We start from the raw sequence: 72,089 nt of genomic DNA on the forward strand, positions 1-72,089 counted from the left end.
GCGCATGCATCGAACGACATTAGAAGCTACAAGAAATATCCCTCAAATTTGGATCCCTATTTGTTATGTGAACAAAGGCTTCGAGAGGTTTAAATGTGATGTTTAGTACTCTCACCTGTTTTGCTATGAAATATTTATTATTAAAACCTTCTGCAAACACCGCAAAACGTTAAATATGTGCGCGGTATTGATATGTGTCATGTATATATGTGTGAGGTATTCCAAGCTCATTTACAATCAGGGAGCGTGCAGATTACCTTAAACATTATCAGTTGATGGTGAGCCAAGTGGTATGCAGCCAGCGCGAAAGCAAGTTCCTCTATCCTTCCCAAGCAGAGATTATTGTTAGCATAGATGGCTCATTCCCAAGCGGATATTAGTGTTATCTTACAGGGCTCCTATTGAGTACTACCTATCAGACTTTGAATATTATCTGTTTTCGTGCGGGTGCTCGAAGGCAACCTCGTTGTCCGCTATCAACAGGTCCTTATAATCTCCATTATGGTATCGGGCTGCTAGCTGATTTTCATTGCACTCTCTGTATTGCCACTATCAGAAAGTATTGTGACTCGGTGATTGTGGGGACCAAGGGTTAACACTGCTTTTTAGTATAATGCCACATTACAGCCGTATTTATTAATCCGACCCCTTCGAAATATCTGTCAGACACCGAAATCAGTATGTACCACGTCTTTCACATTCAGGCAGCATTACACATACGCTACCGCGGCCCATTCCGGGCCGCGAATCTCGGCGTCGCTGCCGAAATTTGTAGCCATGAGCCATAGTAGAAAATAGTCAAAATAACGGCCGTAAGCAAAAGCTATCTTCGAGAGTATTGAGCAGTACGAAGAACATACTTATTCAAGGTTTATTTGAAGAGAAGAACTGCGACCAGAATTTTGCTTTCACATGAAACGGCAGCTACATGAAGTCATAACGTTCTGAAAAAGCCTGACGTTCCCTTTCCCCGATTGGCACGTGATGGCAGGTGTGAACGCGCGTCATGATGATCATTCTCACGACGCTTTAGTGCCGACTGACACTTTCAAAGTTATGAAGCTGTACGACCTCATGGAAATGACCCTACAAACGTATTTCTTGCACGTTTCGACTGCAGGAGAGATAGCCATAGAAAAAATGTGTGACGAAGAACAACTAAACGGTTACAGATGATATACGCTCATTCATAGCTCAGCAATTAGTGAAAAGAAATTAAATCTAGTTAGTGAAAATTACTTGTCTATCTTCGAATACCGCATAGCACGCGGCAGACCACACGTAAATAAACTCATTACTTTGGCTTGTGAGTGTAAGGCGCGTAGAAGGACTTGTTAGAAAAGCAAACGGAAGTAAAGCCGGGGGTAGTATTGTTATCGCCTTCGGGGTTTTTATTCCTCGTTATTGTTCGCCAAAAACGTTAAAATTTAGCATCAGAAGGCTTTATTTTGTACTCCTTTAGAGTGTGCTCAGGGTTTTAGTGAAAGGTGTTGCAACGGAACAAGGCTGCAAGTTCGGATCTAGGCTTTTCTATTATGTAGGCGTGTTTATATAGTATTATTTCCAATTTGTAGTTGCGTTTAAATCTAAAGTATGTATTGAGTTACATGCTTACATTTTAATGTACCTGAAAGACAGATTTTAAGCTTAGCTTTGAGCATGTTTGCTCAATCCTCCTTACTTCAGACGCACATAACCCGACGACCAATATATCAGTCGACCGGGAGAAATAGGGGCCATGGTAGTTGCAGCCAGCGGTGTCCGCTAGCCGCAGCGCTGTTCGGCTGGCCAGGGCCGTTCTCCAGCGTGTCCTCGGGCAGGTAATATCGCTGGGCAGAAAAATTATGATTGCAGTGCAAACTCGCATACGTGCCTAGCAAGGGAATTCTCTATACTCTCGGCATTCATTTCCTACGGCAAAAAAACGCCCTCGGTGGCGACGACAGTGGCATATAACTACAGAGAGGTCTCCACCTTTTCATCTTCATTTTGGAAACCAGCACCTGTCTCGTAAGTCGAATAAGCTTCAGCAGTTAGCACCTGCTAACAGCCTGTGTTTTCAGCAGCTTCTCAGTAATGTCTGCAGGAGCAATTATTAGAAGCGTTATTCGTTCTTAGACAATATGATAGCAGTAACTGCTTAACACGTTCGCCGCTTCGTATCACCGGTTGGCCACGTCATTTAATCATACTGTACGGCCACTAATACTGCTTCGCATGATGAAGCGATGGCACAGTTTGTTATGTCCTCCTTCTTAAACCTCACAATGAAATCTCACTAATCGCTTCATCATGAGACTCAGTGTTCGTGGCCGCAAAGTGTAATTAAATGACGTGCCCTACCCGTGACCCAGGAAGCAGTGAAAGGGTAAATATCGGCAAAATTTATCTAGAAGGATTCTCTGTGATTACAATACCCGCAAAGAATTTATCATGCCGGCAAAAGACGTTCCGTCATTCTATCACCGAACACGAGAAGCTTTGGGCATTTCTGGGGTACGAAATCGACTTACCTGCACAGGAGTCTTAATATGCATGCATGGTTTCATGTACTCGTTGGTTTTGCACGGTCTTTCTTGCGCATGAAGAGATAAGCCCCTCTTTCGAAATGATAAGGGAACAACATCAGCGGCATTGATGTGTCTTCAATCACATCCCTAGAGCACTCTGAGAAGAGTCTTAACCGGGTCGAAAAGGATTTGTCGTAAATGTAATAGAATCCATAAAGTTGGTATACTGCAATATATCCTAAATAATTCATTTATAACCTTTCATTTGCCAATTTGGATAAGGTTGTTCAATGTCTTCTTCACAATTGACTTATTTCTTCTATGCTGAGCTATAGAGAATACTGTTATGAAGTTTTTTGTCTGTATCTCTAAGTTGGACAATAAAGGAAGCAAATTCTCTTACGACCGCGTTTATTTTATCAGCGATCTCTTTATTTCACACAATGAAGATACACCGCATAAGAGAAAGCATGAAACTGTTTAACAGCGGCATCCATAATAATCAGGAACATGCTTCGACGATGACCCCGGGTCAAGGTAAGCAAACAGAAAATTAGGAGCTCATTGATGGGCCCGTTAGCAAACATCACTAATGCGCTCGTGTATACCTTCCCCAAGAAATATTCACAATTTCCGACGCAACACTTGACAAAAATCTAAACGCGAATGCCATCTGCGTATATTTCAACAGTTCCTAAACATAACTAGAAATATGCTTGGTTTGTGTAGAGTTCATTCACTTTTAGAGGCAACTATGACAGCCAGCAGCACATCAGAATCAGTTTATTATAAACGATCAATAACTGTGAAAATGGAGGAGGTCCCAAAGGCAACGGCTGCACAAGGGAACTCCTGCTACAGATGTGCAGAAAATGATGACATAAAACAGGAGATAAAGCAAACTGATTACATAGAGTAATTTCTTAAACACGGAGAAATGCAAGATGACGCAACTATAAACCGCGGTTAGCTACATTTGGCGAGATGTAGAGAAAGCCCTACTACAGGCAAATTCGGAGCTGTTTAAGCTTATCAGCTTTATCTGATCATTTATTGCAGTGTACAGCAAGCGTTTTTTTACAGGACATATTGAATGTATACCAATGGTTTCTGCCAGTATATGTTTTGCGGAAATTTGTGTATCTGTAGTCGCAGTTATGTTTTAGGGCTAACACTTGTCAAGCCGAGCACAATACCGGTGTCTTCCTAGCATTTGCACTGTGGATGAGGTTCCCGTTAAGAAACTCGCATAGACGGTGGCGCCTTTTTTTCCTAAATCTAGTGTTTTCAAACTATGTTATGAGCCAAGCTCGAACTTCTTTTAGTTTAAAATGGGCTCCCGTGTCTGTAGCAGCCCCAGCGGCTGACGGCAGCAGTTTTTAGGCACGATTTAGAACCACTGCAGCGCCGCCTGGACACTACAGGTTGCTTGCATAAGAAGGTTAACGTGGTATGGCTCAGAGACACCAGACCAGCAACGGCATCGTGTTTGAATTACCAACAACGCTTAAATTAGCTTGCTTCAAGGGACGGAAAGACATCGAATGAAGAAGCAGCAATTGCATCGCAGGATTTTCAATTTCCGAGCGATCAATAACTCTGACATAACAGGCACCGGTCGCATTTGGAAGCCGAAACTGGAACATCAATTTGCACGTCGTGCTGTGCGTTAAAACGATGTGTCATTCATTATTCGAAATAAGAAAACATGCCGCCGAAATTTTTTCTTTGCTCTCCTTTTAGCGAGTCTGTTTGTTGCTTTTGTTTTCCTGTTATGTAATTGGCTACGTGCTAACATTGCCGCTCTTAAAAATACCAGTTTGTTTGTTTGGTTGCTTGTTTGTTTCTTTGTTTTTTTTTTATCAGGCTTAACGTCCCAAAGCGACTCATTCTACGAGGAGCGCCGTGGTGACGGGCTCGGAAAATTTAGACCACCTGCGGTTCTTCAACGCGCACTGATATCGCACAGTACACGGCCCTTTAGCATATTGCCTCCATCGAAATGCGACAGCATATAGGCTGATATCGAAACCGCCTCTTACGGGTCAGCAGCCGAGCACCATAGCTACTAAGCCACCTTGCTTCAATATAACCGAGCTTCGGACTTCCCAACAGTATGTCCTCTCGTTACTCACATGTTTTCTTAACAGTGAATATCAGAAACTTTTTTTTTCGAGCGCAGTAGGTTTATTTTTACGCAGCTGATGAGCTGCTTTGCCCCTTCAATAAAAATATTACTGCTGCCACCTTCATCAATTTTGTTTAGACGCGCAACAATGAGGTGTTAAATTGAGCGAATTGCATTTCCTTAGCGCCCTGTAGGTGGCCACTTTTCTAATTCACTCATGTAGCATAGTGAAAAACGGTCGGCGTGAAATAGCGCAACGGCTTGCGGCCTTAGAGAAAAACAGAGGAAATAGTACAAACGGACGCAGCAAAACGCGGTGGCACAATCAGGGCTGTGCTGTGTCCGCTTCTACGTTGCCCTGTGCTCTCAGGCTGTGTGCCGTTCAGCTGCTCCACGTCTATCATGCACAGCCAACTCGCCCAACAGTTCTTGCTTTCAAGTGGGAAGCGGCGTGGTGATAGCAAATTTCTTTTTCTTCTGAGGCAAGGCCATCGTTCGAAGCGCGAGGGGGCAAGCCGCGCTTATCAGACCGCCGGTGCGTTGCCATGGAGATAATCGGAGGTGGCTTGAGTTGAGCGGCTGTTCTGTTGGGTTCCGTGTCGGTCGCAGCCGGATGCCGTGTCGCCCCAGCAAGCGTGTAGAAAAATGGCGTAGTGCGCTCCGCTGGGTGGAACCGACGCATCTTTGAGCGCGCTTTATCCGAAGCCTTCGATTCCCGGAGCCTAAGTGAACGGTGAGTTCTAAAACTAGACACATACGTGCAGTTCTGTTGCAGCATGGATGTCGGCTTCAAGCGAGCCGTTAACTTGAGGCAGAGATCAACGCCGTCTGGAAGTGTGAAATTTTCTGTGTAGCCGACTGCAGGTCGATCTTGCCTGTGACGTCGAAATATCGTTCGACGGAGTAACGTCATGTTCAGCTATCTCTTTCGCTGTCCCTATGCGACTTTTGAGCGGTGTGTACTGGGGAGGGCTGTGGTGTATGAGTCAGACTTTTTTGTAGCAGCGTGTGGAATTGGTAGTTATTTGCTTCTTTTTTTGCACTGGTGTGAAGCCAAGTGATGTACTAAAAACACATTTCAAAAACCACCCCCATATGATGTGTGAATAATTACCCTTTTTGTCTCGTATACAGTTATAGAGATTTATATTTGTCGAGAGCAACTTTCATGCAGGAACCTTCATGCAAGTTTCGTATATGGTGTATTTTCTGCCTTGTTGTCGCGCTTATTTGTATTTGCGGAGTGTTGGGTTGTTTTTATTTTCTGTAACATATTTTCTGTAACCATTTACATGGTTAATGTAAATATTCTCAATAGTGACTATGAGAATCATGCTCATTTGCAACGGTAACTCAGTGTGCTCTTGACGGAACGCAGTGTGCTACTCCCGCCTCTTAAAGCAAAAAATTCTTCTCAGGCAAAAAATTATTTTATGCACACTAAGATGCTTGTCCTATGTTTTGCTCATAGCAAAACTGTTAGACTGTGGAACATGGACAGGCTCAAATTGTTCTATTTCTTAACCCATTCCTTAAAAGCTGAAAGCGATATTTTAGCCTTCCAGTTTCGAAAACGCACGCAAACGAGTTTTAACTGCGTATGATATGCAACGTGAGCAATAATGAGCCGAACATGCAGAAGCTTGAGGATATGCCGTGCATAGTGTGTGACACAAACACAATGTCGAAACCATGAGTTGAAATCAGCAGTAACAGTGGTAAATTTAGAAACCTGCTTCATGTCTCGATTACACTGGCTACCTTAGAGATTCGAAACCATATCTGGCAGCCCCAACATAGGGTGAGCACGCCATTTCTTTTATTTCGCAGATTTCACTTAGCGTGAGTTGCACAATGGCATTTGAACTACCATTTTCTTACAACCATAAATGTTGATACAAAGTTGCGCCCGCTTATCTAGAGCATTCGAGCCATATTTTGCGCAACGAATGAAGTGCAAAAATGCGGCGCTGGTTTCTAAAGGGCAAATCGCTTGTGCCTAAATGATTTTGTACGTCTATCTCGCTGCGCTGGAATGCTAGTACGATCTCTGAAACTCAGTACCTGCTTTAAAATTTCACTTCCTTTCCTCGGCAATGCATTCCACGAACACTTTAGATGAGCGTGCTCACCTTTGTATATATTCACAGGGCAAACTTTATTCCAGTCAATGGCAGTTCGGTTTTAGGTATCTGATTACGGCACCTTAAGTGTGTCAAAAGTTCTTTTTAAAAAATTGCCTTAAGGTACTTCGTCGTTACTGTCGGCGCACAATTATAGTATCACTCAAGGTTGACAGAATGCGAAAAAAATTTGATGGACTGCACTTTCTAGGTCCTGGCTCTATATGCGCAGAGCATTTCGCGATGACGTGAGAGGCTACAAATGAATGATGTTTATTGACTCATTCAGTTAGCTGGTTTTTTTCCCCCAACATACTGTCTCCGCGTTTATCAAGCGATATTGTCCGACAACAGTACTGAATCATTTTCTGCACCCTGTGGATATGCTTTTCTGTAGCGACTGAAAACTCGTTTACCTTTCGAGACCATTTTTGCGCCAATGTTTTGTTTCCACGCAGAGCTATTGTTTCAGGCCGTCGCTTTATCTTGCAGAACAGTATCTTTTATCGTCCCATATCAAACCTTTACTCCTCGTAGATTTCTCTTTCTTAGAGCTTCATGTGCAAGCGAAAGCACAAGGTAAGTCTGTGGAGCTGGTGTTACCAAAAGAACACATATAACAATTCGAGACAAGCCTGTCTAGAGCTATCGAACTCAGAAAAGAACGTAAATTTTTAAACATGCATACGTTTCTAGAGAAAATGCTTGCGTGGAGCGAAGCAGCATTCGCACAGTTCGCTCTGTTAATTGCCCTGTATCAGCTTTAGGTGAGCTGAGGGAAAAGTTCCGTTTGTACCGCAACACACCGCCCAGACGCTCTGCACAGTGGTGCTAACAACTGCACAGCTCTTGTAGAGATAAAGAAAAGCAACTTTCACTTTGGAAGAGGTGAGATAATCAGCTTGAGACAGATAACACTTATTTATTTCCGCTTGAGGTACGATGGTTCAATGAACCCTGTGCCTGTTTTTGGAACTTTCAACTTCTTATCGTGGTTCAGCAGGATGCGTTGTTGGGCAGGTTGGTTCATATTCCTTTAGAAAGATGGGATGCGCACATGAGACAATCACAAGATTGTCTTCTGCGCCCGTCCCGTCTTCTCTCCTGTGATTGTCTCATGTGCGCATCCCATCTTTCTTATCGTGTCTGAGTTAGAATTTAAATTTCGGAGCTATAAAAAAACACACTAACTTTACTCCATTGCTTTCTGTGCAGGGAAGTACACATCACGACTAACGGGGTTATAAGCAGTACAGGGAAGAGAACACCACATGATGGATGCCATTGTTATGTATCGAGATCTTCCTGGTGGTCCCGCCGACGTCCGACTGGGGGAGGAGTTGTCGCGGTACTGCCTTTGCACGCAGTGCGGCATGCTCTCCATGTCTGTATACCAGGACCTCCAAGGCCATGTGTTCTGCAGCGCCTGTGTGGAAGAGCGAAGCTACAAGCACCATAAACATGACATCTTTTGCAAGTACGAGCAAAAGAATGTATCGCTGGACGAGGTAAAGTATACTGATTCTATGCTCGGGCTCTTGCAGCCCCGAGAGCAGAGTTTTTCCCCTTTTGTATTCCGAATTGCGCTTAACTTTGTTGAGCGACACCGTAGGCATTCATTCAACCAACGCTGATCGCTAATCATCACACGTTTTTTGGAAGTTTACCTGCGCATAACGATATAAATCTTCTGATTTGCATTTCTTGTTGCATTGGGGCATCGACGTCAGTGATTCTAGAAAAAATTACATACAAGCTGAATTCGTGGTTTTGAAATATATTTCACTTTTCGATACTTCGTTTTATAGCTGTAACCTACCAGCCAGCGTGGTGCCTCCCGGTTTCGTTTCGTTTATTGGAAATAGTTGCGACTAGGTTATCGCTTGTGGCAGTGTTGAACCTCGATATGTGACCTAAGAGATGGAGAGAAAAATGATTTCGGCTTGGAAATATACAAGAGGAGAGTGTGATGTGCACGAAATGGCAGTAGAAACAGCACGGGTGATAAAGGGAGAGCACCAAACGGTGGCAATAAAATTGCTTTGTAAGGTGTTTAATATGCGTATAACAAAATTTTTATCAAAAAATTTTGCCTTGATGAAAAGCGCCCCAGACAGTACGGCTGGTGCAAAAGCTAAACGAATGTTTCAGTTAGCTTCTCATACAAGATCTTTTTTTCGTCATTCTCCACCTATGTGCGGTTTAAAGGATTAACGATTTCATGAAATAATTTTCTTCTGTAAATGCGCTCCTGATACCGCAAGAGTCCTATGTGCACCTAGAGGTATTTACGCATTTTATTGTTCTTTTCCTTCTAGAAACAGTTTTAAGGCTTCAGAACGTACCACAATGCCCACGACGCCTAATTCTTTCCTGAATCGGCACACCAGTTTTTCCAGCCTGCTAGTAAGAGCAGCGCTCTGAAAGCCGAGCATGGTTTTAACTAAGAAAATAAGAGAAAATGACCGTGTTAGAGCCTGTTTCTTTGGAGCAATGTTTTTGCTATCTTCTTATCAACTTGCCTGGCTTCATTTGAGCCTCTTTCATTTCAGATGGTTGAAGCCTATGACGTGATAACAGTGATACGAGACCAGTTCACGTTCTGTCCAAACAAGAACTGCGAAGAACGTGTGCCTCTGGAAGCACTGAGCGTGAGGAGTGCTTCAAATTTTTATGAGCACAGGCGCAGTAGACATTCTCTTTTTGAAAGTTTCTGCAATGAACATGCACTTATGTTCACAGTTTCTTGAAGAGAGTGAATCGGTTTTTAGTAAAAGCAAGAGTAAACATGACAAAGGCTGCTGAGTTCAAGTGGTAACTTTTATTATCTTTGGCGATAATGCTAGCAATAAAATCGGCTAGATATTTCTATAGCTACCCGCACAAAACGACATGAACTCGCACATAATGGGGTGATTTCCGCATTGCAAGCAGAATGTCGTCACTGTCAAAGACATAGATGAGCGCCATAGCTGAGTACTGACAGGAGCAAGGTTTACGTTTTTGCCTTTTAGAAATATTTGTAACTAATTTTTGGCTGCATAGGAGTTTGTGCGTAATGCGCTCTTGGCTACTATTGCTAAGAACTGCGCCTAGGCTGCGGTAAGTACGAAGTTAAAAAAAAAACAGGCATAAGCTTTTTGAATACAAATGAACCGAAACACTGAGCGAAAAACTGCTGGACGTTGCGAAAGGATTGCTGCCATTTTACTCTGAGGAGCGTAGAAATGACTCATTCTTATGTTCCAGCAATACTTTGATTTGTGCTAGTTGGTTGTAGCATGACATGTTTGCGCAAAATGCGTACTGGCGCTAAAAAAACGGAGACAACACACAGACAACACACAACACACAGTCCTGTCTTGTGTGTGTTGTCTCCGTTTTTTAGCGCCAGTACGCATTTTGCGTAAACATGTCTTATGTTCCTCTCGCTTAACACATTTAAATTCAAAGATGATATATTAAATGTGTGAGCAGACCTATTTAAAACTTAAAGCTCTTTACAAATAAAAATATCTCAAAACTTGTCACTATTTAACAACTAGACACTCTTGACCATTGTTTCAGGGCTCCTAACGAAGTGCGCGTAAACCCATATTTATACCCCTCGTCTCTCAAAAGGCGGGAGTTAATTCTGATGAGCAAGTGACTACTGCCATTGTGAACCGAGGCCTCAAACCAAACACTCGGTCTGAAGGCGTGTAAACTGCATCAAAATAATGAGTCTTGCGGGTAGTGCAAATCTGACCATAGCTTGATAAGTTTGTCAGTAATATTGCCTTGTGCACAGAAACCTTTGGTGTGTTTATGTTGTCACGCTGCACAACTAGGAAACTGTAGCGTGTGATAAGTGTTCGGCTCAGCGAGAGCTATTTACTGCGCATATGCCCCCAGTAATGCAAGAACTTCTGTCGCGCATTTTTGAGAACGGAATCTTTATAAGGACACAACATAAGGAAAATGTACCTGACGTATTTAGACCTCCGTATCAAAGTTATCTTCATATACGTAATCTAGTAGTTCCTACTTGTTGAATGTAGTTACTGAACTTTCTTCTTAGATGAGGTGGAAGCAATCCGTTTTTTCCGTTAAAAATTTTCACAACTGCGGTAGCTCTCTTCATCCCTGTTCCGTCATCCTTTCTCAAGTTGTAACTAATGTAATTAGGTACTGTGTTCATCATTCTGAGGTTTGGGTACTTACTAGTGTACTTGGCGCCTGTTTCTGACAGTTCTCATTGAATGATGAGCTCGAGAAGTTCTCGCGAAAAATAATGCGCCACATTGTGTTCCGCAGGACCACTACTCCCAATGCACACCACAAGTTCACTGTGCTGATTGTCGTAAAAAGGTTCCGTCCAGCGAGTGGAAGGAGCACTGGAAAAATCATTTGATTTCGGGCTGTGAAGAGCTCACCCCCAGGGAAACAAATCAGGACAAACGGCCTATGAAAAGTTCATCAAAGGTAATCACAAGAAATACTTATCTAGTTTTTTTTTAAGAAGTCATACTATTGGGTAACAAGTGATGCTTCCATGCTCCAACGCTGCCTAAAGTGGTGCAGGCGCGTTTGTTCCGAATTAGTATTGTTAGGCGAGAGGTTAGTTATGATCACTGCGTAGATTTTATCAGTGGGGCTGAATTTCTAGTCCAACTCCTAACAGTCGCAGGGCCTGCATTTTTATGGACAACAGTGGTGTTTCAGGCATTTAAAAAAGGGTCAGATTCAACTTCGCGCATGATGACCGCGTGGAATACTTTACCAGATGTTATCTACCACAGGCAGCCGAGTGAAAGTTACTTGCGAGAGTACCACATCACAGAGAATAGAGGAACAAAGGGGCCCATATATTGTTCCGCGCGCTACATCCCTGTACCAACGTAGAATGCAAGCACGACTGCTCTTTTTGCTCTTTCAACGGCTTTTGCCCGGGATTTCGCTGTGCAGTACTATTTGAACGATGTTCTTAGCGAATATCTTGCAAAGTTCATGAAGAGTGCAAGCGTGTAATGAAACCATTTTCCAGAGCTTTGAACTGAATCAGCCATTTGAAAAGGGAGCGTTCTTTTCCTTTTCTGCGTTTATCTCTACGTTAGGATTTAACTGCACGCTCTCGTCGGCAGCTAGTAACGAACATGGAAAGTAATAACTCCACTCATGCTACCGGACACCGAGTGGAACATTTCATGCTCTATTCTTTTTTTTTTGCTAGATAGTTCCCGCATCGCCATACCTACTGCCCCAGTGATTATTGAACCACGAGCCATCTAGGAATAGCATGACAATGTCTTGCTCTTGGCATGCGTCTTCCCACATTCTCAATGATATTGGATACCAGGTAGCTCTGGCGTTGCCATCACATGTGTGTTGTTTGCTTCGTTTACGATCTTTCTCTGCTGAGGAGGCCCCGCTTTTATTTTTAGAACAAGTGGAGGGCATGATGGTGGCTTTGGGCGAGATGACCTTGTACCAGCTTGAGCACAAGAAAACTGGTTAGGACGAGCAGACACCAGCAATCATCGTGCTTCCTCATTAGTTCCTTGTCCCCTAGCACCTGCATCACGATTCACTGATTCTCTCCAGCCGGCGTTTGCGTAATCAGTCATTTATGTATACCATTGAAGGCCCTGGGTACGCCATACAAAAGGGGAAAAAGTAATGGATAAAATAACATGGTGTAGTGTGCCAACTGTGACAGGTTCCGCTACCGCCATGCGCCGACACTGCGCTGCGCCTGACGACGACGAAGTTATGCGCCGACACTACGCCTCGCCTGACGACGACGAAGTTGCCCCGCTCTCTTGGTGCTGGCTACGCCCGTCTACGCTGCTAGATCCTGCACGGCGGTTCGGTCTCTTGAGGACGCCTAATAAACGCACCCCTACAATTGGTGGAGGTGCTGGGTTCGTCCCCTACCAACCTGGAACTCCGGAGCCGTACGCTGCCGCCTGTGCCAACCATGCCAGATGAGACTGCCCCAACACCGGCGGCCAGTTCAACCACCGTCATTTGTTCTGGCGTCATCCGGCAGCGTGACCCTGCCCTCTTCAGTGGCACTGCCGACCAAGATGTTGACGACTGGTTGTCATCGTATGAGCGAGTGAGCAGCTATAACAAGTGGGATGGCACTATCAAGCTGAGTAACGTCATCTTTTATCTCACGGACGTGGCGAACCTCTGGTTTCGAAACCATGAGGCGGACCTACCCACTTGGCCCGTATTTAAGAAGAGCTTTGCGGAAGTGTTCGGCCGCCCTGCGGTGCGCAAGCTCCGTGCCGAACAGCGCTTACGGGACCGCGCTCAACGCACTGACGAGACCTTCACAAGTTACATTGAGGACATCGTTGACCTCTGCAGACGTGTCAACGCCGCCATGCCAGAAGCGGACAAGATCCACCATATCCTCAAAGGCATCGCTGACGACGCATTTCAGATGCTCCTCGCGAAAAATCCCACCACCGTCAGTGAGGTTATTAAGCTTTGCCAGAGCTACGACGAGCTCCGCAAGCAGCGCGCTTCTACACGGCGTGCCGGTGTCTGCGACGAAGCCCTCTCCACACTGGCCCTGGGCGGTACTACTCCTGAAGACTCCCCTCTTCTCAACCAAATCAAAGCCTTCGTTCGTGAAGAGGTCGCTCGCCAGCTGTCCCTGATATCCCATTTTCTAGACCCCGCCCGCCAAGTTCCTGACTCGACCCCGTCTTTGGCTCCCACCATTCGCCGTGTCGTGCAAGACCAAGTCGCTGATCTGCTACCGTCCAGCCCTGTGCTCCCGCCTGTGACAGCACCCCTGACGTACGCCCAAGCGGTGGCCAGGCCACGACATACGCCGGCACCCGATTCCTACCAGGCCGCCCCTTCTTTCCGTCCTCCGCCGCCGTCTGAGCCCCCGTCTCAAGCTCCGTTCTCAAGGGTTCGCCCACATCCTACGAATCCCTGGCGTACTGCGGACAACCGACCCATCTGTTACGCCTGTGGTCTCCCCGGCCATGTCGCGCGGCTTTGCCGCCAGCGCCTTCCGCCTTCTCGACCTGATCTGCGCTCCTACCCGTACGATGCCGAACTATCCTCGCCGAGACGGCCACCTGGTCCCCCCTTTGTTTCCCCTGATCGCCAAATTTACACCACTCGCCGATCGCCTTCCCCTCGACGCCGTTCCCCTTCTCCGATGCTGCGACGTTCTAGCTCCGCGCTTGAGGGAAACTAACAGCCGCAGTTCCGGGGGCAAGAACTGCGCTCTTTTCGAACTCCTCAAGTCCTCCGTGTCGTCCCGCTAATGTAATCGTAGTGTTCGTGGAAGGTGCCAAGGTTCTCGCCCTCGTCGACACGGGCGCTGCAGTATCTGTCATAAGTGAAGCTCTCTGCCACCGACTCCGCAAAGTGACTACCCCACTGTCTGACTTTTCGCTTCGCACCGCCTCATCACAGCGCATTCATCCCTTAAGACGCCAGGATGGCTCCTTTTCACCCGGGGGAAACTGTAGTGTGCCAACTGTGACAGGTTCCGCTACCGCCATGCGCCGACACTGCGCTGCGCCTGACGACGACGAAGTTATGCGCCGACACTACGCTGCGCCTGACGACGACGAAGTTGCCCCGCTCTCTTGGTGCTGGCTACGCCCGTCTACGCTACCAGATCCTGCACGGCGGTTCGGTCTCTTGAGGACGCCTAATAAACGCACCCCTACAATGGGAACAGTTTTTCAAAATGGACGCAATAATCCATAAAAACCACTCAGTTATATAGTTACAGTTCAAATGAATAAGGTGCTGTCACGAAGAGAAAGAAGCAGACACATTTTATAGTCATAGATGACATATTGGGCATTCTTACCAACCAGATCATCGTCACCTACAGGAGTAACTTTCTTCATTAATGCAGTCATTGCTGCCGGCAGGCAGGATACTCGTTACTGATCACAGACTAAAGCGCCCAGCCATATACTATAATCATGCTGTTTACATAGAAAAAAAAAATGGCGCCAGGCCACGCCAGAATGCTTGCTTGTACTGACATTTTCATAAAAATGGTCCATTACACCTGAACACCATTCAGACTCTTTGCGTAACGCTAGTGAAGCGCGTTCTTCAGACTGTGCGGCAAAGGAATCAGTAAAATTTGCTGGAGGAGTAAAAAACAGTTGCATTTTCGTTCTGTTGGCTCCTGCGCTGTAGCATATGACATAGTTGCTTGATGTTGCTGCCTTTCTTATCTTTTAAAGAGATAGCGTTAAAGGCCATGTTCACCAGCCACTCCTGTGTCGGCGTTGCGAGTGAAAAATCACCGCCATTCCTCTGGCATGTGGTCCCCATAGAGCGTCCGAGGAAGCAGACGTGCCACCTAGGTCACGCGGTGGGCCTTGTGTGGCCCAGATTTCTCTTCCCGAGGGACCGATCATCAATATAACAGCCACCTGCCACGGTGGGCAGTTGGCTCACTATCCGATGGGCAGGTTACAATGGCGCCACATAGTCACGTGACCTTGTGGCGCCATTGTAACCTGCCCATGGTATAGTGAGAAAACTGCCCACCGTCGCAGGTGGCTGTTAAATTGATGATTGGTCGATCGGGAAGAGAAATCTGGGCCACATGCCGTTGCAGGGCAGTGACGCATCGCTAAACCGCAGCACCACTGCGCCGGAAGAGATACCAAGACTAACGGAAGCTTATGAGTGTAGAGAATTAATCCATTAAGCTATCGCTTCACACGCTTAAGGCGGAGCTTAATTGCCTCTGCCAATTTTCTTTTTCTGTCTGTTTTTTGATGTCGTATGTAGAATCCCCAGGAATAAACGCATCATTATGGCTCCCAGTTGCACTTGCGGCAATGTGCTCTTTTCCATAAAGCCACTTATGTACAGCTTTACGTTGGGTGGCGCTTTAATCCGGTGGCTAATCACAGCGGATCGTTAAACCAGCAGGATGATTAGCCAGGTCTCTTGGGGCGGGAATCCTCATCGCTAGCCGAGCGCACCTACGCAGCACATGCAGGCTACGGCCGTTGTGCTCAGTTCACTCCGCGCAGTGTTCCGGGCCCCTGACAGTGGGCCCCAGTGGTGACTTTGCGAGCAAAGTGCTCCCGGGTCGCTGTTTGTGGAATTATTAAACTGAGTGATTCACCATATAGCAGACTTTGCAACATTTTGCAACATTGCGTATTAATATACTTTTGTTTTTCTTTGCCACTGTCTGCATAGAATATGGATGGTGAAGGCTAATAATCAAAAATGAGCCTCGTTATCGCGAATTCCGTAGGAGGGGAATAATAAGACATAGAAAAATGAAAATTCGCGAAAATATGGTTGCGAGATCCGACTCTTGCTTCTCATCTGTACCTTATTCCTTTGTGTCACGGCGTCCAAAATTGTGCACGCCACTTCACGTTTCTACGAAGTGTTTTCAGCTGTTTTCACTACGTCAGTGATGCCGTCTACAAATGAAATCCCTGAGGGACAAAAATTTTGAGGCCATTCCGTGCTTATACTCAAACGAGGACCGGACGCCGCGAAGTTGTACGGCTTGGCCTAGAAATTGCTGTCTGGTGCTGTAATTTTTTGCTTCTTTCACAAGATGGAACGATTTAGTGAAAGGCACTGTGATGACGAAAGTAATTATTATGCCATTAAAGGTGTGTTCTTGAAGCATATGGCCGAGATTACGCGAAATTGTGAGTGTGCTTCTTACGTTAATTCTTGGTTATTTATCCGTTGATGTTGTTTCTATATGAAAAGAAGGCTGGAAATACACACAAATTTTAGGTTCTTTCTCTGTACTAGAACATAATGAGCGTCTGAAAGGGTTATGCTGCCACCTCCAAGTGAAACCTCTGTATTTTAATCCTTCGCTGCTTGGCAAACAATTCAGTACCAATGTTTTGGACAATTCGTTTCACCTAATCCATGTTGATCTCTACTGCGACACAGAGAAGCTCACATCCATGCGTGTACTTTAACCGAAGCACTGCATCAGATGAATCCGTTGATATCCGTAGACCATGTTTTATTTTTATTGCAGAAAGTAGTGAAATAGAATGAACTATGCGTTATTTGTTCCCGCATTCGCAGAACTACGTGTCTTACGTGCCCTAATAAGTAATCTGGAGTGTATTGCACGAGATGTCAACAAACGGCATTTAGTACGGCACTGGCACGCGAAACGGTGCCCCATTAAGGAAGCAGCACACGCATATGACCAAGTTTCTGCAGCACAGAAGTTATGACGGACGAGACAAAACGTAGCTTAAGGCAGCATTTGTCTGACTGAATCTAGCTGATAACTTCTTTGCAGTCTACTTCAAAGATGCCGTCACGAAACATTGTTTCCTTTCAAATTTTATCCATATTACCTCTGACTTGCGGCCTTAGCACACCGCCATGCGGGATGAGAACCGACTTCTCTGGAATTATTGCAGCCTTCTCTGTAGTGAGCTCAAAATGATTTCTAGGATAGTCGAGAGGACTGTTGTTTGACGCTTCCAATGTCGAAATTTCGCTGGTGGCTTCAAAGTCAACGCTACCGAGACCAACCAGCAGTCTGATTTCCGGCGACAACCCTCACATTTTATTGCTTTGTCAATCCAATTATTCTGAGGACACAGCCTCAATCTACAAACTGTTTCATTTAAGTACCTCCAGCTCCCTTTTCGCTAGTTCACTTTCGTTCCCACCTTGTGACAATATCTTTCAAATGTATCGACGAAAGTCAAATGCGCTGTAGTTTGTCTCCACTCAAGCAGAACACATTCGAGAAAAAAAAGCACGAAGTTTCTGAGCGATAAATAATAGAAAAGCATGACTAAAAAATGACTTTTCTAATATTCGCATCAGCGAATCTCAGTAGAAAATTACGTTATAAATATTTTGGTGTAGAATTAAAAAAAGAACTAAACGTAGTCTTGATATCAGGTTTTCCGATGAACATAATGCAATTGCAGTGGTGTGAGGTGAACAGCGAATAAAGACCCTCGCGCTGTCGAAGCTGCAGCTGATAAGCGTTAGTTCAGACATTGGTACAAAACGAGGGCTTTTGGCACGAGAATGGCAAATGAAACCCGCTGGTAACGACACTTGTCGCCTGTAGCTGGAATTGTTTGTGCTGGTACCCTAAAATATATTCCTAATTACTCTTTCAGAGTCCAGAATTCAAACGACAAAGCCAGACTACTCCACCGGGTAATTCACGGCAATTTTCAGAGCCAAACCATGGGTACCCCACGAAGCTTGGAATCCCGCCGGCCTCTAGAAATGCTCCACGTTCCAATGGTTCACCTTCTCAAGTCTCACGAAGTTCCGTTTTTCCGCTGCCACAGCCGACTGCGAGTGCAAGTAGCCCGGACACGTTGAGGAAACAAGTATGCTATCTGACATTTTCTAAGTGCAATTTTCCAGGTAGCCATCTCGGTTTCTGCCGTTTAGTTCGGCGTGATGTCCTTTGAGAAAGACAGAAAAAACAATGCATGGCAAAAAGAGCCGATTAGGTTCCTAATTTTGTCCCACAAATTATTCATTTAAACGAATTTAAATCGTGTGTTTATTTACTGAATTTCTTTGTTCGATTTTTGAGCCATCGTAACAACTCTGGTAGTCCATCGTATCATGTGAATGATTGGCATTAGTTACGTATGTCGCGAAGCAATAAATGTGGCATTGTGATAAAAGTTCGAACATGAGGTGGCCAATGCAAACGACAAGCGCACACAGTGGTTCAGGTTCACTGAGTATTTTTTGTGTCGAATAGTAATCTGTGCGTCCAAAGAGCAGGACTGCTTTTGATGGAAGTAACACTATAAATAGCTATTGCAGCCGGGTGTACTATATTTGCCAAAGAAAGCTTGTGAAAGATGGCTGAGAAATTTCATGACAGTCAAGTAAAATGTGTCCTGTAGCTCCATCGCGGAGTCCTTCGCATGGAGCAGCGAGGATATTGATTTTGAATGACAATGTATGTTGGTAACTGAACTTCATTTAGCCTCCTACCTTATCTCGAGTCATTGTCATTTTTAGCGCAGCTTTTTCCGTTTGTAACCATGCGATACATTCTAACAGCTCACACTTTACCAATAGTTATACACTGAACTCTACGGGTTGTTAAACTTGCTTCCAAAATGTTTGTGTTTATCCGCTAGTACACAGACTCTAGAGCAGCTGCTGATATTTTTCATCTTTTTTTCAAATCCGCTGGTGTAATTAGGCTCGCCGAACAGTTAGTGGGAGGTGCCCAATTTGTGTCCTCCTGCCAGTAACGCGTGATGCATGGACACTTTTCCACTACGACTATGGCACTCTGCCAGAGAAGCACCTACATCTAAACAGCTGGAGCTGTCGCATATAATGTGATTTGGAGGGAATAGATGCTGTCAATTCTTTCTCAAAATAAAGAGCACCACTTTTGTGCAGTGTTTTATTTACAACAAACCCTTACAGAAGCACCCTGGAGGAGGGGAAACCACGTCAAAATTACTGCTTTGTGAGCACTGCCAGAGGACTGTGAAAAAAGAAAACATGCCACGTCACCTAGAAGTCTGTTTCAAAGCTCCACTGGCTTGCGTTTACTGTGACAAAAGAGTACCGAAGCAGGATATGGCAGTAAGTGGCAACATTCATTGACAGTGATTTTCTCCCACTTAGAGCGATTTCAACTTAAGATATTTCTTTTACTGTAGGTAGGTTGACTGACATCTAAATATCACACAAAATTCTTATTTTTATAGCGGCTGTTTAAGCAGGGGTGAACCGGAATTTTTAAGAACGCACTGTTTGAGATTGATATCTCCCAGATGTCTTCTGCATCGTTGTTACACCACTGTTGGCACACACCACAAAGGAGGTTAACCATGTAATCAGGTAAACTGTTTGGCTAATTTCAAATTTGGTAACTTTCGAGCTATCAAAGTTGGGTGCTTGACTCCAAATGGTGAGTGAATGCCTGCTGTTAGTAACAGCCATACATGTTTCTAGAATTTGGAAATCAATTTCCCTCCCGCTGTGGCTAAAGCAATTACGGCCACCAAGCCGCCTTCTCGACCCCCGAGCCACGCGGGGGTCGAGAAGGCGGCTTTGAAATATGTGATGTAACCGCCTGTCCTGTGTATTTCCGCGCACCTACCCCTCTACGCGTCGCTCCACAGTATCCATGGCGCACGTTTCACGTGACTACTTACTTCCGCTCTCGATCCACTCCCGTGATCCCGGCCGCGCTAGCTTCGCCAACTCCATCCTCCGCATTAAAAAGTCATATGACATCTTGGACACGGAGTGTCGAAAAGAGGCTGACTTCGCTTCCTGCGCGGCAAAGACGCGCTTTTTTTAGAAAGGGCATACGAATGAGAAAATTCGTTGCGTAAAAGTACCTAAAGTAACCGTGTTTTTGAAATTCTAAAAATTGATATGGGTTTTGCTAACGGCCGGCGACCAACTTCCGTTTACATCAAGGGGCGTAACTGCAATATTTAAAATAGTTGATCATCACAGGTTTATTAACCAGCTTACTTATTAACTTAATTCACCGGTTTTATGACCTCCGGCAAAAGCGGAAGCACAACACCTCGAAAGCGACCTGAATATCTCAAAATCTTAATTCGAAAACGCCTGCTTCAGCTTCGATGAAACAAACGGTACATAGTCGACATCTAAATTTTTTACTACAAAATTTACTGCAAAATTGGATGGCGTGTTGAAGCGCCGATAATTTGCTCAATGGCCTAAACGCATGCACCAAAAGGCATCAATGCACCGCGAACATTTACACAAACTGTGGTCGAAAAAACTGTGTTGAAGTTGACCTGGGTGCTCATACTTACTGTGCAGTACATCTCCTAGTGTTGCTTTTACTCTTTGTAGAACAGCGCAACGCACGCTGTCTCGCTTGTAGTGCCAGCGAGCAGAGAACGGTAAACATTGCACCAAACATTTCCATGATGCGCTGGTTGTGATTCTCTCTTGAATATCCATTTACTCAATGGGCTTTCAAAATGAGGTTGCTGTAGGCGTATCAGCTTTCCGAAAATGGCAAGTTGCAGACATTGACTTGAGATTATCACGGAAAAGAGTATAAATTGCTCTTGCAGTTCTTGGCGTATGTGTTGCTTGCTTCACCTTATGACTGCGTTGCCTCTACTTGCCTGATTTTGCAATTTACGGTAATACAAAATACCCTGCGCGCCGCCGGCAGCAGCGCAAAGCTCTGGAAGATCGCGAGCGCTTCGGTGTCAGACATAGGGTGGCGATATGGAGGGGTTTTTCTAGCATGAAAGTATGCTCTTGAAGCTAAGGTGCACTTAAATTCGAATAGAATTAGTCAAGGCTGCACTGAGAATTCGAGAGGATGCCACCTACGGAAAGAAAGTGAAGACTGTACCACGAGAGCCGCCTAAAGGCGGAGCATCCGCTTCATGTGAGTGAGCTACTTGGTTCAAATTGGGCGAATCCACGAAATTCATCAGTTTCCCTGATCGGAACTAATAGCGCAATTTCAGCACAACCTCGTGCAGGTGGCATATTGTGGCATTGATATCATCCACTTGTTGTAAATCAATTTATTTTCTAAATTGTTTTCTTTTAGTGGCACCTATCTGCATTGATATATTGTAGATAAGAATGATTTGAATTTTTCTGCAAATGTCTTCCGGTTTTGCCCACAAATATAACTTAAAAAAAAACAAGACCTTTCGCACTCTGCATAGTGAGATTGTGTGAATTTTTTTGATACTGAGTTAAGAAATTTTTCAGCGAGGATAATACATAGACGTTCATTTCTTTCATTCGCCTTTTCTCCTTTGCAGGCGCATTTGAGAGAATGTAATCAAAATCCAGACAGCGAAACCGTGGTAAGTGTTCTGTTTTTCGTTATAATGCTTGAATATCTTCAGTAACGAAATACCTTTATTGCTAGGACCGCTTTTGGAACATTCTATGTTTTAACTCTAGTCCCGGCACTTCAGCGCTGCTCCACAGATCATTAATGACAAAAAACTTGGTGATTAACGTATGAAAGGAATATACCAAAGGAAAATAGCAAATTGGGCTAGTTTGTGCTGGCTCATGATTGAAAGAACCATTACTGCGCTACAAGACATTGACACAACACTAAACTAACAGGAGATTCACAGTCTCACAAATTTATTTCGACACCCAGAAGTAATGAGTAAAGATCGGCCAAAAACAATAACAGGTAGTGGAACAGCAATCTTAATTGTGACACTGTCATTATGTGTTTACTTGTTATCGTGGTAAAAAATCGCACAAAGTGATAATGAAGGCCAGCTAACACATTTATGGACTATTCTTTATTTAAAATGCCGCCTTGAAATCTTGTGTCCGACAAAGCTTGTAGATGAATAGTGAGCTAGTTTGTCAATTGACATTTTCTAAATGCTTGCAACGAGTACTGGTAAAAGAAGTTGGTCAGAACTGCTCATCATTCTTTACCGGCGGGTGTGTCAAGTGGGACCAGATTCCCTATCTTACAAGCAGTAGGAAGTGATGATGCATCAGGAGACGGTATAAAAATTTTATGTGGGACTGCTGAAATACGAGTACCTTTTTTTACCTTCCTTTGCCTCGTTCAAAAACGCTCATTCATGTTCATCCTCACCTGAATGCACCCACTGCTGAGAAAAGGCATCTCCCATGTCCAGCCAATTAAAACTCTTAATTACTGAGGCCAATTTATATCCACCGGCGCCTGAATGTCATTCGTCCAACTGACTTCAAGCCACTGTCATGATATTGTGGGTTGCTTGATGGTTTGTTGGCGCCAAAATTATAATTAATCAGGCCAACCTACCCACCAGTGCAGACTCCATCAATTTGGAGGGGGAGGAGCTACGAACTTCTCCACCTCGCGTGCGAAAGATAAGATTCGATTGCTGACAAGTGATAGTGCCCACGCCTGATTAGCCGTTGTCCGGAGGCATGAGGCGTGCACGGTCTTCTTAACAAAACGCTACTTTGGCAAAGAACCACAACAAAAGATAACAAAACCAAGCCCTACCAGTGTAGCATGCATGCACACTAAATAAACACTAAATGAGGACGCAAACAAATATTAACAGGAAGAGGAAAATACCAGGGCAGTAACTATACAGCGATGTTGCAAGGTCACAGCAATATTGTACAAAAGAATACGACGAGAAACAGCGACCGGACAAAGGAAAGAGTTCAAGTCAGTGGGATGAAACGCTGACTTCGCTGCGGGGCGGCGAGGTCCGGTCGCAAGGAGCATCGGGCTGAGGATGCTCGTCGCGGGGCAGAGGGGGTGTTGCGGGTACAGGCAAACTTGGACCACGTGTCTTCGGAGCCGCCGTCGCCGCGCTCCACGCGTCAGACCCTCGACTAGGCTCGCTTGCCGACCACTTCCCTGGCTGACCTCACTCAGGCCCACACGCACCGAAATCTCCATGCAAACTGATCGGCTCACAGTTTTCCCGCTGCGGCGTTCTCCAGGCAAACGAACAAACAAACGAATACTCAAGGCTCAGTGGGCCAACGATTCAAAGATGTTGAAAGGAAAAAAAAACACACCAAGAAACGGAGAAGAAAACCAAGAGAAAGCGACGGTCCTAACGAGGAACGATGCTAACTTGCGAAGGTAGGGAAGGGTGCGGGGGCATTCAACTTATAAACTTAATCTCAGATGCAAGCAAATGAACGTGTTACTTCTCTCCGGCGCTGGCGAACGAATGATTTCACTAAAGTTGGTCACGCAGTAACTTTTCCTAAAACAGATCCTGTTTTCAGATTCCTTAAATGCATGTCAAACTTCGCAAACACAAGGACGTTTGAGCGATTCGCGGTAACTGCATAACAACATTTATTGTTTCCACAATCCCTGACAAAGTCGCAAAATTTTATCATTCTACTTGTTTGCGATTTTTATCGCTAGCAGGAACATCGAGTCTCCATCACCGGCTGTACTGATGCACGTATTCATTCTTCCATCTGCACTTGAGAGAATATTTTTCTCTGATACGTGAATAGTGTAATGAGGAATATTTTTTTAAATGACATTTGTTTTGTTAGACACTGGTCTCCGTTAAACGGCTCGGAAAAAAAAGGTACCGTGATACTGAAAATTTAAAGTACTGCTTTGCACAGGGAAAAAAGTAATTCATCGCTCGTATGACAACCGCTTGCTGCACGGGAAGGATTTCTTGTCCTCTAAAAGATGTCCCCATCAGCACCACACAGACTATGCCCACTGATGGGCAAAAACCTCTTTCATATCTCTTAATTAGTCCTGTCCTGTGCCAACTGCAGTAATTTATCTCCAAAATCTTCCTAATCTCATCCTCCCACCTCACATTCATCCACCCCATGCTATGGTTGTCTTCTTTTTGAAGTCTGTTGCCCTTTGCAACCATCGTTTATTTTGCCTTCGCATCACTTGCGTTGCCCTTTCTCATTTATTCTTGATTTTGACTGTGATGTAATCAACACCCGCTTAATATGCTAGGGCAGTACGTGTCCGATATTTTAATTTCTGGATATTTATGTTATGTGTAGACTAACTTTGGATGTATTCAATACCGCTATCCTCGTTCACACCGCCGGACACAGAACGCCATCTAGTACCGCGAGTGCTGCGTGGAACTTGATCTAACTCTAAGGGCGGCAGCACTAAGGGGATCCTCTAATGCTACTTACTACATGACTACCAGAAACAAGCCTGTTGAGCAGACAAAGTTAACGAAATTAAGTACTAGTTATGACATTCGATAAGGAACAGTCAGCCAAACAAACGAAAGCATAGAAGAATATATGTCTAGGTGTTTTAATTTCACTTGATCAACGAGGAATTAGTTGCGTCATGAATTTATGCCTGAATTTATTTGATTAAAAATTAGAAGCAAAACATTCGGGGGGCACTTTATTAACCTAAAGTGCGGTGAGACGAAAGCCCTAAGCGTGTTGTTGCTGCTTGTGTCACTAATGTGTGGTTAAGGTGTTAAGCTTCGCCTCTAAGAGTGGAACGCGACAGCGTCTTGCAACGCTGCCAGGAAGTTCATAAAACGCCATTCCCCGTGCGGCCCTACGCCTTGCCCGTCGGTAAATTGGTTTTTAGGGAAAGGAAATGTATCTGTCTCGCATATCGCGGTGGACACCTGAACCTCGCCGTAATGGGAAGGGAGGAAGATGGGACTGAACGAAGACACCGTAGTCACTAGACGCGCCTTTGCTCATTCAAAACCGTCGCGCTGGCATGGCGGAGTGGTAGCGTGCTCGTCTCGCACTCCGGAGACCCTGGTTCGATTCCCAAACTCGACCAATTTCCTACTCTGTTTTATTTATTTTTCTGGTCAGACTAGAAAGGTTAATTAGTCTAATTGGTAATTAACTAATTAACTAAACTCAGTCCAACTGACTTGTAGCATCAGTATAGCATCCCTTTAACTGGTTGCTTGGTTACTAGCCAAAGTACAATTAGCCCAGTTTGAAATTCGCGCACTGTGACGTCACGACCATTTTGACCAATTGAAAAGCGTGACATTTCTGTCGACAACTCCTGTTTACAACGATGAGGCATTAAAGGTTTCCGGCTTAAAAACATATTCCCCGTGGAGTCCAAACCACCAACCTCCGTATGTCGCATGCGTTCTTTCAACAAGTGAGCTTTGGGGCGGCAGTGCAATCTTCTACATTTGGAAGCATATACAAAGAATGACGTTTTTATCTGGGGGATTTTAAAAAATTCCTGTCAGCAATCTGCTTGCCTAATCGAGAGCAAACTTCGCTCAAGGGGTAGCATATTATGGTCAACGTTCTTTGTGGCGTAATTAAACGTCGGTACTTGCCTGCATTTCCTGAAATTGAGAAAAAACTGCTGTCAAGTGCGAGTAAAGCTTTCGCAGACGCGAGCTATACGCGAGCCGAGCAGCTGGTTTGAGAGGGCGCGCCATCTGCCGGAAGGCGAGGCAAACGACGTCCCGGCTCAGTGGGTGGGAGGGTAGCGCGCTGGCATAGAAGGTGCGGCCCGTCGACAACTTGAGACCCATCTTATTAACCTCGTGTGTGGGAAAGCTCATGGAGACGATGGTTCGGGATCGCCTCTCTCCATACATGGAGGGTAAGGGCCTCTTTGCAGACACTATGTTCGGGTTCCGCCCGCACATGTCTGCACAGGATGTCCTACTCCTACTACACAGGGACATAATACGACCCACATCCATGCAACAAAACGACAAGGCCATTCTCGCCCTCGATCTTAAAGGGGGCGTTTGACAGTGTTAAACATGGCACCATACTCTCCAACTTGAACACCACTAACTGCGGGGCGAAGGTCTTCGCCTATGTCAAAGACTTCCTCTCTGCGCGTCAGGCACTCCTCCGGATCGAGGACGAGGAATACGGCCCGTACTCTATGGGTACACGAGGTACACCACAGGGGGCGGTGTTATCACCGCTCCTTTTCAACATCGCCATGATGCACCTGCCCGGCCGACTGGCTCAGGTGGATGGCATAAAACACGCACTCTACGCAGACGACATTACAATCTGGACCACCGAGGGGAGCCTTGGGGAGATGGAGGACCGCCTTCAGCAGGCTGCCTCCATAGTCGAAGCATATGCTGCCGACTGTGGTCTCCAATGTGCTCCCGCCAAACCAGAGCTTCTACACGTCAGGACAAACCACAAGGACAACACGTCTCTACACATATCTCTGTCGGACGGTCCCATCAGAGCAGTGGCGGAGATCCGGATCCTGGGTCTGTTCATCAATAACAAACTTAGGCCGGACTCTACTATAGCGAAACTCAAGAGCATAGGTGAACAGGTAGGGCGCATGATCTGCCGTGTTTCCAACAAGCGGGGTGGTCTGCGGGGCAGGGACGCACTACGGCTACGCCTATGCCTTCGTGACCAGCCGGATCCTCTACGCCGTGCCGTGCCTACGCACCACCAAACAACAAGACGAGCGCATTGACGCCATCATCAGGAAGGCAACAAAGCGAGCACTGGACCGCCCGGTGGCTACCTTCAACGCCAAACGCAAGGCGTTGGGAGTGGTAAACTCCTATCAGGAGTTGCGGGAGGCCCACCTCGTGAACCAATATACGCGGCTATCGCAGACGGTGCCTGGGCGCCGCCTGCTAAACCGCTTACACATCCAACACACATGCATACCAGAGGGGACGGAGAACATCCCGGTGCTGTGGCGCCACATGGTCTTGGTCGCTCCGCTCCCCCGTAACATGGACATGGCTTCACATGAAGGCAGACGACAAGCGCGGGTTCGCACGCTTGAGAGGCAGTATGGCTATAAAGAGGGCGTCTATTACGTGGACATCACAGGGCCGTCGCCCGCGGGATTCTTCACGGCTGCCGTAGTCCACCGGGGAATGAATGTCGATGGACTATCTTTTCGGGCCCCAAATTCAACACGAGCGGAGGAAGCCGCAATAGCTCTCGCTGCCGCCGATCCAAAATCGAAAACGGTTATCACAGACTCTCGCCGGGCCTGTGACCATTATCTTGCAGGCGAAATATCGCCTCTTGCCTCGCAAATTCTAAGAGGCGCTCTCGCCGATCCAACTCGCACAAAAGTGATCTGGGCTCCTGGCCACCAGGGTCTACGAGGCAATGAGGCCGCTGATGCGGCCGCCCGAGCGCTCACACACCGGGCTCCACATCCTAGCTCTGATGGCTCAGAAGCTCATAAACCGCTTTTGCGGTTCCGCGAAATCCTAATTTATTATTGCGACAGCCACCGTCTCTACCCGGCACCTGCCAAGGGGCTGAGTAAGGCGGAGGAGCGAACTCTGCGGCGCCTGCAGACAGGAACCCTTCTCTGTCCTGCAATAGCAAAACACTTCGATCCGAACACAGATGGGGGCTGCCCGCACTGTGGAGAGATCTGCGATATCTTTCACATGGTGTGGGCATGCACTCAGAATCCTCACCTTAAGGCCCCCCCCTCCCCCACCCCCACCCGAGAGGCATGGGAGACTGCCCTCCTCAACTGCTCCACACTGGAGTCCCAAAGGGCTCTGGTCAAGCGGGCGCGAGACGGGGCCTCGTCATGCGGTGTCCCGGACTAAGGATACCGACCATGCAGCAGGGTTTTTTTTTTACCCTCAAGCTCTCTTTGATTAGTTTTTCACCACCACCACCACCACCGTCTGTCTGCTCGCCGAATCTCGCCTTCCGGCAGATGGCGCGCCCTGTCAAAACAGCTGCTCGGTTAGCGTATAGCTCGCGTCTGCGACAGCTTTACTCGCAGTTGACAGCGGTTTTTTTCTTAATTTCAGGAAATGCAGGCAAGTACCGACGTTTAATTACGTCTGAAATAACGTAGACCATAATATTCCGCCCCGCGAGTGAAGTTTGCTCTCGATTAGGCCAGTAGTTTGCTCACAGGACTGTTTGAAATCCCGCAGATAAAAACGTAATTCGCTGAATATTGAGTCTAAGCCTGTCGCACGCAACCTTATAATAGTCGCGTATTTTCTAATAGTCAATATTTCGTGCCATTTCGTGGCATTTTATGTGATGCTGCTGCTCCTACTGCTGTGAAATGCACAAAGATTGGTGGCAAATAGAATTGCCCCGCTGGAAAAAAAAATCTGTTCGATAGAGGTTACCGTTTGGCGTTGTTTACACATTAGGAAGCTTAGAGGTAGAAAATCAAAAGTTTATTTGAGCACGCATGCAACCCGCTAAATTCAGTGTGGTTATTGGTTATGTATATCGGATGTGCTAGTTTCGTACTGAATATAAATGATTGGCCGGATTCACCAAAATGGAGAAAACATCGTCTTCTGTATTTCACTCACGCCTTCTGGATGGTCTTACGTCGCTAACTAGCCAACGTACAACTAAACAACGTAAACTAATCGACGTGCCGCTGTCCAACGTGCAACAGACCAACGAGCAGCTCACCAACGTGCACCTTATCAACGTGCAGCAGACCAACGTGCACCTGATCGACGTGAAACTGACCAACGTGAAACTGAACGACGTGGAACTGAACAACGTGGAACTGAACAACGTGGAACTGAACAACGTGGAACTGGACAAAGGGGGGGTGAACAACGTGGGGCTGAACAACGTGGGGCTGAACAACGTGGAATTGAACAACGTGGAATTGAACAGCGGGGAACTGAGCGACGTGGAACTGAACGACGTGGAACTGAACGACGTGGAACTGAACGACGTGGAACTGGACAACGTGGAACTGAACGACGTGCAACTGAGAAACGTGCAACTGAGCAACGTGCAACTGAGCAACGTGGAACTCAGCAACGTGGAACTGAACAAAGTAGAACTCACCAACATGAAACTCACCAAGGCACATTTAACCAAACAGCAACTAACCCCACTGCGCCTAACCAAGATGCAACCAACCCGGGTCTAGCCAACCAGGGTGCATGTAACCCGGGTTCTGCAAATCAGGGTGCTACAAAGCAGGGTGCACCTAACTGGGGTGCACCTAGGGTTCTTTAACGCGTACTGACATCACACAGTACACGGGCCTCTAGAATTTCTCCTAGAAATGATATTGTACTTGTCAGAGAAGAACGAAAAAACCTCGACCGTGAAAGCATTAGCGAAATTCTAAGGGACCTCGGCGTCTCTTCACTTCAGAGCAGCTGAGCAGCTGAGAGCTCTACGTCTCAAAAACACCACCACTTCTGAAAATCGGGCTGTTGCATTTAGCATTCTTCAATATGCCGCAGTTCGATGCTTGCTGTGAAAGCGGCGCCGTCTGTCATTAGCAATTTGAAGACAGCTTCTTTATAAAATGGTGGATAAATACCTCAGCAATAAATAACACTACAGGAAGCGTGACCAGTAATTCGCGATTTTATGGGATATGGAAATTAAGCCTTCGGCAGTAAGAGTTATTACTGTTGTACAATGTGCAAAGTGAGGAAGGTATTCACACTGCCGCGGGGGTGCCTTTGGTGCCGTCCGTGTTCCTCTAAATATCGGCAATCATCCCAAATAGATTTTACGGCAGTTGTGACTGCATGATTATGTGGCAAAATCTGCGACCATTTCGATGAACAGTGCATATAGGATGAAGAAAACGTGGTCCAGCAGCGCTAACTCCAAAAGTTATTGGATGTGTAACGAGGAAGAAGTGTCACGCGGGCACTTCGTCGTTACAGAAACAACCTAAGGGTCACCAGCTTACCCGGGGTGAATAAAAGGCCCTTAAAAAAATGGCATGATCATACTCAGTAACTTATCTTTACGAGATAAGTTTGCAAATAACGGGGAGTAAGTTCAATTTCCCAAAGATTGAAAGCTTAACTCCCCCATCACTATTAGTATGTGCACACTGACAGATATTCCATTCTACACTCTAAGAACTGATACTCTCTATGATAGAATATACCGGCTACTGTACTCTCTCTAGCAGCAGTTTACTCCGCCCAAACTGCCTAAGGAGTGAAACGACTCCTACGGGAAAGAGTAAAGCTGCGAGCGCACTCCCTCTAGGGCCCGAGGGAGTTGGAGGTTGTTTATTTTCTTAGCTTTTGTACTGCAGCGGAGCCATATATATAGTGACCTATGACTCGCATCTCATGCAAACTAGTGATAAGCAAAAACAACCAAACAAGAAAGTGCGCTGTGCTCCGCCCACAGAGCCAGACCTTGTATACAACCGATACGTGCAGTGTACACTTTGGAGATTATTGCGTTGCATTCATACTGCATATTTGATTTGATTTCAATGAATTTTACGTCCCAAAGCAACTGCACTGACATCGCGACATCCCAAAGCGAAGTGCACTAACATCGCGCAGTGCATGAGGCTTTGGAGTTTCGCATTCATCGAAATGCGACCGCCGCGGGGTTCTGAATAGTCTATACCATTCAGCGAAGTCATGCACTTCCGTAGAATGCGTTTAAGAAGAGACTGTCATGGTAACTGTCGCAATTTATCCTAAACATTAGTTTATTGCTGTGTGAATATATTTTATGCCCTTCGGAACCGCCATTCACATTTTGCAACATCTATTTCAGCACAACAACCTCCCAGAAAAGGCGGTTCGCAGAAACGAGCGATGCTTCTGTTAAAGGAAAACACTTCTGTCAGATCCCGTAAACCTTCGCGGTCGACGGCGAAACATTAGTCTAAACACTTTATATGGCATTCCTACTACGGTATGAATGATCGACGAGTGCTCTAGGGAAGCTACACATCATTTTAATACGAATAATAGTGCTTCAGGACACCAGTTAACTCGTTCGCGAAGGACGAGTCAACGTACTGTGCACCATGAAATTGCTGTCGAGTAAAGATTTACCGTGGCGTTGTGGCGTTCAGATGTTGCCTTTACTGTTTCATCATTTACTGAGCTGTGCCAACTCTAACCAGCCAGCGATCTACCAATTTAGAGAACAGAACTCGCGACATATACGCACGAAACTGCCGCTGAACTCAAAATGTTAGCATATATAACTACTGAAAAGCATTACCACTCGTGCCAACTATAGGGGAGAGGTAGCACACTCGGCTCGCAATGCAGAGTTTCCCGGTTCGAATCCTCCCTCCGGCGCAGCTTTTTTTTCCCCAGCCATTCGTAATAAAGGAGTGTTTCTACTCCTGCAGAGGGAGTGCGCTGGATAAAGGAGTGAAATATGGGATAAGCGTATACTCCATCGAAAGGAGTTCCCCGCACTCCTTTTGTTCTTAGAGTGTAGTGGAACCAAACAGTGCGAAAACACGGGACTACAGAAAGCAAGTACAGACACAGAGCTTTCGGTGTCTACAGCGCTGTGTCTGTCCTCTTCCTTTCTGTGGTCCCGTGCTTTCGCGTGGTTTCGTTTAAGTATCAGGAACCAACTAGCCCAACAATCGTCCCTTTTGCAGGTGTTCCATACTGTGAGGTGGTGGGTTTAACCTTGTGAGCGGCTCTGTTCGCGTATTGAGAGGGTTTATCTTTTACTTGTTTCGGCGCATGTCGACGGAAGGAAAAGGCGCCGAGGAGATTGTCAGGCCCGCCGTGTTTATTGACGGGCTTTCTACAGCAGACTGACAGCGCCAGCCAGAGCGCCCCAGAGCCTCGCTCGCGAACGAGAGTTCGTGTTGTCCTAAGGCCACAGTATACAAACACACCAAATAGAGGCACGGGGGCAGGTGGTCTTCCTGTGAGTAGTAGCCTACTATACTCGCTTTCTCACGTCAAACGCGCACACGTTTACGCTATCCACGATGCAGCACCCGTACCGGAATACACCAGCCCATTTTGTCGTTGCTTCTCCCCTCCCCCTCCCCCGAAAAAAAAAAATTCTAGTTGCAATAGCTGATTCGGGGCGCCCTCGTTCGTCGAAGCACCCTCTTGTTTTTGAGGATGACAAATGAGATGGCCAGATTAAGATCAATCTTCGCTTAAATAATTAATGGTCGTGATAGCAAGGTAAATATTCATCTCTACTTATTTCAAGTATGCGGTGTCGGGAAACTGTGGTAAGGAAGCAACTATGCGCATGCCGATATATTCATTCGTCTTGTTCAAAATGCAGAAATTTTAATTCAGTCCCATGTCTGGCAAACATGGTCAGTATTTTTTTTATTTCTCTATCTAGGGATATGCCTCATTTTTTCCTTTAATCCATAAAATATTTAAATCAATTTCAATTGGCGCTATTTAGGTCAATAAAATACACAGTGAAAGGAGGTAGCTGCTTAGAACGAGGTTGCAGTCAAAGATTATTGCAAATGTCTCAAGCAGTACAAGCGTGGCTGCTTAGAAAATCAGAAGCTATACGTTGCAAAATCTATCACTTTGCAAGATAAGCGCCCATACAGATTGACTTCAGGGTGTATTTCTACTAAGTTAAATTGCTTTTCTTTACTTTGATATAGTCCGCTTTACACACCCATATAGCTCTGGCCGCTCATGACATCAAAATATGATGTATTGTTAGTGCATCAGCACTAATCCACTGGGTGACAACCCCCAGCAAAGTCTTTGTCTCTTCTAGTTGTCTGTTCGCATCTTTAGTTCGCCTACAGCGAATGCTCCGTCCCCCGACACAGACCGCCCTTCCCGTCTTCTACTTAGCAAAAAATCCGTGCTTTCGCACTAATTCGAGTGCAGTAAACGTTCTGTAGTTTTTTTGAACTATTGAGAAACCAGTAAACTTTTCTTTTCTTGGAAATTACTTAAAATGAATCATGTTTAATGGCGAACAAAAAATACCTAGCAAATGAAGCCTTCTCTGACCCTTGGAGCGTCGCATTTGCGATATATTTTTAATTTTAAAGTACTTAGCAATTTTGTGGCAAGTTCGGCGGTAGGATTTCAGGGATTTTAAATGTCAAATTATCTGATATCGCTCTTCTGGAACCTGCTGTCGTCTTTAGGTGGTTTTCTATGCGAATCATAGTGCGGTAATGCTACGATTTCTGCGCGGGGAAGTGTATAGAACTATTTCTTAATGCAAATCTATGTTGAGCAAATTTTCCCTTATCGGATGTTTTCAACATAATGAGGCATGCTTTCCAATGGCTTGAATCCTTCTGAAGTTTTTAGTTAGGTAGAAACCATTCTGATAGGAACATGCGTGGCTTAAAAATTTGAGCCATTATGTCATATTGGGTCAGAGTGATGGTAAGGTATTATTGTTTTGCTTGTGCTGTTAATGATCGCCAAAAAAGGCGGCCTGTTCAGAAAGTTACTTTATCATAGACGTGCTAGCATCTTGTACAAAGGTTCTGAGAGGTTAAAATGTACATGTTTGCGTTATCAAATATGTGTGGCATGTTACCGGAACTCATGCGAAGTTAAATTTTGGATGACCAATTTGTTAGACGAGATAATGAATTTTCAATTGGGCTGGGCGTTTTTTGTCCAGGTGTTCTTACAGGTTGAGGATCAAGTACACATATACGGAGCTTTTTTCCTTAAATTTTTTATTACGGCAGTCCTCCATAAGAGTTTGATGTTTCACGTGAAAATCGAAGCAATAATGAGGTCATTGCGGCCCATTTCGTAGTTGTTGGAGCCTTCTCAAAGTATTACTGTTACATGCATTAAGCCCTACTAGAATAAAAATTTTAATACTAAAAAATAGTGCAATCTGCTGCACATCCTTTCATTTTCGATATTAATGATGATTCCTCAGCCTTTAATTAAGCGCATGAGAGGCGATTCTTACAGCACATGGCTTAGGCAATGTTACCACCTGCACGCTTTTCTTCAGAGAATAATAATTTTGGGCGTTTCTTTTAAGTTATGTTTGAAGATTGATATTGCCCAGCTGTGCTGACTATACACTAATCACAGCGGCAAAGCTTTCTCTTGGTGAAGTAAGCCCATTAAGGAGAGTAGTTGTTGGAGATGGCGGGGCAACTGCTAAAAAAAAGTATAACTAGCGAAGAGCCAGTATTTAGAACACAGTCATGCTGAACACTATGAAATTCAAACAGGGAAGTAGGCGGATAAGGAGAAGGTTATCTTCAGGTTTCCAGAAAGCCAACATTCTTCAGCAAGCTAACGGGCTTGAGAAAGCGCGATAACCTGGAGTGTAAAGGTTGTAAGTCGTAATAATGATCAACACGGCGAGATCTCTGATAATAGGTCGGAAACGTCCGACATGATGTTTCATTAGGGCTTAACCCAACTTTTATGCAGGAGCTCAAACTCAGTAAAATAAAAAAAAACGGCGTATGCAATTGTTGCATACATTGCAATAGCGCCGCAGAACGCCATGTTATAGTGAAATGAATATGAAGCGGGAATATTGAGGACCTGACTTAGTCGAGAACAAAACTTCCAACGCAGACCACCTGTGCCGCACTGCGAACATCGAGGCCCGAGCCACAAGGCGTGAACAACAAGGCACTTGGAAGCTGTTCCCTGGAAAGAACCGTCCCAGAGCTGCCTATACTCGCCCTGTCAGACGAAGACATGAAAACCTGGCGCAACGCTTTCGAAAAACACGCGTCCATGCTTGGAATGACCGATAATGGCCAAAAATACAATTTTTTATTGTCAACGCTCCCTCCAAATATCATTAGCGAAGTAGGAAAGAGTGAAATCCATCCTCCGCCAGGTCGTGAATATGAGTGGCTCCTCGATGTTCTTTTCAAGCTGAGTGAATCTGCGAGGGGAGAACGCAGCTCTATGAGAATTTTGTCAGATGCGTTGGAAAATGTATTTCGTCAAGGAAAGGAAGCTCTGAAGAGCATTTTCACTCCTGCGGTCGAGGGGTTACGTGAAGAATCGAAAAATCAAAGTAAGTCCTGCGATTCAGACATCACATATGAAGTAGAAACTATAGTTTATGGCCCTTGTTAGCCTGCGTCAGAAAACAGCTACCACACACTTTGAACAGGCGTATTCTTTCTCGTCTGATATTTGATTCTTTTGGTTTTCTGTAACCTAATGTAAGCAATACTCGCTACGATTGCAAGATACGTGGCGTCAAAATATGGCGTAATTTTTTAAAAATACAGTGGGGTAAGCATTCCCCTGCTAAGGCCATCAATACAATGTTTCCTTCCTGGAGTATTACCGTACTACATTGCGCCACGTTACTGGAGGCGTGAAGACTTCGCACAAAAAGAAGGCCACAGAGAAAGCTGCACTCAAAGATCCCACTCTACCTTGCAATGGATTCTTCATTGTCATTTTCTTCTTTCACGACACTGAGCGAACGATAGCCGCCTTATTTGTTCCGGGTTAGTGCAGGCTTGTCCGTTTTACACGCACCCAATATTATCCTTCTGAACTCTTATTGTAACTAGCTGAAAACGAATTCCGAATAAAGAAATCAGTTATTTCTGTATAATTCAAACTATATCGTGAAAGAATGTACCTTAAGAATGATTTCTTTCGTCCACTTATCTACTTCATTTATCGCCATATGAGGTGAACTAAATGTTGAAACAACGCACCTTAAGTAGAACGCTTCTGTCAACTCAACAGAAAGTGTTGCAATAGTTTCAGGCCACGTTAGTCTTTATTACAAAATAATTTGTGACGAAATAACAAAAAAATGGAGCTGTGAAGGGAAGATAGTACACCAATTCATAAAAAAAAGCCACTCAAAAGATGGAACACAGCGGAGGGACGAGGCACGCACACGACGATTGGTGTCTGTGTGCCTGTCGTCGTGTGTGTGCCTCGCCTCTTTGCTATGCTCGGTCTTTTCACTTTTTTTTTCATGAATACGTACAAACTGACCCCGATTTTAACTCTACTACAATAGTACATCAAAGCCTGCCTAAAAAATTTTTATGCCGCCGAAGAACGCTTTATATTTATTACTTGTATAAAAAATTGGATATACATATGTATTTTACACATACTGTTTAGCAAAGATGGCGGCAAAAAGCGTTAAATCATTTTTTTTTTTGGCCGGACTCTTCACGGACAGTATTATTTGCGTATTCGAAGGGAAAGTGAACAGAAAAACTGCATTCACTCAGGTCTCACTGACATCGTGTATACGTCTTTGAAATATATTTGCATTTTGCGGAAATAAAGCACTTATTCAAAACAGCTTCTCGTCTTTTAGCCAATGCTATAGGCACCACTCGGCTCTGTCTCTGTATAAAGTAACCCCATGCTGTGGGCACAATTTTTTCTTCTCGGGGAAAGCCAAAGCTTCCGTATTGCCAACTAAATCCCGGGGTACGACGGGCTTTGTGTTTAAATCCCTATTTATGCGCCTGGAAAGCATAAACATATATTATGAATATATAGATACAGAGCCTATTATACCAATTAGGCAGTAATCGCCATCCTTCATGCTGCAACTGCAAGGCACGCCGAGAGCAACTGCAAGATAGAAAGATAATGTTGCGCACCTGAAATGTTCGTAATTACCGGGGAAGTGCCGACGCTGGCCAGAATGACTTTCGCTAGCAATTTCTGTTGCCGAGTAGCATTTTGTGCCTTGTTTTTAAAGGTCCAGGGGTTCAGGCTTTCACAACTGCCAAAAACAGAAGGAAGCCTTTAACGGTCACGTGTGCAGCAATGACGAGGTTTGTTTAGAGCTGTCGAGCGTGTGTTTATAAAGGCAAGCTAATTGAGTTTTGAACCGGTTGCTGGTTTTCAAGTTGACATTTCATGCTAGGGTACCTGACTGTGCACGTGGAAACAGCGCTGGAGCGTACGCTTTGCAGCTGAGAGAGTTGCTGAGCCAAGATTTCGCTTTCTTCCGTCACAGACTGCTATAGCGCACTAACCAAGCGTGCTGTATTTGAGGAAAAAACGATAGGATTCTGAAGTTCCGGAGGTGGAAAAATGGCGTCAGGTTGAATAGTTTTATGCGAAATATATTTGATTACGAACAGGAATATTCTTAACAGCGACTGGTATTTGGAGGGAACGTTTTAAGATCCCTTATACTGGCCATATTAAGCTCCGATGTGCAGAGTCCCGGCGAAAGTGCCTGAGGAGCCCAGTTGAGTGCGCGCGTTCAACTCTACAACAACATGACTTATCAGTGATGTGCTGTAATTCCGGTAAGCAAGAATAAAAACCAAGCGCCGTTGCCTATTTTTTCACGTTTCATCTTTTAGTGTCCCCGGTATCTTTATCATCGATTGCCGAAAAGGGGCCTTTTTGTGAATGTATCAAGGGTGTGCAAGACTAACGTTAGCGTAGAAAAAAAACTTGTTGCTTGCCGTGTCCTGCAAAGGAACAACGGTGTCAGCAGAGACGCGGCAAGCTCATCCGTGGGCTGTGGGGAGCAGACACCTCACGCAGCCACATTGGCGCAACAGATCACCTCGTCCTCTTTAAATCTATTACCTCACAATACACAGTTGCCTCATCCTAACCAAAATGTGGCGCTAAATTTACATAGCCGAGATTACAAAGGTACTCAAAAACGAGCGAGTACAAGTGTGCGAGTTTAGGAGGGTAGGCTTTTGTCAGCGCCATAATTGTAAGGTCTATGCTATGTCTATACGCGTGTCACCGTGGCAACGCCTTCTGCGCTTTTCGGGTGCTGAGCACGAGGACATGGGGTGTAATGCGGGCGCGGCGGCCGCGCTTAGATAGGGGCGAACTGAAAACGTCGATAGTGCTACTTTGCTCCTTCAGGCCGCAGGTTGAAAATGTCAGGAGGTGAAAATTATTACGAAGCCGTCCACGAGAATATCCCCCATTGCTCCTGTACCTCCTGGAGACTTTCTAACACGCAGTTCAAAATTGAGGACTACTGCTGGGCATTTCTCAAGAGTTCTGAAGTAAAGCTGAAATGAAGTAATGTTTACTTACGCAATCTTATATAATTATTGGCAACTGCGCTTATGTGATGTGTCTGTACGAATGCTAGGACTGTCTCTTGTACTGCAATGGGAGGTATAAAATGTAACGAGATTACTGACAAGCAGCAGTAAACAATGCAGAAGAATCAGCGCAGGAATACGATCGCCCTCTCTGAGCCAGGCGGGGTTGATCTTTAAATATTTGTTATATATATCGCTACAAATCTATTGTTCTCCGCACCAGGTACCAAGTTAGACATTATTTTTATCTTGGTTATTCTATATGAAGAACACGAAATCTGAGTCATGAAAAATCTTGTGATGGTGCGAAGTAAGTGGTCTCCTCGTGAAGGAAAATGCTGCTTGAATGATCGTTGTAATTACTATTGGGTTAAATTAACTTTAATTGGTCCCATATTATCATCCCTCCTCGAGCTGTATTAATGGCTTCCAAAGCGCGGACTAAGGCAGATGCATGGCAAAGACAAGAAACCTAGGCTGCTTTTAATAAACAACTTAAATTTGGAAAGAACTAGTCCGCTGCAGTCTGGCTCCTCTTACATAGAACGTATCAGCAAATGAACTAGAAGATTTCTAAAACCTTGTGCTACACGTGCAAGTATTCTCAAGTACCAAGAACTCAACTTTATTAGGGTAAGGGAAGGAAGACCATATCCTTAAACTTAGGACGTTATTCAATGAAAGTGGAGTCTCCTTCCAAATCGCTTGAAGGCGCTGAACCAGCAGGCTGGTTCAATGAGGTGATAGAACGGGAAAGCGGCATAAATATATCAGCGAACCCATCCGGCTGACGCTGTCACAGCCTAAAACTAAAGGGACAGAAGTCTAAAAAAATGTCACGGTGTTTCCCGTATGTCTAGACACGCATGCGTACAGAAACGCATGCCTCCTGTGGCAGAGTTATGGGTGTCAGAAATCTCCACGACCGGTTTCTATATTTTTTTGTACAGGCGTAGCAGTAAGAGGCATATTCGGCGAAATGACATCTTCGTCATCTTCAAGCTTCGCACAAGTTGGCTCGCCACATTATCCAGCAAAAAAACTTGCATGACGCTTATACTGTCCTGAAGAGTACAATGAGAATCATCTGTGATTCCTCACGCACAAGTGCTGGTTTTCTTTCATAGATACATAGTTCGCGCGGAATTCATACATATATCGCGCGGAAGAGGTGATGCTCCACAGGCCTGGCAGGTGGCTGCTTCAAACACAGCCACCCGTGGTGCTTGTGAGAACTTGGTTGCTCTTGCCGACCATACATAAGGCTCATTTTTGCAGAAATAGTTATATGGGAGACTGTCTATCTCAGCTAATTAGCTGATGGGCTTTGCTACTGTGGGCAGGCGGCAACTGGACTGCATTTATTAATGCGTTTCTATTAGAGGCGCCTGTGCGAGTAGAGTGGAGGAAGCCATCTGCCAGTAGCCAGTGGCAGGTGAACCACTTCTCAGAGTGCGCTGGTGGCAACATGCCCACGGCCATCACGTTCCTTTACCCGTACAGACGTTCATTATACCCGGGGTTTAGGTACAGAACTTCGTTGTATTCAGATGATATAATTAGGTTTTCTATATTCTAGGCCAACACACAAAATTCGTTACATGTGACGTCCAGACTCGAAGGTTCGTTATGTTCTAGGTGTCGTAGGTAATTTCGATATATCGGAGATTTACACAGTTAAGCTCGTTATACCAGACGTTGCGACTAAGGTTCGTTATATGTGATGTTAACGTTGCGTTGACGAGGAGGCATAGTGGCCATCACCAGTCTGACTTTTCCCACTGCAAGGCAAGCGTCTCTCCCATATGTGTTTAATTAAAACAGTCCTGTTTCAGCTATATGTAAGCGTTGGTTGTAATCTTCACATTTCCCTGTCGCCTAAGGAATGGTGTGATAATGCGCTGTTGTTGAATGTCCTTTTCGAACGCCTACCTGATCATTTGGTTCATTGAATTGAAAGGTTGTGCTGGCTCTATTAGGAATTACCTTAGTAAATACGTTATAGGGAACGGACAGTAAGCTTATTGGTTTGTATTTTTGAAGTCTATCTTGTCTTTTTTCTTATGCATTACAATTCTGTTAGCGTTCTTCAGAGCTTCTGGTACGCTCGAGGTCTTAAGGCATTGCGTAAAGGGGGTGGCAATTTTTTTTATGCAATCTCCCATTGCCCTTAAACAGATCTGCTCTTAACCAATCTTCACCAGCTGATTTCCCTCTTTGCGTTTCTCCTAAGGCTTTCTTTACTTCCTCTTTCACTACCGGCAGGATTTTCCATTGCTGTGAAGCACAGCCAAATTTACGTGCTCATTGCATTGCCCACAGTATAGATAAAGTCAGAACTCTTCGGCTAATTTAACTGTCTTATCCTTATTGCTAATCACATTGCAGTCTTTTTGACTCAGCCCCCACATCTGATTTTTTTGCCTGTGCCTAATTTCCTGTTAACCGCCTGAGGTTAACTCCCTTCTTTGAACCATGTCCAATTAGATCTATATTCACACAGCATGGTGACATAGTAATCCGAGGGAGTACACTAATTTTATAAAGGCCAAGGTCGTTCGTAGCAGGGTGAGAAAGTTGCCACCTGCCCACCTTGCAAGGGTGTCGTCATTTCCACGTAGGCTTTTTTTGCTAATGCATTAATCCTTAAAAGGTAAACGACGCACGCAGGAATTTGCAGGAATTGGACATTGTGCAAGTGACGAAAGAACTAAAAAAGCGTTTTGAGCTATGGAGAAGGGTAAAGAGGTGGGTAAGGCAACAGCAGACCTGTTAGTGGAGGGTGAGAAAATATTGTTAAAGTTAGCCAAGAATCACGTCTCTCGGCAATCAGATTTTTGAGAGCAGCTGCTACGGTAGTCAAATCCTAAAAGGGAGAGTATACGCTGCATGGAGGAGTTTCTGGGTTTTGTCTTTGGCGGCGCGGAAAGCGTTTCACTGCCGATGGTCCGCATGCTACAGCTGTGCCCTCCTTCTCAGCTTTCCTCTTCGCACTATCTTCAGCGTCACCGCAATCGGAGAGCCGGCGGCCCTCGACACAAGTTCCATATTTGCCTGCCATCTCATAGTAGTGCCATCTCTGGCGAGTGATACATACCTTATCGGTGACGTCATCAGCGAGCAGACGACGGCGCGCGCTACTTTTCTCTAGCCTTCACGCTGCTGCCCCTCCGTTGTTCTACGCTTTCATCCACGGGCTCGCTTCGCTATACCTGTATTTCTTCCTAACCTTAGCTCTGCGCTTCTCCCAGTTATGCCGAAGCCAACTGCAAGGAACGCCCCTCAACACAGCAACGGGCACCTGATAGCGTGCCCTAAATCTTCGCACTGCGTATACTCTCTACCCTAAGGGGCTTGCCACCAAAGCAAAAGCTTACCGTCGCCACCGTCGAATTCTTTGCCTCAGTCTATCGAAAAGCTAAAACAGCTGATGAGCTGCGCTCAAATCTCGCATCAGGAGGTGATGTAATCATGGCAATTTTTCATCGCCAGTAATACCTTGCTTTAGGAACCTTCCACCACTGTTAACTCGTTGCAACAATTCGGCGTAAACGGTTGTCCGGGTGGCCATTTGTACCTGGGTCAAAAATTTGAGAGACGAGTTTTGTGCACACCAGACACTTTTGCAAATGTTCAATGACAATTCCATGCTTTTCGTCATCTCAAACTCTTCTGCAATCATACGAACACTTATACGTCGGTCACTGTTCACTAAAACACAAGCACCATCAACATTAGCGCCCGCAACCGTCGTCGACAGGCGACCGGACCTTAGCTCGTTGCGGACGTCTTCAGGGCCGTCTGTGAATGCTTTCTGCCGTTTGAACACTCACGATCTGCAAATTGCATGATTGCCGTATCCTGTCTTGATCATGTCGAATGGTACAGGGGACTTCCTTAGTATAACTAAAAAAATTTGCTGCATAGAGCTACTCTAACGTTCGCTCCATTGTTTCGCTGACGCAGCGTCAAGACAGGGCTACACTCTCAAGCACTACTATCAGCGTCAAATGAAACGCGAACAAAACACCTTAAACGCGAGTACAACCACTTCGCCTGTTTTAATCCGAGCTCTTCATGTAGTGAAGCTGAAGGTTACCCTTTTCTTTCTAAACCGGTTTCCCAATCAAGTACAGCCGCGTGCAAAGCCACGACATCTACGCTTTCTTTCAGGAAAGAGCCTGTACACTTCAAAATTCTCGGGCATACTTAAATCATGGTCAAAGGCAGCGCTAGTTTGGTGTCGAGTATGAGCTGTAAAGTTTATATTTCCCTCCAGAGCCAAGTCACATCACATCGGTAGATTATAAGCCCTAAAACGAAAAAATTTCAAATCACATTTAGAAGGTGAGACGGACCTCAACTACGCGCCCACGCGTGTACGAAAATTCAAGCCCGAAAAAATAAGGCAGCCCCGAAAAAACATTCCTTGCCAGTGATGTAAATTTCATACTGTAAGAGAGAGACTCAAGTCTGGCTCTCAGTACGTTGTCTTATCGCTGACCAGCGACAATTACCTCGCATACCAGTGATACCTTCAGATGCCGTAGACGATCAAAAGCGGCTACATACCGGCCATACAACTGGTTCGCGAATATGTGGACCTCGCCCTGTTGTTTTGAATGGAGAGTGACCCGTATGAAGAGTAAGTAGGCCGTTCAATATATTCTACACTAACCTCCAAGAGCCACCACTATCGTATTTTTTACCTAATTTGAAAGACGCTCCAGGCTTTAAACTTTACCATATTGCAGTCAAAGAAACTTCAACTCGTGAATTAATACGCTTACACACTGCCCATCCCTACCTTTGAAGTGAACGTCTTTTCCCGCGAACACCTTTTCCTGAGCACGAGTGACACTTCTTCGTAGATTTACGATGCTGAATGTGCTTTTCCCAATTGCTTTTTGCCATATCAATCTGCAGTTCCATGATGTGTGTGCATTCACTACAGGGTGTCGTTGCACATGCTCATATTTTCTTTTATAATATCTGCTTTATACCGCAATAAAACTTTGGATAGCAACTCTTGCAAGTCGTCATATTGCCTCTCTCGTTGTCGTTTGTACCTCTTTTGCGCTATTTTCATTTCATCATGCCACACGAACTAGCCTGACAGCTCGACCTTCTCAGCAGTGGTCTTCCACTGGTCTCTAAGTGGAGCTTCTCTCTGTCAGCCAGAACAACCCTATCCTGAATGTTACATCTTTCTTCTTGTCTCCATTGCCACTGGCTGCGCGTCTGGACTGCTCGGACCAAGAGGTTGTCGTAAAGACGACTCGAAAACTGCACGGGGAGTGCACCACCTCTCTCCTGCAACCAATAGCCGGTTCAGATTTGTTACATCATATATGCTCACTGATTGAAAAAAAAACGGTGCAGATGAAATTGAAACCATGCTTTCTTTCAATTTCTTTAGTAAAATTGTGAATACTTGCGAGGAACTTCATAGATAGGTGTGTGTTCGGGCGGTTTTACGCGTGAAAAGCACTTTAAGGGGTTGCCTGAATTTCTTAAAGCTACCTAACTAGCAAGCACAGGCGAAAGAGTCAATCCTCATTCCAGAGTCCCGATATCACTAAGGCAGTAAAGGTTTGACCTAATTGGGAGCATTCGGATTTCGCTAGTTCAGGTGAAGTACCAATAAATAGGTTTTTAGAATAAATTTGAAACGGCCCCCGTAGCAATACAAAAGGAATTGGCAACCCTTGTTTAGCAGATCGTTTCACGGTCCTTTTGAATGCTTCAGTTAAACAAGCATATTTACATCATGCAATATTTCCTATTTTACAGACTAGCAGAGTTGCTCTCTCGATGAGTCGTGGCGGAGTCGCTCCTTTGAGGCCGGCATCAGTTCATTCTTCCGCACCGCGCCCGCCCACGGCACTTTTCTGGCCAGAAAACACAGCAAGAAACGCTTGCATCCAAGTAAGTCTGACGTTTTGACAATATAAATGTATGTAGGCTTTCAAATTCAAACCATACGTGCATATTCATCACGAGCTAGGTGTGCAGTAAAAGTGAACGTCTGAGAGTGAATGTGTTCGATACTGCTTTCAATAAAATTTAACCTTTTCATATGCTTGTGTACGAAGCATACAGATTTTTATCACTCACTGCCCCAACTAGCACTGAACTATAAGTTTCAGGCGGACATACGATTTTTATGTCCAAAGTACGGTTCTTTTTTTGTCTTATTTGCAAAACAGTAAAAAATATTTCACAATAAAGAGGGAGGGGCAGCACACCGCCCGTCATTTTTATGTAGAAAGATTCTGCCGGCAAAAATAACATCAGTTTTGTTCGCATTACCAAGTGTAATGAAAATCTTCAAGACAAATTTATTCCATTGTCGGTAGTGTATTATCTTAACACATGCTCACATGCTCACATCTTGATATCTATACTTTAATCAATTGATACACTTTGTACAAACTATGCACATCCGTGTATAACATGAACCTCTGGTTTTTTGCACTGGAAATCCCGCTGGTTGTCTTTCTTGATGCAATAATACACTATATAGGCGGAAAAAATATTTCTTTTCGCTGATAAGAAAAGAGGTGCCTGAACAGGCACGCAGAGAGCCTGCACACATTCATGGTCGTGTATCTGAACATGCCGATTCAAAACGTACACGTGGTCACTTGTTGAAACTGTTATCTAAGAAAAAGTTTGTGCATGCACAGATGAATACCAGAAGCTACAAGCCATTTCTTTTTGAAAGTCTAGGTAGCCTCGTTTTGCTGTCAACCTACGCACCCAGAGGTTTTAGTGTTTTCTTTCTAATAGCTTGAATGTTTTTTTTTCCTGATATATTCAATTTTCTTTTCATTTCATTGTTACTCGTACCAGAACTGTCCGCCGCGGTGGCCTAGTGGTTATGGTGCTCGGCTGCTAACCCGAAAGACGCGGGTTCGATCCCGGCCGCGGCGGTCGAATTTCTATGGAGGCGAAATTCAAGAGGCCCGTGTACTGTGCGATTTCAGTGCACGTTAAAGAACCCCAGGTTGTCGAAATTTCCGGAGACCTTCACTATGGCGTTCCTCATAGCCTGAGTTGCTTTGGTACGTTAAACCCCAATAAACCAAACCAAACTAGCTCATGCGTTGCCCCAACACTTTTGCCAAATATACAAACTGCTATCTCCAGGCCTGCTTTATTACGGAAGCGCACTTAATTGCGTAAAACGTCTACACGTTTTGACATGACGATAGAACGAATATTCCCAAATGGTGCAAGTTCAACATTTTTGGGCAAAAATTTTGAATGCCAGAAAACTGTAAGGTACTTAATTAAAAATATTGAGGCTAGTGATCCCATCTTCCAATATCTAGCACAATATTTCCTCTTAAGTGTTTCGATCGGTCGCATTGGGCAGTTAAAGCTGCCCTATGAAACCCTTTCTTACGCATGTGACAGTTTCAATGCTAGCCATGCCAACCTTTCTTTATCATGCTTTTTTCCTCAGTCGCAGGTAGCACCAGGGATGCCCTATCAGTCAGTCGACCGGCAGGAAGACCATCCATGGTGGTTCCGGGCTTTGTGGTTCACTGGCCTCGGCGCTGTCCATGTGGCGAGTGGCACCCTGCACATCTGCCTGTGGCTGGCAGTAGCCATCTTCACAAAAGCGAAGAATACAGTCTTATGTTTTTTCCGCGGCTTGTATGAAATCTCCTATCACTTTCGGCACAATTTCCCTGATGCTAGCAGGCCCGCCCGGCGCCCTCGGCAGTGGCACTCCGCTCCATTTCGCACCTGAAATTGCGGTTGTTGACCTGCAAACTAGCCGATGTTATACAGGTTGACTTAAAGAGCTCGAACATCAAAAGAATTTTGTTTCTCCAAAAGGCTATGAATGTCCAATGACTGTCTTTGCGGACTTTATACAAGGAACATGAATAAATCGGGAAATTTACGTCTCTTAGGATATCTATCTGATTCAATAACTGTATGTCGTTCTCATTAAAGGTTATGGTAGAAAGACGGTGTGGTAGATGGTCCTTGGTGATCACAAAATGAACAAGGGAGGGGAAAACCTCAAGTCCCCTTGTCGAAACGTTGGCTCAAGCAACCTGAGGTTTTCCCCTCCCTTGTTCATTTTGTGATCATTAAAGGTTAGTTTTTCTTTTACTTGCGTCACAAAAAGGTGCGGTATATCTTGGGGACAGTTGAAATCCTTGCTAAACGGTGGTATCTTTTGTACACATGCGGGGTGGAATCTCTGTGTGGGTTTTTCACGTTCGTTTGTGCACATGACACGCTTGTCTCATGGGGAAACAACGAGCTCTTTCTTGTCACTAATTCAGATGTCTAAGAGATTAGCGCCGATGATTCATTCTCAAGTAGAGGTATAAAAGTACAACTTCGGCAAACTTACACTATATAACATATTTCTTAACTTATTTACTTCTAAAATTTTTAATTGAGATTTACCGTTTATTTCGCCACGTGCTAAATGAAATCCTGTGATATAGTTTCTGGCCTATTTCGTGCAATTTCCCAATAAAAGAAAGTTCTGTTTCTGGTGTGTCCATTTTTTCATCCACGGACTTTTCCTTCATACAGTGAATACACATGGAGAGTAACATGGTACAGCTAAGACACCACTATAAAACGGAGAATGCAAGAACAGTATCGCTCCCTTCGTGCCTCACTTAGCTAAAATAAAATTAGGAGCGTGTCTTATGCATGAGCTAGCAAATTCCACTGGTGCAGTTATGTGCAACTTCAAGAAACATGTAAATTTCCTCTACTAGAAGCGTGAGAAACGTTGCAGTACCAAGCGCACTCCGTACCTTTTAGGCATATCTGCACATAATTACAACACAGCGTTAAAGTTTTAGATTTATGCACTTTATATACAAAGCATAAGAGCCTGCTGTACATATGTGCGGTGGTGCTAAAAGAGGCGCCTCAGCATTATTCAAACCTTAGATTAAATGTATGTAAAAAAGCCATACCGTAAGTAAGAATGAACATTTTAATCATTGCTATAGTTACATTAATGATCACATGACTTTCTGAATGATTATACAGAGGTAGTGATGACGCGCTATCTGTTTGCAATCAGTTGGCAAAGTTGGAGAAAACAAATGTTTTAGCAGCGCTATGAAATTGGTAATATATGATATTATACGGTTAGTATTCATTTTTGGATGGAGTAAAAACGTTTATAAACTGAAATAGATTCTTCTTTGCTAGCTTTTATGTGCCTTCTGGTCTTACAATTGCCTAGCATTTAATTTAAACGCAAGCCTGGTGCTGGGTGGCTATATTTCAACACTCCGATCAGCACATGGAGTCGCATTAAATCTTTCACGTGCAAGTAGCTATACGCTGAAACTAATAGGGTTAGCTGACCCCATTTTTGGAGTATCCTGATTAGAAGACGTGTCAAAAAGGCGCAGGAATTTTTCACAATAAAGCACATTCGCCCCTTTTTTTTTGTCGACACAGATTTGGGAATAACATTCCATTTGTTACACCACACCTTCTTCCCCGTCGAAAACAATTACAGAAGAGTTTCTCATAAATCAATCTCAGTCTTGTTCGGCATGGTAGAGTTTACAACTATTCTTAGCAGTGTTCCGCGGTGCCCTTAAGTCACACTACTCTTCGTATTTCCCAGAGAGCACCGAGTGCATGCAGTGAGTTGAAGCCTTTGTGTTGCACATTTAAAGCTTACTTGTGTTCTTTACGCAGTAGGTGATCTGCATAGTTCAAACAGTACAGAAGTATTCCGGCGCATTCGGACTACTTTCTTGCATTCTGCTGCGAGAAAGGCACATTTAAAGGGATAGAAATGTCAGTGCTAGGCCTAACATTCTTATCCAGCCCCCGCTACATGCAGTATCTAGGTGCATGAAATCAGTCTGCCAGGCAGCGCTGAATTTAAACTAGAGCTGTACTCCACAGCTAACCTTTCGCAAAGCTCTCAATCATACTTCAGTGAATAAAACAAACTGATAAGTGCTGTGCTGTAGCATTTTTGAAATCGGATTTTAAATCGCACTTATTATTTGAAACACAATACCTAAAATACGTGTCTGGCGCAGTATGCTTTCTTGAGAAACTGCCGCATTGCGTTAGTGAACTGGTCAGATGAACATACGTAAATAGTTAAAAGGCTGAATTAGGGTCTTTTTATTGCGATCTAGTATGTTTGCTGAATAAAAATCTTGTAATAGTGGACAGAACCGAAAGGAATGGCTCGTAGGTAATTGCAATGATACGCATCAACACATGGTGGTTGAAAGAAATAATAGTGAACTACCATAATATCGGATTCATGGCTTCACCAATACAGGTGAAGAGATAAGAAACGAAGCAACGCTAGAAAAAATAGTCATCCGCTTCAAAGACCGTCCGATAGGCCCATCACCGTCAGTTCGATAGCGAAATACAGGCAGTGGCCAAAATCTGGCCTCGTTCTAGGCGAAAGGTATGGATCATCGCGTATATCGTAACTTTTTCTTGCAACAAACCTCTTGCACTCAATGATGTTTATCTTCTTCCTATAGTTCCTACTGAATTTCTGCCCCTATTTTTATTCCCTGCTGTTTTGACGTCGTCGTTTTGTATGAAGGATGCTTAGTATCTTGTTAAACTTCATTGGACAGATAAGCCAATTTATTCTTTGAAACGCATTTGACTTCGAAATAAAAGACAGTGTAACTGTACATCCTAGAGACAGTGAGATTTTCACGCTTAATTATTTTTTCTTACCACTGCTGATGACGAAGGAGACGATCTGAAAAAGAGTGGGAATGCTTCAGCAAGTGGTACGATACTCGACGAAGAAAAGAAAATGATTTGCTTGGGGCACCTAAAGGAGAATTGAAGCAGCGCAATCCTACTTGCAGTAAAGATGTTCTACGCGAGTGCTGTCGATGCAACAGGTGGGGATGCAAAACGGCGGCGAGCGCGGCCAGGAACGCTGCAAGAGCAACGTCTTATGTATACTGAACATTTTTTCTCAATGCAGCAGCTCCAATGCGCCGCTTATGGCCTTCACTTTGTCACCAATGCGATGCGGGATGCCGTTCTGTTAAAAAATAAAACAACGTCCTTAAAAACTACCAACTTTCTGCCAGAGCTACACTGACATATTATCGCACACGTGTGACATAGGAAGAATATACAGGGTGTCTTAGCTAACTTGGATCAAGATTTATAAAAAAAACTAAGCGTTCTTCAGAACTGAAGTTGCGTGGATGTTGTTGAGGTTTATCTAAAGTTACAGTACCATTTTTTCGATCCTCCTATTTGAATAATTAGTCGAGATAAATAAATTAACTTTTTAAACATAGCTTGAAACGTTCAGGCGACAATAGGAAAGTTGTGGAGCTCCACAAATATCGTCCAACCCAGGCACTTCCAACGAGATAGACCTAGCGTGGCCATTTTTATTCGGGAAAAACGAAAACCCGCGGAGTTTAAAAAATACCACGTGACAGCGCGCTCCGTGCGCCCGGATGCGCCGCGATTACAGCGCTCTCATCCGTGCTTCGTAGGAAAGATCACCCGCTTCGGGCCTCTCGTGCTGCCCAAGACAGGGCTTCGCGATGTGCTTGGTTCCAAGATAAGCGCCAGTGCGTACGGGCGGCAATGGAAAGAAAGCGCGGCTCCTGTTTTTCAGCGTAGTTCACACGACGTTATCAGGCTTGTTTGCTTGTTGGGATCTTGCTCCCAAATTCAAACTCCTGAGATTGTCATCGTTCTTTCGCATGCATTCTGCTAACGTGAGTGTGCAGTTATTGCCCTCAGAAACGGGAGCCGCGCTTTCTTTCAACTCCCGCCCGAACCCACTGGCGCTTATCTTGGAACCAAGCACGTTGCGAAGCCCTGTCTTGGGCAGCACGAAAGGCCCGAAGAGGGTGATGTTTCTTACAAAGCACGGATGAGAGCGCTGTAATCGCGGCGCATCCGGGCGTACGGAACGCCCTGTCACGTGGTATTTTTTAAACTCCGCGGGCTTTCGTTTTTCCCGAATAAAAACGGCCACGCTAAGTCTATCTCATTGGAAGTGCCTGGGTTTGACGATATTTGTGGAGCTCTAGAACTTTCCTACTGACGCCTGAACGTTGCAAGCTACATTTAAAAAGTTAATTTATTTATCTCGACTAATTATTCAAGCAGAAGAAGCGAAAAAATCCTACTGTAACTTTAGATAAACCTCAAAAACATCCACGCGATCTCAGTTCTGAACAACGCTTAGTTTTTTTATAAACCTTGGTCCAAGTTAGCTGGGACACCCTGTATAATAGGCGCCTTATACTGGATTCCATCAGTGACAAGGTACCAGATGTCTTGAACACGTGGTTCTCCCAAGAGCCTGAAAAACTACGTACGAACGAGCGGTGACCGAGCCCTCAGCTAACAATCCTAAGGGGATGTCGTAGAAAGACTAAGTCCTCTGCGGAAAGCAACCGCTGGCCTGTGAAGGATTGAGTTTAAGGGAGGCATTGGTGCGGTGAATACGCATCGGGGATTAACTCGCTGTCACCACCCTTCTCGACGGTCTCCAGATATTTGTATCCGTGAACTCCTCCTGAGACAGCTATTGAACTTAGGCCAATCACTTCGTGCGCGAGCACTAAGCCAACTAGCAGCACCGTCCGAACGGTTTTATTTTTGTATTTAAGCTTCCTAGGCTGACTTCCAAGGCTTTCAAATTTTTAGCTTTACTTTCAGTTTTCAAATAGATGCCCTAAGCTTCCTTGACTAACTATGTGTTTTGGTTAAGTGGCACAATTACAGTTTTTCTGTCATTCTTAAAATATGAAAGTGTCACATATTGTTTATGGCAGTCCGGGGAGCTGAAAGAGCGCTAGCGAAACGGCATCCAAACAGAAATTATTTATTACGCAGACCTGCTCCCGCAAAGAACGGAATAACACGGCAACGACGAAAACAACAAGCGCGGTTTTGAGCGGGAACGAACAAATAGTAAAAAGTTAGCGGCAACAGTACGTGGGAAAGAATTTGGCGTCACTAGTTGCGCGTTACACAGTAAACATGAAGGCACCCTCAACACCTTCACCACCACGTCTGCAGGAGAAAACCACTATCACTGACAAAAAAGTATTTCCCACGGCTGAGGAATGAAGGTAGCAAGAAAGTGTGTCGGTGCCATTGTAGTTGCATGTAGTGGCGCTACTGTAGCAGTGTAACGGAATTTCTTTCCTGTACCACTGCGTAAAGGCGCACAGGAACGCCTATTATATGAACTGCACGTTTCTTCGGTGGCTGTTTGGACCTTGATCTCCAGCGCTCTGCGGTTGTCGGTCTTTAGTTCCGTGTTGCACTTTATAGGCTGTCCGCTTCGCGGGAGCAGAACAATCGTCGAGCGGCGAAGGCTGTACAGTTGAACTTAGAGCAACTAGAGCGGCAATGGATACCACAGACTAAACACCACAGAGAATTGTCGTTCCAACGCCCAGACGACGACTGTCCTAAGGGAGCAGGAAATGAACCCAGAACTACCGATTCCACTGCAATGAAAGCCGCCTAGCTGCCAAGCAGGGCATTTAGTTCAGTTCTGCATCAGTTTAAGCTAACAGCCAACCCCTGTCAGCAGCCACTGGTATGAAAGGTAACACATGGAGCGGCAACAGTAGCAACATTTTATGGCGCACTTATTCTTGCCAGTATGTTCCCGAGTGTTATTTTTTTGAGGAGTGCATTGATCTTTATTCGAAAAACTGGCGATGAATAACGAAAGCGTCAGGATAGAAACCGAACTCAGTGGAGATGGAATCAACGAACATCGAATAATGCTGTTCACCGCTAAATACTGTGTACCTGTGTTCAAGCGATTATGGCTTGCGCGGTACTGCTCACGGGCAGACAGTTTTAGTGGAAACGCCCGATTGCGGTGCGATTTTTATCTCCAACATTCTGTTGGCGCGTTGCAGGCGGAGTCGTGAATTTTCTCTGAACCTATAATTTTATTCGTAAATTATAGGTTGATGATTATTCAATATATTCGTATGTAAACGACCAATTTAGGCAAAAACTAACTTTCCAAAAGCTCTGCCTAGCATGCAAGGAAATAGTTATAAATTCTACAGCCGTTGACGACATGCCGTCATTAATCCACGACAGCGCATAAGGAAGCCATTCTCTGTACATTGGCTGACAGCGATAATGGCACTGTAAATGCAATCAAAACGGGTACGTTTTCGCAGCCATTGTCTTTCGCTTTCCCGACAGGAACTGATAAGGGCCCTTTCTGCTGTGAATTTTTTTTCTTCTCCTACGAAACGGAACAGGTACAAAAGAGATAGGAAACACCCCCCGAGCGCTTATCACTTGTCCCCATGACGACGAAAGGGCCGTGTCAGGTTTCGCTGTTCCGCCGTTAGGCTTGCTGCAGCACTTCGACGCACCGAAGGTGGGGTCTTTTCGCAGAATACTTTGCATGCACTCTGGCAGCGCTCGTTCACTTCCCTAAGAGCATCTTGGTTGTATGATCGTGTTAGCCAATACAGTGTAAACTTCTATCCAGAGTGGCGCACAGTAGCGTTTCTTTCTCCGAGCTTCGCAAGTTTTGTTAGATTTCAACATCAATACCTCCATGGCTGAACGCTTGGCGCACAAAGAAATATTGACGGACGATTACTGTATACGTTGATGCGAGGTTTAAGCGCAGCTCTTCACGCGACACCTACCGCCGCGGGCAGATGAGGCACCACCTGCCGTATGGAGGAAATATGGTAGCTGTGAAGCTGTTATATCTTACTGTAATCTTACATGAGGCTCTTCTTCAGCCTGATTCCGCAATCCCTGCTTGGCTGCAGAGGGTTCTACTGAGTCAAATGCTTTCTAGTAATCTATGATGGCTATATATAGGGGTTGATTATATTCTTCACATTTCTTATCACCTGACTGATAGTGTGAACATGGTCTATTGTTGGGTATCGTTTAGGAAAGCATGTCTGATCATTTGTTAGATTGAAAGTAGATTTTAAAGTACTGTTCTTTGTAGTGACATTAGAATCGTCGCTTTGCGGGAGTCCAGTCTTGCCACGTCTAGGACGAACATGCTAAAAAGTACCTTTTGACGTTGCTCAGGTAACTTGATGCGATTTCAGCGCAGGTTATATTTCATGGTGTTGGTCTCCACGCCTATAAGTTAGAGTGCATGCGGGCTCTATAATAGAGGAGGATAATCAATAGCTTTGATCGGTGCGAGAGCTGTATTCTATTGTGGTTTGTTTTATTGGCATGTCTTTTAATGCGCATATGCATTTGCCTTAGGGACAGTTAGGGGTTCGGCCAAGAGAGAGGGACGTTTTGAGCAAGGATTTCTCCTAGGTGGGCGCCATGGCGACCGAAGCATCTACCCCGAACGTCACCGTGCCCTCTTGAGAGAGAAAGCTACCCTCTGCCGGCCGCCACAGAGAGACACCTTTCGTTCGCATCGAAAGCGACATTCCTCCCATCCAACCAACACCCGTCCGGCATGTAGATTTTGCACACGCCCCCCGGCAGAATAGCAGTGATCCGTGAATATGGTATCACCCACTACCGTCCGCGCTATACCCCTGAACAGCCCCTGGGACCACTAGCTGCTCTTCTCCTTTCCGACTCCCAGCTTCTGGTGATGCGCCGTGCAATATAGGCTCCAAACAGCGCTAGCTTTTGTAAAAGGGCTTCCACAGAAAATGAAAAAAAAAATGTAGATTTTCATTTTTATTTCGTTTTATAAAGATTTCTGCATATGTCTTTCATAGGCTCTGTCTGGAAGGTGTACTAGAATTGGTATGTAAAAATAAAAAGCTTTGGAATCATGTCTCTGTATATCAAAGAAGTTACACAAGTGGCTCTGGTTACAATGCAATCTTCCGAAGAACATAAAGTAACCCTTCCCGGGATATTGACGGCGCATCGCTGAACTTCACCTTTATTTACAAGCAAATGTACTCTGCCAACGCTGTGCACGAGAACAGAGTTGCAGTGGACATTTATTCTAAGGGAGTGCCTATTTCTTCATAATCACTTTGTTTTGTTCCAGCTTTTGGCCCTTTATCTGTGCTTCGGACTCTGGATGCCAAAGCCCTATTTCTTCATGCCTACACCATGGAAAAGGGAAAGAGCATTCCGAAGAATATAGTGATGTACAGGGATCTTCCAGGTGGCCCGAGGAAGATAGAATTTGTGCTAGAAATAAGCCATCAGTGGCTGTGCACGGTATGCCGCATGCTTTCTCTGTCCATGTACGAAGACCCTGGGGGCCACATGTTCTGCGATGCTTGTCTGCGCACCTTCAGCGACAAATTTGGCAAAGACTACATCTACTGTCCCCGCTGCTGCGAGGACCTCGCTATAAATAAGGTGGGAATAATTAAGATATCAGTAATTTACAGCTGCCAGTAAAGTACTGACAATAATTAAGACTTCATTTTAATTAAGATATTTCCACCCATGTGACGATAAGTGCTTCAACACATGAGGGCATGCTTACGTAGGCACTTAGGATGTCCAGTTTGGATGGTACACACCTGGTGCTCAGCGGTCCATGCTCCTGACCGAGCAGTGAAAACATGGACTCCCCACAGGTGTATATTGTTAATGCTTGTTATTGCATATCTGCTATTGTCTTATCTTTTTGTTTGCAGTTCTGACAGTGCATATTTAATTTGCTGGAGCAAATTTTTTTAGCTTGGAAATGTTGGGAGAAGAGGGTGCCATTATAAAGAAATTCCGGAAGCAGGTTATTTTTTCAACGCAGGAAAACGTTATCAATAACACTTTACCACAATTACCTTTAGGATCGAGATATAGATTTGAAGGGGCTGGCTAGTTCTTTGTTCGCCAAAAAACAGCGCCAAATCAACTATGCCTTACGTGTGTGCAATCCAAGACCAGAAATCTTATGAGCGTCACACTGAACTGTTAAGCTATCTTTCTATGTTGCTATCTAACATATATTGGCCCCCCAAAAAGTTTGCTGATACGAAAGGGCACAACACGCAATTTTGCTCATGATAAGGGACGCTAAAAAACGTTAAGTGTGTTTTGACGAATTCACATTGCCCGGATTATGTTTCATTTTCTACGTGTTTCTTCTTTACATACCCAGCCTTAAATTACATCCTTTATTTACCACTGTTCTTAACATTGCATACGGAATATTTACTTTCGGGATGCTTCCGTGCAGCAGGCAATCTTTACTCGGCGGGTGTGATTACTTAACTTTGTTGCTGAGTGCTACGTTTATTATGAAAGGAATCGTATATCTGTTCTCTTGCTCAGGTTCATTCCCACTTTCGCTCTCGATCTCCCTGATGTTCTCTATCGTACAGGATGTATAGGATAGAGGCATTTGTTTCACAGCACAAAACTGGTAATACAATAGCAGTAGTCACAGCGCAATCGGTTCAGCTGTGGATGACTCCCTTATTTCATGAAGCACTGATCTTGTATACTACAAGCGCAGACTTCGCTTAAAAACATCGCTCTTTCTACTAGGAACAAATTGCGAGCATTTTCCTAAATACACCAAAGTAAATTCTAAACTTTACACATAAGGTAGGCTAAGAAGCACTGAAAATGGAGACGGTTTATTGGATCAAACGTTGGAACATTAGAAATATCTGAAAATATTTAATCACCGCTCATTTCCTGACAGATGCATCAAGCACACGACCTACTCACATCGCTTCGTGAACTTTACGTGGATTGCCCAAACAAACCCCACTGCCGAGTAAAAATTCCACTCGAGGATCTAAAGGTAATAAACTAACACACAATTTTCGAAGTGCGTTGTTTCCAAGCTTTTCAGATAATAAGTGGTAGCACCTGCGGTCTTTAGCACTAGCTCAGGAAATAAAATTTTCCATGCCTTCTCTCTTCTGTAACGAGAAAGAAGGGTGTACAAGATTGATCATTCCTTTTAACGCAAAAAAAAACTAAAAGAACTATAAGATCAGTGAAGCAGTAGCACATGAAGTGCTAGATATGAAATATGTTAACCGGAAAGCGTTAAAGGCCCCGTTACTAAGAAAATGCGGCGTAGGCGTTGTGAGCGAAAAATAGGGTGGTTGTTGGCTCAGATGGGCACCCTCTGGAGAAGCCACCTAGGTGAGCCACCAGGGTCACATGACGTTGCGGCGTCATCACAACCTGCCCACCGGATTGTGAGCAAACTGACCACTATGGCAGGTGGCTGTTAAATTAAGGATTGATCGCGAGAAGTTGCGCGGCAAGAGCAACCTGGGTCGCAAAGGCCACACCGATGACAGCGCCTTTCATCGCAGTGCAGAGGCGCATCCCTCAACCGCTGCACCATTGCGGAAGCAGTGTTGTGAGGACTCCGACCTCCAGATGTAGAGTTGAGAATGATTAATTCGGCCTGTAAGGACATTAACTTATACACTACAGCGCGTCATGTCCTCAAGGCGGACCTTGAGTGTTCTCTTTAATTTTTTCGTTTCAAACCTTAATGCATTCAGATTAGTCTCGTCATTCACATTATTATAACGGAATCTTGATGCAACGAAACTTGCTTTCATTATTGATCGCACATTTGCTACAAAATATGGTACGTTTGTCGATATGCTCTGACTATGCTCCAACCGATACTTGTGCACTGGCGCGGAGGAAACATACCTGACTTACTGTAGACGTCGGAAAGTTATTGTTTATTAGTGATCGGGCTCCGCGAATGTTTGTGCACAATAGTGTACCCAAGAGAAGACTAACGAATCACGGCCTTCAGTGTAAACATCTCCGTTCTATAGTCAACCGGTGCATGTTCTTTGGGCTTAAATATTCACGATTTTCAAGTTAGGCTGTAAAATGGACAACTATGTATAATGGAAAGGATGTAAATGAACCACCCTCCCGATGAGAAAATGTAGTTGCGAACGCTTTTTTTAACAGTGGGTTTAAATCAATCTAAGCAATATAACCCTGATAACCAAAAGTAGCAAACTCTCATAGAAGGAACGTAGCAAGATTCAGAAATAGTTAAAATCCTTCATGTCCTTCAATATATAGGGCTCACACGTTGTCATTATACAGATCATTTTGGATACTGGAGGAAAGAAGCTGCAACCGCGTGAAAAACAAGAAAATGAGCAAAGCGGAAAAAGTTTGCAAACTATAAGGGTCAGAAATTATATCTGCAGTATATTCTGAAAGAGCATAATCACCACTTACAGACTCTAGAAACGCCGAGCAAAATGGCGATGACAATTAGAATGGGATATTATTTTGTGTTAAAATCAAGTAAAGAGCATTCTTTTATTCGAGCACTGGGTTATTTTGAAGTCTTTTTTTACATCTGAACAATATTAATATTCTGAATAGTTAATGATATTTACTAGAGCTCTGATTTTCGTGCTAAGAAACCACTAACAATGGCAGCTCGCTGGAGAGATCAGAAAGCATCTTTTTTTGCGAGCATTGCCAATGGTGAATATAAAGGATTCAGTTTGTGGGGTTCAACGTGTGACGTGAACTATGAAAGCTGACTGATCAGCCTGCCTCAGAAACACAAGAATGCATAGTCTGCATGCAATGCGCCAATGCATCAATTCGTCCATGCAAAACATTTTTGTCAAATGAAATTTTGTAGTACGATTGCCATTTAAATTTGTTATTGACAAACCCATGAACACTTCTAGAATACTATTCCTAAAATCTACCTTACTATTCTCAACTCAGGGTTCTCGTACTCTGCTTTACCGTGACTATTATCATTTTTCTGTTATTTTTATGGGTGCCTATCAACTGAACAATTCTAGGCTCACTATGTCATTTGCAAGCCTGAAGTAAAGTGCTCCGTGTGTTGCCAAGATGTCCGGTCCACTGACTGGGATAAGCACAAAGTTTCTTGTGAAAAAAGAAGGAACCTTACAGAGACATCACAGGTGAACTCCTTTCACATTTCTTATATTGAATTGATAAGGAGACTGTTTCTTGAACACAGTACGCTGCAGTTTGCGGTTGGCTTCTGCAAACAATTGCATACCGCGTAATACTAAGAAAATCATATCCTAATGACAGCATGGAGTCCTGCAACTGATATGTGCAGTCGCAACTAACAATTAAGAATTGCGTAGCTTGTCATTCCCTCCATAAGTTTCTTGCTTCTCAGTGCTGGATACAAATGATGCCAGCTGCATAGCATATGGCGTCGTTGTGCTGGGGTTTTACCTTCATATTTGGTGAACTATTTGTGCTCCATGCATACGGATGGAACGTGCCCTTGCAGGCCGCCGCGGCGGCTCAGCGGTTATGGTGCTCGGCTGCTGACCCGAAAGACGCGGGTTCGATCCCGGCCGCGGCGGCTAGAATTTCTTTGGAGGAGAAATTCTAGAGGCCCGTGTACTGTGCGATGTCAGTGCACGTTAAAGAACCCCAGGTGGTCGAAATTTCCGGAGCCCTCCACTACGGCGTCTCTCATAGCCTTAGTCGCTTTGGGACGTTAAACCCCATAAACCAAACCAAACCAACCAACGTGCCCTTGCGGTAGATGTAAATATATACTTTAAACTTCTTAACGCCTAAGCTATCCAGATAGGCGTACAGGAGAGTGTTATCGCTGCTTGAACAAATAAGGTTGCCGGCTTCCGTTGTAGTTTCACTTTATCCTACATTACGCCTTCCTGATGATCGTTATATAAGTTGATTGATGTCCGTTATTTAGGCCGGTTCCTACAATGTCTTATCACTGGTCACAAAGCTCTCCTGGAAGTTCAACATACGAACAAAAGCGAATAAATAGGACAGCCTTGGGGATAAGGGAGGACTAGACCCATAGCACAAGTTCCCGGTTGTAGCACACTTAGGTGCTTAAAGCGCAGTTTTATGTTTCGGTGCTAGCGTTTGAAGATAAGCGAAGATATCCGCTTCCATCAAAGAACTGAAATATATTCTGAGTTAATTTGCAGCGACATAAAAGCTTGCAGAAGGACTTGCGGAAAAACAAGGGGTTGCATTCAGTGACGCTAATAATTTTGAGGTTGAGAGAAAAATTTCCAGAAAAGCTCCACCGCTGATATTCCTCCCACGTGCTTTTTGATGCAGTTCCGTGAAAAAGTGCAGGGGTTATGCAACTATCAGAAAGCATAGTAGCCTACTGTCATCAAACCTTACCACACGCGAACGAATGAGCACAAAAATATCTTATCTGGCAGCACATCCCTCAATTTTCGTCTCCAAACGCGACAGGGGCGAAGAAGTCGGTTCGATAGAATCCGCTCTAGTCGGCACGATAAACAAGTCTGTGCCAACAAGCTTCCATGTCCCGACTATCACGTGGGAACTGCTGCACTTTCCCAGGCAAGGACGATTCAGTGCGTCGTTGTGCACAAAATCTTGCTCGCAAATTGTTGACAAATTGATCAATTACTGATGCCTGCTTGTAAACCCTGAATATGTTGCATAATAATACTAGTTACCCAAATGGAAAGTCTTCTAATAGTTGCCTCTTACCATAACAGCATAGAAGGCACGGAGAAATGCTTGGTGAAATGCCTATGGGAATCCCACAAGGTAGAGTAGATTTGTAGTAAAGCAGCAATTACTCATTTACATCCACGCGAGCGAAGCCATACGGCTACAAAGGAAAGCTATACAGCTTTCTCAGAAACTTCGTAGTTAAAGGAAAATTCTTCCTGGAGCGGGGTTCGAACCCGAGACCACCGCTTCACCGGAGCAATCGCTCTGCCAATTGAGCTAACCGGGGCGGCAACCTTATGACTGGCAAGCTTATGAAGCACAAAATACTATTAAATACGAAGTTTCTGAGAAAGCTTTATAGCTTTCCTTTGTAGCCGTACGGCATCGCTCGGGTGTATGTCAATGAGTAATTGCTCCCTTATTCGAAAAGCCGGTTATTTTAAGTACTTGCCTGCCTTTCGCTGTTTCTTTTTTGCGGGTGGCGGCGGTGACTTTCGTTTTTCGTACGCAAAAGAGATGTGTAGAGAGTTTCAGTGTCGAAGCGCACAATACAATTTCCTTCAGCTAACGCATAGTGCCTACATCTGCGTTTGTGTTCAAAAATGCGAGGCAAACAGCAAGATCACCAAGCTCAAATTTTAAGAGCGTAGCAATACTCCGTAGACAGCGCATACAGGACAGCATGCACCCGCTAGTACAGTGTACATTGCCGTCAGTTGCAACATCAAGTTCGTTGAAAAGTTTCGGTAACTGAAATGACCGGAACGTGTTCAGCATTATCAATTAATAACCACCCTCGACGGTCTGTGACAGGTTGTTACGTTAAAGGCGGGCAAACAACCCGAGAGGACATATAATTTTATCTGGACTTGGTCTCACCCAGTGTTGCACGCGGAGATTTTGCGCCAGAAGGCATTTCGCGCGGTTTCGTAACGACCACGTAGCCGAAGCTGCTCTTGCCGTTTTCAGAGCTTCCCCTTGCCTAGCGACCCATTGTAAAAGCACTTTTCACGACACGTATGGCACTCGTCCTGAAAGAAAGCGAATTTTTGTCGCTCTTGTCCCGGAATTTAAAAGAAAACCCGTCTGTATCCTTTACTAGTTTGCAAAGTAAGTCTCAGTCTGTCTCAATACCACTTAATAAAATAACTACTAACAGCGGCCACTATCCATGTCCTTCATGGAATTATTCCCTCATTAACTACAACCCCTCTGTGCTGAGATTTCATTGTGTGCGCGCAGGGGCACCGCAGTCTTAAGTAAAGACATATGATTTTAGAAGAAGTTATTCAAGACCTCGGGTTCCATTTAGTGATAAGGTTTTTGCGGTGAAAGAGCCTCAGAAATTTATTTTTATTAATCACCTGGTGTCCTTTCTTAACTAATTTTGTCACGCTTATTCGTGATGACCATTTTATAGGCTACATCTAAGCTGCAGTGGAAAAAAATGTTTTCTTGCTCTTACGAATGGCAGGTTTGTACCTAAAGACAAAGCCAGGGTATTTTGTCTCCTCTCAGCCTGAACCCATTAGAGAAAAAAAAATTGCTCACAAACTCCTTGACAAAACACTGAGCACAAAGACCGCCTCGAATATGCTTTACGAAATATTCACCGCAGTGAATATTACTAGTAAGTATTTTACATGTATTTGGAAGTATAAATGAAAAGTGAACATACCCTATCGTAATGCTTTTCGGTGGCCAATACGCACTAGCACGAACGTGAGGGAAACGTCGATTACATATCCCAGCACTGTACAAGCTGCAGCTAAAACACGTCAGTTCAGACACTGGTACAGAAGGCGGCCTATAGATTTTGCCACGAGAACGGAAACTAGAATGATCTGTTTACGATATTTGTCATCTGTAGCTGTGTAGATGCAATTTTTTGCCTCTGATACCTAGAAATATATTCCTAATTTCTTTTTCAGAGTCCAGCCTACAAACGAGAAAGCCAGACTACTCCACCCGGTAATTCACGCCTATTTTTTGGGTCAAACCATGAACAGTCTACGCGGTTGGAAATTCCGCCAGCCTCTAGAAATACTCCACGTTCAAGTGGTTCACCTTCTCAAGCCACGCGAAGTTCTCTGTTTCCACTGCCACAGCCGACTGCAAGTGCAAGTAACCTTGGCTCGTCGAGCTCACAAGTATGCAATTTCACAGTTTTATAACGCATCTTTTCTTGGAGAACATAAGGGTTTCTGCCGTTTTGTTCTGCATAATTTTCTTTTAGAAACAAAAAAAAACAAAGCAAGTTAAAATATGCAGAGTAGTTTTACCTAACTTTGTCATAGATACTATTCACTGAAACAAATTTAAATAATCTATTGATTTTCTGAAATTTTGTGTGCTTTTTGGGCTGCCAACCACCGTAGGAACTGTTAAAATGCGTGCTGCCTCCTGTTCTTTCTCGTGTCCCGTTTTTGCGCTAAATTTGCATTTGTGGTAGACCATCGTATTGTGTGAATGAATTTCATTAGTTATCTATCTAGTGAAGCAATAAATGCAGCAGTGTAACGAAACTTAAGACATGAGCTTTTCAACGCAAACCACAAGCGCCACCAGGAAGAGTTCTGGTGTCGTTTCAGTATTTATGTAACCAAGAGTATTTTGTGAGTCAAAAGAGCGCGATTGTTCTTAACGGTAGCAGAACTACAAATACTTATTGCAGCCGGGTGTACTACATTCACCAAAGAAAACATCTGTATGATGGCTGGAAAACCGTTGCTATGAATTTGTGAAGCAGAATACGTCTACTAGCTCGATTAGGGACTCGTCTGCAGAGACCAGCGAAGATATTGATTGTGCAGGACCACATATGTTGCTCGCTAAACTTATGGTAACCTCCGGCCTCGTCTCGAGCGACTTCTTTTCCAAACTGTAGCCTGTACCTTTGGTTGTAAAGAAGCAATCTTCCCCTAGATTAATCACGCTGCCTACGCAGTCAGCAATACTTTAGATTCGGTTTTTACTCCCCTCTGCCTATTAGAAGAAGGAGTTTGTCTGATCACCTCTTGTAGTTCTTTGCGCTTGGGATGAGTGGTTTTGTTTGGCCTGATGAAGCGCAACCATAGCGCCTGTTTTGAAGCACTTGTCTTAATAAGTCGATTGACACACATAAAACGTTTCGATCTTGTCCCCACCCAGTGTAGCCAACCAGAGTATTCACAGAAACTTGGGATCACGCACTCTTATAAAAGGAAATTTTGGGAAGATGCAAAGACCGGTATGCATGTTTAACATTTTGTAGGGTAGCGGTACGAATGTTGCTCTACTTCCATCGAGTGCAAGGAAAACAGCAAAAACGCATCTGTGTATCGCATTTTTTTGCTCTCAGTATTAACCAGCTGTCGAACCATTTCAGACATACTTGCTGTTGGGCTAGTTGGTTAATCACAAAATTTTTGAATGGCGCAAAGGGAAAGGCGGAGACAGAAATACGGAGACAGAGAGGCGCTCTCTCTGTCTCTTTATCTTCCTGTGTTTGTCCCTTTGCGCCATTCAAGAAATTTTTATATCGAACCAACAGGCGTCTTTTTATCTTCCGCTAATAAGCCTCCTTTGTATTTGTGTTATGCATGTTTTTGGAATAGCGGGGGTACAGATCGAAGTGCCCCATTTTGTCAGAAAAAGTTGTGAAACGTTTTAGAGCCTTTGAGCCTTTTCATTCAGTAATGCGCCTCATAATACTTATTGAAGTGATCGTTTATTCAAATGCTACTTTTCTTGTGCGTAGAGAATTGTCAGCTATGGGTACGTACCACAGTGGAGTTGTGTTTACGAAGGCATAGGTAAAAAATGTGCAGCCATTTATTCTACAAAGCCAGTAGTCGAAACTGCGTGATGGTCATGTCCTTGAATATATTTCAATCTTAGTGCGACTTTTCGATTTCCATGCATGTTAGACATTAAAAACAGCTCACACTTCATAAATGGCGATGTGATAGAGTGTGTTCATTTGTTAAACTTGTTCCCTAAAGGTTCTGCTCACCCATTAGTAGACAGATACCACAGCAGAGTGTCGAATTTCTAATCTTTTCAAAATTAGACGAAATATATTATGCTTGCTGAAAAAATAAACTGATTGGCGATTACGCTACTTATGCATAAAATCACGGTTAGCTACACGCGATATTGATTACTCACAGAATTATGCCTCTCATGCTGGACATCGGGACATTGTCCCTGACCTCCCTCTGCTCTCTGTCAAGCTGGGCTGCAGTGAAGTAAACTCATTTGAAAGCAGACATGATTTTTCTGAGAAACGTACCTGTGTTTGGTTTGTGGCGGCAGTTAGCGTGAACTGTCCATCTTGTTCCCTCTTCCCAATCACGCATGATGCATGGACTCCTTTTCACGGCGACTACGACACTCTGCAAGCGAAGCAACTATGCCTGATCACCTCGAGCTGTCGCATCTTATTCGGTCTCTCTCTCTCTCTCTCTCTCTCTCTCTCTATATATATATATATATATATATATATATATATATATATATATAGGTTGCAAAAGCGTGAAGTACTTGACTGCTTATAAGAATATACAGCGAAGTATACGCTTCGTTAAAGGAAACATATTTATTCAACTCGACGTTTCGATCGGAAGACCGATCTGAAGAAGATCGGTCTTCCGATCGAAACGTCGAGTTGAATAAATATGTTTCCTTTAACGAAGCGTATACTTCGCTATATATATATATATATATATATATATATATATATATATATATATATATATATATATATATATATATATATATATATATATATATATATATATATATATATATATATATATATATATATTAAGGGAATGAGGGGCTCGTTATAAATATGAGACAAGCCAACAGCCACAGAAACCAAGGGGCACGACATTGTTTTTAAATATATTTATTTATTTTGCGCTGGTGCTCGATTTAGAATATTACTGAATATGTTATCGCTTAAAGCTAATTGATTAGAAAAGCAGAAGAAAACACAACCACATGCCGCCGGTGGGATCCGAACCCACGACCTCCGAATTACGCGTCCGGTGCTCTACCGCTGAGCTACGGCGACGGCTGTCAAATATTCTGTTTTCGGGGGTATTTATGCTCACCCCAAAGCAGAAGATTTGACAGCCGTCGCCGTAGCTCAGCGGTAGAGACCCGGACGCGTAATTCAGAGGTCGTGGGTTCGGATCCCACTGGCAGCATGTGGTTGTTTTTTCTTCTGCTTTTCTAATCAATTAGCTTTAAGCGATAACATACTCAGTAATATTCTAAATCGAGTAACAGCACAAAATAAATAAATATATTTAAAAAATGTCCTCTGCCCCTTGGTTTCTGTGGCTGTTGGCTTCTCTCTCTCTCTCTCTCTCACACACACACACACACACGCACGCACGCGCACACACACACACACACACACACACACACACACACACACACACACACACACACACACACACACACACACACACACACACACACACAAGCACGCACGCACGCACACGCACACGCACGCACGCACGCACGCACACACATATATATTCATTCATTCATTTATTGTACCCTTAAAGGCCCTTTTAGGGCATTACATAAAGGGGGGAATAGTTGAAATGCAAAGTAAAGAGAATAATGTTAATACAGTAAAATACAACACAATTCAATGCAAGAAGAATAAAAACAAGAAAAAAAACAACAAAAAACAAAAAGAACTGGAGTACACTAGGAAATGTTAAGATGCAGTTCTAATCAATACATGGTGGCGGATAGGCTAAAGGAAGGAATAGTAACAAGAAAAGTAAATGATAAAAATCAAAGGATGCGGTTGTTTTTTCATTTCCTGTAATGTTGGATTAGTGCGTCTCTAAATTTACTAGCGTCACGCTTGTTTACAATGTGGTCTGGTAACTGATTCCAATTTCCTATTGCTGTAGGTAGAAATGATTTATTGAAGGCGATTGTAGAACCATGTAAACGCTGAACACTCAGGGAATTGAAGAGGCGACGCGATGTTCTGATGGGGGTAGGAGTAATGAGTCGCGGAAGTAAGGAAAGTTGTAATACAATTTATGAAAAAGGCAAAGTCGTGAGATTTTTCGACTCTTCTCAAGTGGTAGAAGGTTTAGTGTTGATTTAAACTTGGTGATGCTGCAGTATCTGTCATAAGTTGAGGTAATGTAACGTGCTGCGCGGTTCTGAATAGCTTCTAGGATGTTAATTAAGTACTCTTGATGAGGGTTCCATATAGAAGATGCATATTCAAGTTTACTACGGATGAAGGTTTCATATGCTAATTTACGGACAGAAGGAGGAGCCACGTATAACGATCGTCTGATGAAGCCGAGTGATTTGGATGAATTAGCTGCTAATTTCAAGATGTGTTCGGACCAGGTTAAATTGCTGGAAATGGTGACTCCGAGGTATCGGTAGGATTGCACGTTTGTTAATGTGTTTGAAAGCAATGAATAAGCGTAAGTGAGGTTGGAATGTTTGCGAGATACTTGCATGTATTGGCATTTTGAGATGTTTAGCGACATAAGCCACTCAGAGCACCATCGTTCAATTATGTTCAAGTCGGTCTGGAGTAATAATTGGTCCCTGTTAGCAGCAATGCGGCGATAAAGAATGCAATCATCTGCAAAGAGGCGAATTATGGAAGAAATACCAGAGGGAAGATCATTAATGAAGATGAGAAAGAGAAGAGGGCCAAGGACCGACCCTTGTGGTACACCAGACAGCACTTTAGCAGGACCTGAACAATGATTGTCTATTACCGTGTACTGAGAACGATCTATTAGAAAACAGTGTATCCATGCTACAATTAGAGGGTCAATGGACAGACCGGAAAGTTTAGACATGAGACGATGGTGGGGTACGCGATCGAAAGCCTTAGAAAAGTCTAAAAAAATGATGTCAGTTTGGAATGAAGAGTCTAGATTTAAGTGAAGATCAGTAGTCAATTCAAAAAGCTGAGTTTCGCAGGAGAGACCGGAGCGGAAACCATGCTGTTTAGTGAAAAAGAAAGAGTTATGATCGATAGGCGATGAGACTGGAGTATATTATGTGTTCGAGAAGCTTACAGGCAATGCATGTCAAGGAAATGGGGCGATAATTGGATGGGTCTGATCGGTTACCAGCCTTAAACACCGGCACAACTTTACTTATTTTTCAATCTTTAGGTAGTTCACCCGTTGATATAGACTGTTCAAAGATTACTTTCAGGAATTGACTCGAAATGTCCTTAGTACTTTTAAGTAATTTCGCGGGTATCCCATCAGGCCCAGGTGCGCTCGATGTTTTAAGATTTTCAATTAATTTTGTAATACCATCTGCTGTGATGCAAACTGGGGGCATCTGAGAAAAATTTGAATCTGGAAATGATGGTACGTTCAAGGGAGGTTCGTGGGTGAAAACTGATGAAAAATATGAATTCATGACGTCTGAACGGTGTTCAATGGGAACAGATGATCCATCTTGGTTGACCAAGGTGATGCTTTGTGAACGACTGGTGCTTGGTGTCAGTAAGGTCCAAAACTTCTTCGGGTTTGTGTGAATAATATTCATCAGGTCCTGGTGGAAGAATTTTTTTTAGTGCTCCGTAACAAACCTGTATATTGGTGAAGACAAGTAAAGTATTTTTTCCATTTTGAAGGAAAATTTGAATTTTAGGCCTCACGGTAAAGGCGTTTTTTTCGTTGTGATAGTCTTCTTAGCGTGCTTGTGTTCCACGGTCTTCGAGCATCACCACGTATACGAATGAGGGGAACGTACGTGTCAACGAGTGATAATTGTTTTTGTAAAGTAGCCAGTTTTCATCCACTGTTCGACTACATGGCGATAATCGGAAGTGCGATCAGAACTGGCTCAGCTCGGTGTTGATCATAGCGAAATCGGCTTTCTTGTAACTGCAGATGTATTTTATGGAAGGTTCACTGACGGGAATAGAAATCGAGAGATCGAAAAGCAACATTTTATGATCACTCAGGAAATCAACACATGACAATGACTGGATGAATTCGGGATCTGAGGCAAAGATAAGGTCAAGAATGTTTTTGCCACGGGTTGCTGTTTTAACTGTTTGGGTAAGGTTAAATGAGAGAGTCATATCAAGAAATTCGTTCGACTGATGAGAAGGTGCATGCAGATAATTCCATTCAATGTCTGGGAAATTGAAATCCCAACAAACCACGTGTTCAGCGTTTGGAAAGAGGGAATGCAAGTTCAAAAGGACACTGTTAAGCTCGTCAACAAAAGATTGGTCACAATCAGGCGCGCGGTAGCAAGCAGTAATAACGACTGTAATTGACGGTAGGGATATTCGTACACACATTATTTCGTGGCTGCAATTAAGTTTGACAGGAAATGAGGGTATACTAGATTTTATGAAAACAAGCACTCCGCCTCCCCTGCGCCCCTCCCTGTCAAGCCTATGAATGGCGAACACTTTGTCATCATGAAGTAGCTCGCGGTTTCCGATGTCGGAACTTAGCCATGATTCAGTAAAAATGGCGATGTCGGTGTTGTTATCATGCAGGAGGGATTCTATGCGTTCTCTTTTCGATAAATAACTGCGGATGTTTGCGAGCATAACTGCGATGGGCTTAAAAGCAGGTTTTCTATTCCGACCAGTAAATAGGGAGGACGAGGGGAAAGCGCAGGCGTAGCCGCCGGCGATAACCGCTATGACTTCGTCTCTAAAACGTAATCAGACTCGGCATTGTAGAAAAACTGCTTTTCGTCCATGACAAGTTTATCGAAGCCGATCTTGTACTTTCCACCACGCTCCTGAGCAAAATTGTACAGTTTTTGACGGGCTAATCGGACACGTGCTGAGTAATCTTCTCGAATTGAGTAGGCTGAATTTTTTAGCTTTGGGGTAGCGGACAAAATATTTGTCTTATCTTTAAAGTTAGCAAATGCTGCAATAATGGGGCGGTTCTTTCCGGGTTTGAAACGGCCAAGTCTGTAAGCGCGTTCAATCGCATTCTCACTGATGGTTATATCTAGTTCCTTTGAGCAGACAGAGATTACATGCGACACAGACTGTGTCCATGCTTCGTCACTGGAATCAGGAATTCCAAAGAACAGCAGGTTTGATCGGCGAAGACGGTTTTCCGCGTCATCGCATTTGTCGTTAAGCCGTTTAACTTGCGCTGTTAGTTTTTGCACACAATCTGAGTCTACATTGCTTTACTTCTGATTTTCTTCTTTTTCCAATGCGTCTACCCGCAAAGAAGGGCTGCTCACAATGTTCTCGATGTTTGTCTGAGCTGAACGAATAAGTGTAAGTTCTGAGAGTACGGAATTTTGTGCGACTTCTAATCGGGCTATTGCCTCAGCAATTGTTTCAAGTGAGACACCTGCGCCATTTTCGTCGGGTCCGGGATTGAGTTCCACATCACCAGACACGACAAGCCGTAAGTACACAGAACACGCATTGAGCGAGGTCCAACATACATAACATAATAGACGACGGCAAAAATCACTCGTGTCTGGGGGGCACGACACCGCGAGAAAGAACGGATCACTAGTGCGAACGCAAGCAGCGTGCGGAAAGTAACTGACCTGCATTGCAAAGGGCATGTTCATGACCGTATCCTCTGCGGCGTCGTGCCCCAACTGATTCCAAGGTGTCGGTGGCTTTTCTAGTAGTCGAGTAACGCCTCCCGCGCAGATAGCGGGGTTAGGTTGCCAGACAGGTGGTTGGTAGAGTGCTGCAAATGGCGGGCGGGAAATGGCTTCAGCTGCAGGATAATTCTTTGCCCGTAGGTTCCAAGCAGATCCGTTGCTGTGGTCAGCCGGGAAATCGCTGTCGCTGGCGTTGAAGACGAGCGTTATGCTCCATAGGATAGCCTGCATTGCAAAGGGCATGTTCATGACCGTATCCTCTGCGGCGTCGTGCCCCCTGTAAATGCTGTGAATTCTTCGTGCAAATAAAGAGCACTGTTTTTGAGCAGCGTTTCTAATTAACCTCAAACCCTTACAGAATCACCCGCCAGGAGGGGAAACCACGTCGAAATTGCTGCTTTGTGAGCACTGCCGGAGGCCCGTGAAAGAAGCAAACATGCCACGTCACCTAGAAAAGTGTTCCAATGCTCCAAAGACTTGCGTTTACTGTGATAGAAGACTACTGAAGCAGGATATCGCTGTAAGTGGCAACATTACTTCACAGTGATACTCTTCCCGTTAGAGCGATTTCAACTTCAGTTGTTTCTTTTACTGCAGCTAAGTTGATTGATACCTCAATATCACACAAAATTCTTATATGTATAGCGGATGTTTGAGCGGTGGTGAACCATAACTTTTAAAAACGCAGTGTGTGATCTGCAGATGTCTTCTACATCGTTGTTACACCATGGATGGCAGACACCACAAAAGAGGTTAACCATGTGAACTAGTAAAACGGTTCGTTAATTTCATGTTGGTAACTTTAGGGCTATTATACTTAAGTGTTTGGCTGCGTTCTGAGAATGGATGCCGGCTGCCAGTAATAGCCACACCAGTTTCTGCAATTTCGCGAGCGCAACTTCCATCGCGCTATCGCTAAACCAATCCCGGCTCCAAGCTCCCTTTTCTATAACCGTAGTGCGTGAAGCGACATCTGCGAGCATCTATCAACAGGCGCCACTTTATTTTACCCATGGCGCATGGTTCACGGCGGCTTCTCTTTTAACCTCTGGAGCCACTCCAGTCACTCTGACCCGCCCGCGTCACCTTCACTGCTGTGCGTGCGCTGCTCGCTCCTCCCGCCAGCACATGAGCAGGTCACGTGATATGTTCGGCCCGCAGTGGCGTGTAGTGATTGACATCGCATCGTGCTGGGCGAAGACGCGCGGTTTTCTGAAATGGCACGGGGATAGAAAATTTTGTTGCGCTAAGTGCCCAGGAAAACCGCGTTTTGGGAATTGTAAAAACTAATAACGCTGTTAGTAACGGCCCTTTACTAATTTCTGTTTACCACCTGGCGCCTAACAGATATAGAAGTTTACCATTACGAATTTATTAGCTAGCTTACTAATTAACTTGATTCACCTTTATTTGTCATGTCCGCCAATGATGGAATAGCGATGCCTCAGAAGCAATCTTGATGTCTGAGAAGAGTAATAGTAAAAGCTTTGGTTCTCCTTCGCAGAAACAACCAGTATATTGGCGACGTTTAATTTTTTTTTCTACAGGGGTGGTAGAGGCATTACATGATCTGTTCTAGCGCCGATAATTTACTGAATTCCCCGAAAGCATGCAGCGCAGAGAATCAATGCACAACCAGCATTTACATGATTTGTGATTGAGGAAACTGTTTAGTAGTTTGACTCGGTTCTTAAATACTTGCCATCTAGTTTATGTTATGGTGTTGCTTTTAAACTCTGTAGAAGAGCGCATCGCACGTTGTCCCACTTGCTTGGAATGCAAGCAAAAAGTAATCACTATACCAATTTTTTCCTTGAAATGCGTGATCCCCTTTGAATATTCATTGCCGCAATTAACAATTAAAATGCCCGTGCTGTAGGGGTAATATATATCAGAGAATGATCAGTAACATACGTACATTTGTCATTGTCTTTGCTAGGAGTAGAAATTGTATTTCGGGGTCTCAGCGAACCCGTTGCTTGTTTTACTTGCAAAGAGCGTTGCCTCCAGTTAGCAAATTTAGAAATTGGGAGGTATAAAAATTATCTAGCGCGCTACCAGCAGCTGCGCAAAACCCTGACCGTCCGCGAGTGCATTTGCTTTAGGAATAGAGTGGGGAATGCAAGGTTTTTATCCCCACATGAAAATATTCTCTTCAGGTTGAGGTTCACTTGTCTTCTATTCAAATCCACTGAATCAAGGCTGCACCAAGAACTCAGCAGAGTGCACCCTAGGTAAATAAAGTGAGCGCTGTACGCCATAGTGGCCTAAAGGCGGAGTAACCGCTTCTTATTAGGTAGGGACTGGGTTCAAATCCGCGCACCCAGGAAACCCACCAGTCCCTCCGATCGGGTCTAAGAGCTCATCTCGAGGGCAACATCACTAAGAGGCATGTTGTGACAATGGTGATATACTCCACTTGTTGTAGACCAACTAAATTTCTAAAATATTTTCTTTGAGAAGAATTTTTATGCTTTGATATATTCCGGATAAGAACGCGTTGAGTTTGTTTGCAAATGACTCCAGAATTTGGGTGGACAAATGAGTAACTTCTTTTGTAAAACGACAGCTCTGGTAGTGTGTGTAGAGTTTATGCGCGTTTTTTTTTATCTTGGGTTATGGCAAATTTTTTGGTGCTGATAACACCTAGACGTTCTTCGCTTTCATTCGCCTTTTTTCTTTTGCAGGCACATATGAGAGAGTGCGATCAGTACCCGGATAGCAATACCACTGTAAGTGGTCTTTTTTCTTTTTTATTTATAATCGTTGTACATCTGCCTTAACAGACTACCTTTATTGCTGGTCCTACTTTTGCGAGATTCTACGTTCAACTCTCGTTCAAATATCTGGCGGCAAAAGAAAGCACTTTGTAATCAACGTATCTAAGCAATACACTGAAGAGAAACAGGAAGTTGGGCAGCGTAGTGATAGCCCATGGTAGAAGGAAGGTTAGTGCGCTACAAGGCGCTGACACAACACGAAAATAACAGGATATGTGCAGTCTGGCAAATTTATTTGGACACCCAAAAGCAATATGTAGAGTGTCTAAGGAAAAACCAAAAACATCACAGGCAGAGCAAGAGCAATCTTAATGGCGG

General features: G+C 44.3%; 2 protein-coding genes across 9 annotated transcripts in view; both read left to right on the plus strand.

The window, feature by feature from the left end:
• The first annotated feature begins 5,201 nt into the window (after nt 1-5,201).
• LOC149329810 (uncharacterized) lies at nt 5,202-46,482 on the plus strand. Of its 4 annotated transcripts, XM_089560513.1 has the most exons (9): nt 5,202-5,371; nt 7,977-8,269; nt 9,314-9,412; nt 11,058-11,225; nt 17,894-18,112; nt 19,185-19,346; nt 21,542-21,586; nt 43,753-43,887; nt 45,431-46,482. In XM_089560513.1, exons 2-9 carry the CDS (start codon nt 8,033-8,035, stop codon nt 45,719-45,721), a joined length of 1,356 nt encoding a protein of 451 aa, XP_089416639.1. In that variant the 5' UTR covers nt 5,202-5,371; nt 7,977-8,032; the 3' UTR covers nt 45,722-46,482. The 4 variants fall into 4 exon arrangements, with proteins under 4 accessions (XP_089416639.1, XP_089416641.1, XP_089416638.1 ...); XM_089560515.1 differs by lacking the exon at nt 19,185-19,346; XM_089560512.1 differs by lacking the exons at nt 43,753-43,887; nt 45,431-46,482 and adding an exon at nt 34,499-37,217.
• Nucleotides 46,483-52,017: 5,535 nt separating this feature from the next.
• Nucleotides 52,018-72,089, plus strand: part of LOC149329811 (uncharacterized) — a 25,196-nt gene continuing 5,124 nt past the window's right edge. The window contains exons 1-7 of one of the 5 annotated variants that reach the window (XM_089560518.1): nt 52,018-52,357; nt 54,191-54,300; nt 55,598-55,699; nt 57,717-57,842; nt 61,308-61,526; nt 69,350-69,511; nt 71,679-71,723. In XM_089560518.1, coding sequence (XP_089416644.1) covers nt 54,205-54,300; nt 55,598-55,699; nt 57,717-57,842; nt 61,308-61,526; nt 69,350-69,511; nt 71,679-71,723 — 750 coding nt within the window. In that variant the 5' untranslated portion in view covers nt 52,018-52,357; nt 54,191-54,204. The other 4 variants (XM_089560516.1, XM_089560517.1, XM_089560520.1 and 1 more) reach the window with 4 other exon arrangements.

Source organism: Amblyomma mixtum, chromosome 9, assembly GCF_055824585.1.
Source record: "Amblyomma mixtum isolate Tamu chromosome 9, ASM5582458v1, whole genome shotgun sequence".
Taxonomy (NCBI): Eukaryota; Metazoa; Arthropoda; class Arachnida; order Ixodida; family Ixodidae; genus Amblyomma; species Amblyomma mixtum.

Bases quoted from the DNA above. Each gene is read 5' to 3' on its own strand.
- LOC149329810 (XM_089560512.1), top strand. From the start codon at position 8,033: ATGATGGATGCCATTGTTATGTATCGAGATCTTCCTGGTGGTCCCGCC. The intron at 11,226-17,893 runs GTAATCACAAGA...TTACTCTTTCAG, and splicing joins CTATGAAAAGTTCATCAAAG to AGTCCAGAATTCAAACGACA. The intron at 19,347-21,541 runs GTAAGTGGCAAC...TCTCCTTTGCAG, and splicing joins TACCGAAGCAGGATATGGCA to GCGCATTTGAGAGAATGTAA.